At 33.4% G+C, this 72,089-nt stretch overlaps 2 protein-coding genes across 4 annotated transcripts; both read left to right on the forward strand.

Annotated features, from left to right (window-relative positions):
* The first annotated feature begins 5,110 nt into the window (after window positions 1-5,110).
* On the forward strand, window positions 5,111-31,852 carry LOC106056388 (retinoblastoma-associated protein-like). Of its 3 annotated transcripts, none has more exons than XM_056012683.1 (27): window positions 5,111-5,226; window positions 9,093-9,276; window positions 10,003-10,058; window positions 10,702-10,794; window positions 10,983-11,114; window positions 12,569-12,619; window positions 12,769-12,857; window positions 13,144-13,254; window positions 13,941-14,023; window positions 15,583-15,654; window positions 17,611-17,717; window positions 18,765-18,821; window positions 19,918-20,005; window positions 20,531-20,686; window positions 21,955-22,069; window positions 22,659-22,804; window positions 23,052-23,102; window positions 24,217-24,320; window positions 24,615-24,796; window positions 25,156-25,220; window positions 25,829-25,906; window positions 26,062-26,190; window positions 26,670-26,789; window positions 27,784-27,827; window positions 28,041-28,161; window positions 28,372-28,463; window positions 28,591-31,852. In XM_056012683.1, exons 1-27 carry the CDS (start codon window positions 5,126-5,128, stop codon window positions 28,625-28,627), a joined length of 2,664 nt encoding a protein of 887 aa, XP_055868658.1. In that variant the 5' UTR covers window positions 5,111-5,125; the 3' UTR covers window positions 28,628-31,852. The 3 variants fall into 3 exon arrangements, with proteins under 3 accessions (XP_055868658.1, XP_055868659.1, XP_055868660.1); XM_056012684.1 differs by lacking the exon at window positions 5,111-5,226 and adding an exon at window positions 7,425-7,561; XM_056012685.1 differs by lacking the exon at window positions 5,111-5,226 and adding an exon at window positions 8,396-8,486.
* A 1,135-nt stretch (window positions 31,853-32,987) lies between these two features.
* On the forward strand, window positions 32,988-35,196 carry LOC106056402 (dnaJ homolog subfamily C member 17-like). Its single transcript, XM_013213129.2, has 2 exons — window positions 32,988-33,556; window positions 34,473-35,196. The coding sequence occupies exons 1-2, from the start codon at window positions 33,156-33,158 to the stop codon at window positions 35,041-35,043; spliced, it is 972 nt and encodes a 323-aa protein (XP_013068583.2). The 5' UTR covers window positions 32,988-33,155; the 3' UTR covers window positions 35,044-35,196.
* Window positions 35,197-72,089: the final 36,893 nt, after the last annotated feature.

A 72,089-nucleotide genomic window follows, 5' to 3' on the forward strand; every position in this document is an offset into this window, starting at 1 on the left:
TGGAGAGCTCTCTGACAGTCACAGAGCAGAAAGGGAAGCACTAGCACTAGCTGCTACCATGCTAGCAAATCATCCAAGTTCCCCTCACAGTCAGATTGTCTTTCTAACAGACGCAAAAACAACCCTCCAAAGCCTGCAAAACTCTGATTCCCCTTATATTAAAAACCTCAGAACAGCACTCACAAAGCTCAACCACAACAGCAAAAAAACTGTCATTCAATGGATACCAGCTCACATACAACTAGCAGGAAATGAGAAGGCTGACACACTCGCCAAGAGTGGGAGAACAAACTCACAAGTAAACTCTGCTCTCTATCCAGAAGAAATGAAGAAATTAATTGTAGATAAAATAAATGAGAAATGGACGAGCTCCCATCCAAATCACAAGAAAGATGATGCTTACTATAAGCTATCCCGACAAGACCAGCGTCTAATCTTTCGACTCAGGACCGGACACAACAGAATGCGACAACACATGTTCCGGAAGCTCAAAATTGGAACCAGTGAAATCTGCCCATGTGGAGTATCACCAGAAAATGCCGACCACGTCCTCCAAAACTGCTCTCTCTACCAAGAGGCCCGTATAAGACATTGGCCCCAAATCACCCCAATAGAAAGAAAACTATATGGAGAGCTCCCTGATTTGGAAACCACTGCGCAGTTCATCTCATGTATTGGTCTAGTCATATGAACACTCCAACATAACAATGAGAACGATGAAGAAGAAGAAGAAGGCCTATCTGAAATGCATAAGTCTGCAATTGGCCAGTTTTTTATGTGTGCTCAGGCTACAGTCACATCAAATTACCCTCTGGCTTGTTGAACATTGAGTATTGATATCCTAGTACTAGGTTACATTAGAAAGAAAGATCAATACGGTAAACAAACATGTTTCCTAAGGCGTTGTCAGACAAGAAAAGGGTCTATTTTTTTTTACACGAAGAACAAAATAATGGAGTGCATATGAAGATTGAACATAAAATATGGAGGTTGGAGGGGACTTCTACACAGTAGCTTTTCTGTAAGGAAAACTGCTTAAAAATATAGGTGTCAAAGTCAAATTGCTATTTGGCTATGAATTATATGGGCATGGCTGGGCCTTTGATAACTGTAAGCAGTAGGCAACGTAAATTGGGTGGCCCCAAAAGAAATTAAAAAATAAATTAATAAAAAGAAACAGCGAAAAAATAAAATTATGCAATTTAAAAACCTGCCCGTTTAGATCTAAATCAACAAATAGGGGCCTAACTGAAATTCATTTATCGCAAGTTGCGTACTAGAAACTTAAATAGAGTACTAAACATGCACAGATTTAGTGCCCTACTGTGTTTGAGAATAGATCAGATTCAGATCTAAGTTTCGCAATTTTTCTCTATTTTGTTTTAGTCCAGTGCGAGGCCACCACCCATTGAAGGCGCTAGGCGGCTGCATGCCTAGATTACCTGTGCCTTAAGCAGGCCCTGATATGGGGCTGGACACACAAATAGTGACAAATACACAGACACATACGCTCATCCTCTTTATTTGTTTTTTTCACAAACAAAAAATTGAACTTAAATTAACTACTTAATAATATTCAATGTATACGTTTCTGCAAAAGAGCTTACAGCTCAGCAGTAAAAAGCTGTCTGTATACGTTTCCTGCAAAAGAGCTTACAGCTCAGCAGTAAAAAGCTGTATGTAAACGTTTAAAGTAGAGCCGGATTTAGCCTTGATTATATATAGGCCTTAAACTATTTGAGATATGGGGCCCTTTATATTTGAGATATGGGGCCCTTTATATTTGAGTAATAGGGCTCTTTATAATTCTTAATATATCTCAGTGGCAAATAGCTTTTTTTGGATACCTAATTTAACCGAATCTTGAAATTAAAATCACGAAATTAGAGGCCCTAAGGTATAGATTGTGCAACTTATACGTAGGCCTAAATCCTGCACTCGTTTCAAGTTGGAACTACAGAAGACTTTGTTAATACACTTCAGATGATCCATCAGGAATGGAGATTATTCCGTCCAAACTGAAACACCCTGGAGGACGGCAGGCGATGACCATCTAAAGAAGTCCGAGATGCAATACATACGTCCAGGCAATAAGTCCCTTTTAACGCTTTCCTCGTAGGCCTAATGGCTTTCGTGTCATCGTAACTCTTGGTATGCGTAGTTGATTTTGTCGGAGAACATGTCCCTCAAAACTCATGCGACGCTCGGTCACAACCTCACTAAGTGGTCGACTCCCAGTTCGGCATAGGATGTCCTTGTTTGAGACCCGATCTGTATAACTGACTCCTAAAATCCGTCTTGGCCATTTTGTTGAGCCACATTTAGTCTTTTCTACATTTTGGCAGATGACTTTATTGAGGTGACTCTCAGGTAACGCAGAGCGTCCATTATCCTACTCACCAATATAGTCTAAGTCGTTCATAGAAATCGCCCTGTGTGCCCTTCGCTGCTTGGGGTGAGATCTGAATGTGCATCCCCTTCCGACTATGCCAACACGACATCTTACTTCCCTCAAACAATAACAGTAAAAGCAGGCCTTTAGATCAGAAGAGATTCATGACCCTGTGGTCCCTTCGTTGAAAAATCAAACTTAAAAATATACACTTTTTAAAACTAAAATATGCATATTAAATATTTTTTAAAAGGAAAGGGAGATTAAATTTAGCTCTATTTTTTGTCTACAAAAATATAGCAAACTTTTAGATATAAGTATTTTCATTCATAAGTGGATCTTCATTAAAGCTTTCGAAAAAAATTGTAGGGGCCTCCACAAAAATCCTGCCCCGGGGCCTCCAGATACTTAGATCCGGCCCTGGCTGTATACTTAGATGTATAGACATTTCATCCTAACATTAGACAAAGGGGAGCTGTAAGCGTAAAACACGATCATCCGGATTATTAAAAACAAATGTAATGTTATCTTCTCCCCATCTGCTACGACGGCTGTATTCATCTCGTTTATGAATGTTTCTAGTAGGCTCTCCCATTCTCACTGCATTTATATTTTGTTTTACCACTGATTCCTTTTTATTCAACATTTAGTCTTGTATGCTATTAACAAAACAATTGATCTGATTGTTATTGATGGTCGTTGATTTGTAGCACCAAACTGCTGGTAGACAATGAGGCAGATAATGTAAAGGTAATCTGTTTCTGTGGCCCACGGTTAACGAGGGTGTCTTGTGGCCTTTACTTTTCTCAACTAATGTCAGGTACGGTCGCCACTGAGTCCACCCAGCTCTTAGAGGCGCCTTCACTAGGATTCAAACCCGGCATCCTCGGTTCGGAAGCCAAGCGTATTGCTACTTAACCACACCTTAGACAACTGAAGGTGTAATATATCTTAACTATAAAACTTGAAATAACTTTTATATAACTTCCTTCCTTTTAATAATCCGGATGATCGTGTTTTACGCTAACAGCTAATGTCTAATGTTAGGATGAAATGTCTATACATCTAAGTATACAGCTAGGGCCGGATCTAAGTATACAGCCAGGGCCGGATCTAAGTATACAGCCTTGGCCGGATCTAAGTATACAGCCAGGGCCGGATCTAAGTATGGGGAGGCCCCGAGGCAGGATTTTTGTGGAGGCCTCTACAATTTTTCGAACGCTTTAATGAAGATCCACTTATGAATGAAAATACTTATATCGAAAAGTTACTTTATTATAAAAGAGACAAAATCAACTTGTGCTGAAATGCAGTAAATAGAGTAGACTTAAATCATGATATAAAATAATATATTTTAAACATAATCTAACTCACCATATTAATAACACCCTTTCAGTCTCACGATCTGGAGTCGTCTCTCCTAACAAAGACCTCTCACAACAATGCCGCTCTTGCATCATTCAGAACCAATCGCTAACCTCTTCCCATCGTCAGAAACACACACACACGCGGGGCCCTATATATATCGTACCACATCACGCTAACGGGCTCTGCGCCGCTAACGCTGTTGGTGAAAATGTTGATTCGTCTTTACTCTCATAATAGAATTTTCTTGCGTCTGACTCTTTGTCTGACTCTTTGTCTGACTCTTTGTGCCTTGAATTTCAGAACGTCGTTTATTTCAGAAGCAATTTCTTTTGATGTGATCAGTGTCCCGGTACTTTCTAAAAAGTGCAAGAAGGCCTTTGCATGTCAGCAGATTGCAAAGTTTCGCTGACAGTATTCATAAGAAATAAAATATAGCATATGATTAAATTGAGAATAAACTCGAAGCTTCCTTGTTCATAGTTTACTTTTCATCAGTGGATCATTAGCGGTGTCAGCGACAGTCAACAGCGCCTCTCTGAACTCTATTGTTTGATAGCGAAGTACTTTATACCTTTCGAGGCGGCACTGCCACTGTGTTTATGACAGTGACTTCATTGTTATAAAACGCAAGCTTCTTTCAAAATTTTTCACGTTTCTCACGACGCAGCAAAACCTTTTCTCTGTATGAGTTTAAAAAACGCCTCCGCTAGAGTTGCATTTAGCTTTGTCTCCTAAAACAAATTTCAGATTATGACAGCCGCAGGGAGTGTAAAATGCTTGACTGTTAATGTGACTAATGTGCGCCTTTAACTCCACATTGCTTTCCCTTCATGTTCGCACCATTGTCCTATCCCTGGCTACGACTATTGTCCAGACCAAGGTTCTCCGGCACGGAGAGAAGAGCCTCAGACAAACTATTTCCTGTTGCGTTGTCAACATCTAGAAATTCGATGAAGTGTTCTTCACCTTATAAGGGACATCTGCTTCTTGATTGATTTTATCAATAACTTTACCTTTTACTTCTGATGCCATCAGGTCCATAAACTCGTTTTGAATCTTATGTTCAAAGTAGTGGCTGTGAGCCTCGGTGTTCTTAATAATTCGAAGATGGTTGGGTCGAATTTGGCCAGCATCTCAACCTAGCCTAAAATTGTCCGTTGTTTGACGCATAAAGTTTAACCTTTCCCACGAAATGATTGTTTTTAAGACTGCGCGCCAATGCATTTTTTCTTTTGTAATTTTTCTAGTATCATGTGTGCACCACTGTGCTATCATTGGGCATTCTCAGATCTTAATTCAACCACGTTGACACACACACTTAACGTGATTTACAAAAACATCGTACTGCCGAAGTTTATTACCAAGATGCTTCCAGTAGCAGTAGACTTTGTTTGCTCACTGGCCTCCAGTAGCTCTCGTGTCAAACAATTGACAAGGAAATCACAATATTCTGTCTTTGGTATTTGGTATAAAGTGCTAGATAGGAGCTACAGTAGTTTATTTCATTGACTTTCGCAGAAGGGTTTAAAAAATTAATGACAAAAATACTACCGCGTTTTTATTTATTATAGCCTCTTAGAATCGGCAAGTCATACGATGCTGTCTTTACCGAAACTGATCGACGGTATTTCGAAACCAAAAATATAATGTTAGGAGCTTACGTAGTAATTGGTATCATATCATGTCGTATCAAATATCCTACTTTATGAGAACTGATATGGTTTTGGAAGCTGACGATGACAATGGAATCTCCGATCGCGGGGCCCCCCATGCCGCCCCCTTAGGCCGCTACTGCCCACACACACACACACTCAATAAAACTGATCTTCTTGAAATTATGTTTCAATTATGGCTCAAAAAAAAAAAAATAAAAAAATAGGCTACCATATTAATGTTTCCAGTCGTTTTAAAAGCTTGTATTTATTTCTAGATCTATCTTCTACGGGCCCTTTCAAAACAGGTTTTCATCTATTTATATCTTTTATTGCTTCTCGTTTGTTCTCAAAATAATATTTACATAGTTGTTATTTTTATCGTATGGGATTAGATTTTGTTTAGATGACAAAGGTCATCTTTCTGAAAGACAAATGAGATTGAATCAAATATATGCCATTGTAGCTAAGTTATACAACTAAACCCTAACTCAGGTAAATCAAAGTAGCCTAAATGTGCACAGGACATACGTAGGCCTACAGCAGCAGAACCGACTCTTTAGAAGCCTTGGCTGGACTTTTAAAAATAAATTTTCTACTTTAAAAACAAAACAAAAAACAACTGCTCCGATATAACAGACCATTCCTACTGTAGAGCAAGGCGAAAAAAAACACACATATAGCTATCAAAATCTCCCGCTTTTTTAAAAAAAAAAAAAAAACTAAAAGCTAACTTTCGGAGCTTACATGCATGTAAATTGTAATTATACATTAGGAGCGTGTTGGCATTGTGTAACTGCGCTGGGCCGGACACTTTTTCCGCATTGGGGAGATCCGCATGTCGAAAGCAATCTTTTTTTTTTCTTTGGTGAGCTAAAAGGAGGACGGCGTAACAGAGTTGCCCCCCCCCATCCTTTCTGAAAGCGATACAAAGAGCAACTCAGGCGCCATTTCGCCCTAGCCTTACTGACATGGGCAAAAGTAGCTGGTAGCAAGTGGCCTCTGAAAGATACAGTTGGAAAGCTATCCTAAAAGCCACACATATGAGACCCAAAAGAAAAACCCTTGTTGAAGACAGGCGGAAAGAGGCGGAAAAAGACGGACAGCGGCTTTGACTGGATAAGATGTGGAACAAGAAAACATTTTTAAAAATACTTTGAAAAATCAACAACAAAGCTTATATTATATTTAGATCACTCATGTGATTGTATGCACGCTTGACCTAGACATGATATATCTGTGCGATTAGAAATATTTTTGCCAATTGTTTTTTGTTTAGCTTTCTCGATGCGCTATGATCCTATCACTTGTCTGGACCAGTTGTGAAAAGGGGAGGAGGGGGAACGGAGGGTGTCATTGTGAATGTTGACATGATCGATTTTTAAAAGCATAAAAAATGTTCACTCTGAGTCCTCAAGGAGACTAATTCAACTTTACCACCACATCTGTCAAGTACGATTTCTTTTCTTTGTTCAAGATATCAAACAAAATAATTAATAGCCAATTGTTACTTGACTAATTGATTTTTTTTTTTTTAATTGATTCTTGTGTTGTCAGGTAAAAAAATGTGCAAAATTTCATCCTAATTCGACATTGGGTGTGGGAGAAATAACGTGTACAAACTTTCTACCATACAGACAGACAGAGTGAGAGTGAGTTGATTAAGCTTTGTAAAACAAAATATGCAGGTCGAAACTTGGTTGCATTGTCATGTGAAATATATTGCACTCATGACTCATCATTCATCTCTTGAATCAAAGACATTCCATTATTGTTAAAAGTAAAATGTGGCATTTACATAAGGTGTACATTCTTTGTACAGTTGTAGATTATATAGTCTACATAAGAAAGTGCTGTTGGTGATAAAGTGTCTAGTGTATCAAGCGAAGATGTATTAATTATGAAGGTCAAGGTTTTTAGCCGCTGATGGCGGGAAAATCCCTAATATTTTTTCCTGGTTTAGTGAACTTATTTCCCCTTTGAACTATGACCAATAGAAATGCGAGAAAGGCTTGTTACGCGCGGAAATAAAGACCAGGAGGTCACAGGTTTCGGCCACCGCCTTTTTCGTTGTTTGTTGTTGAAATGTTGCTAAACAAAAGTTAATAATGATGAATAATAGTGTCAATATAATGCAGAACATTACAAAGTGTGTATTTAGTTATAATTCTAGATTATATAAGTTCTAGATCTCTAAAAAAAAATTGTATAATCTGTGCCATAAAATCTATCTAGACTAGATCTAGATCTAGATAGATTATTCTAGACTTAATTCTAGATCATAAATCATAGTGACATAGATCTAGTAAATGATAGTAGATCTAGATTCTAGAAATCTAGATTCTAGATTATTCTAGATTTAGATCAAAATCAAAGATCTAGAATAATCTAGATTATAAATATCTACTAGATTACTACTACACTACTACTAGGTCTAGTCAGTCTAGTCTAGACTCAAGATCTCTAATCTAGATATCTAGATCTAGAATTAGATCTAGTTACTAGTAGAATTTCGAGACATAAGATAGACATTTCATTTTCTAGAGTTAGAGCCTAAGTCAAGTGACTAAGACTAATTTTAAGTCACTAGATCTAGTTAATTCTAGTTCTAAGTCTAAGTATAGATTTTTTTAGATCTAGATTATACTAGATAAAAAGATTAGAAATTTGATTCTAATACTTAATGATTCTAAGCCATCTCAAGTCTAAGGTATCTAGATCTAGAAATCTAGTATTCTAGATAGATAATCTAGATCTAGACATCAATATTCTAGCTAGTAGATTTCTAATATATATTTTTTATTTAGATTTCTATTATAATTATAACATACTATAATATAGACATAGATATCTTATATTCTATATCAATATATTATATAATATAATATATATATTAGATATATATAATATTACAATTACATATTAGACATAGTTTATATTATTTAGTTCTATTTATATCTTTCTAGTCTACTAGACTTCTTAGAAGTAACTTTACTAGATCTAGATCTACAGTGTGTAAAGCCATTGAAAAATAATAATTGATTATTGATTCAGACATTGATTGTATTGACTTTGTAAGTTAATCTACCTAAATCTATATTAACTATATAGATCTATATTAGGTCTATATAGAATTCTAGATTTTTTCATGGTAGAGTGTAGATCTCTAGATTTTATATCCATTTCTAGATCAGCAACATCATGATTTTGTTTTCAAAAGAGCTTTTAAGATCTAGAATGTAATGCCATTACTAGGGAGTAGATTAGTCTATCAAGCTTAAAATCCTGATCTAATACACTGGTTTCTGGAGTTGTCTACAGCCACAGTCTACACATCAATTTGAGTCCAGCTATTAAATTTCTTTTAGTTTTACTTAAACCATTACCAAATTTTCTACAGAACTTCTTCCTCTTGAGATTTAAATCCACTTTCTCAAGTATTAAAAAGTGCCACTTGTACAAATAGATTCTGGTCAGACTAGATTAACAAAACAAGTCAGTACGTCCATGCATAGATCTGTGATACAGTAATAAATACTTTAAAGTTATTGTGAAATGTTGGTAAAATATATATATGTATATAATTATTGTGTCCTATTTTCAGTTCTTACCTAATAGTATATATATACAATATACAATTTTCTATGCTGATAAATGAAATTTTGTTTCTTGCTCAAAAGTTCAGTGCAGGAGTCTGCTCCACCACTTCAGACTGAAGCCATGAGAGAACTCTTTTACCAGGCCAGCCTACAAAAGTATAATGAATTGTGCAGGACTGAGGAAATAACAGCTGATGTGAAACAGCGAGGGGAGACTTATTTTCAAAAACTTTTACATCTAGATAAAGCTAACAACTTAAATATGGTAATAATAATTGCCTATATAACTATTCAAGTAAATTTACATTTCTATGCTTCTTCTGAAGTAGGCTATGTATAAGAATAGTAAAAAAAAAATAACTTTGTTTTAAGCATTAAACAAAACAATAGATTTAGTTAGGATAATATTTTTTTAGCCTCATCATTTGCCCTATTTTGGTGGCTTGTTTATTAAACTGAGTTTTCATATTTGTTGGATATCTGATTGAAAAAGATATTAAATTTATATTTATTGCAAGATTTAAAAAAAAATCAAATCTTTCATATTATATGCCCAGTGCACCATGTTTTTTTTTTTTGGACGTGGAAGGTTGAGGAATGGGATGGGGGGGGGGGATCTGCTGTCTTTAGGTTCTCAGCTCAATCAGAGATTCCGATTAGAGCCTCTGTGATAGGTAGTGATAAAATGTGTTTAGTTTTGTGATATTATATTACATAATCTTTTTCCATGCTTAGTTTTAAGTTACTTAAAAATATTTTCTTAAATAATAACAAAAATTTCTTTTTTTTTAATTATTACACTTTTATAGCCAATTAATTTTCCTTTAAAATAAAATCAAATATAATAAAATAAAAAAGTTTTAAGTTTTTTTTTTGTCTGTCCTGGAAATTTTTTTCAATCAAAATAATTCACACTGAAAGAGGTAAGTAACAATCAATATCCTCATTAAAATGGAAGCTATTTTTTTTAACATATATTATATATATACAGATTGATGAGAGAGGCTTATTTGCAAGTGTTCTCTATATAGCTGTTATAGAATCTAGGTAAGTTTTACTAATATATTTTTTAACATGCCTTTTTTTTTTAAATTCATACTTAACTTTATAAAGATAAAAATGTTTTGTTTCTTGGATATTTTATATATAAGGCAAGGTGATTAAGTGGTAAGCCTGTCGTATAGCTTCTATCCTAGATGTTAAATATTCTCATGCTGTTGGAAGACTGGAATAAAGTCCCAAACTACCAGTAATTTTATAAATTGATGTGTTTGTCTGTGGGGGAGGGGGGGTATCATTATCCTTTAGTTTTGATCTTCACATAAGGTGGTTAACTAAACTCATCCCAAGAACCATACACTGCTAAAGACAAACTTTACTTTACTATTTATTACTTGTTTGTAAACTGGATTACAACTGTAATAGACAGATTGTAACAATGTTAAGTTATGTTTCTACATGTTTGCTGTTATTAACACATAGAAACATTTTGTTCGAAGTGCTAGGGCACTAAGCACCTGAGCCAAAATTACAAATTTCAAGAACTCTACTTCACTGAGCTCTCCTGCATGGCTAGTTCTTAAAGAGAACATTTCATTTTTTTGATGTCACTGTTTCATTGTGATCTCAGTATCATGATACAAAATTTACAAACTCAATGTTAACTTCAAGATTTTGTTGTTCTGCTTAGTTTGCCTTATGGAGATATGGATCCACTATTTGTTGATAGACCATTGGAACCTTCCATGACTGTTTCAGAAATATTACTCAAGACTGATGTAAAGTAAGGCATGAGCATTGTTACTGCTAATATCTGATTTTTTTGTATAGTAAAAAAAAAAAAAACTTAAGTTTATACCTTTTTTGGCCAAGTTTCAGTTTTGTTTTTTGGGGCTATCGTGATATCATCACTAAATCAGTATTTATTTGTATTCATTCTGACATGGAACATAATAAAACATTACATTTCAGCATCAGTCAGCTTTTTCTAACTATGGAATGGATTAAGTCCAACATATCACTTACTGGAACTGTCAACGATCACCTTAAGAAACTTGCAAATAAATACCTAGTGGTATCTGCATTATTTAATATATTTGAAGGGTAAGTTTATTCTTTAACTATTCTCATTCTAACCTTTAATATAATTTTTCCAGATTTAGGCTTACTTAGAATAAAAATCATTACAATCTTTATTTTATTTTACTCTATCCATTTCTTTTTCCTGGGGCCAGTTGTTGGGTCTGCTAGTTTGTAATGGAGATAGTACAAGATGTTGCATACTGTTGAATGGCCAAGTTGACTAATTTAACTACCTAGGATCAAACATAGCATTAGATGGAGGATCGATAGAAGAGATAAGCTTGGCATCTGCTGAGCAAACTGGGGAAAATCTGGAAAAGTAACATCAGCTTCCAAGTAAAATTAAAGCTGTGAAGAGACGAAAGCTGAGCTGGTTTGGTCATATTTTAAGATATGACTCACTGTCTAAAGATACAGTGGAGGGAGCACAAAGAAATGGTCTTAAGAAGAAAAATTGGCTGTACAATGTGTAAGAATGGACTGGCCTTTCTCTTGATATCCTAGTAAGAACAGCTTCTGACCATGGAAAATGGAGGGATTTGGTAACAGGAACTGTCCCCCTACGATGAAAGTCAAGGGATAGATGATGAGATAATTAAAAAAAACAGAAATGGAAAAGTGGTTTGAGTGCTGGGACAAGTCCCAAAAAGCTTGTGGAGTCTGGGAGCGCATGACCCCTCCTCTCTCCCATGGTGGAGTTTTGGAGTGCATGAGGCTGCCCCAGACTTGCTGATCTCCATCTCGACAGTCTGGGAAACCAAAAATTCTCGACCTGTATGGTGACATGTATGCACTATGCAAGACAGCAGGGTTTCTATTCAGGGTTTCTGTCCAGGGTTTTTGCAAGAGAGGATTTGAGCCTCTCAAGCCCTCACTCAAATGGAGTTTGATGATGATGATGCTATATATATATGTATCTGTAGTTTAAAAAATACACTTAAAGATATTTCTTACTTGACATATAAAGGTTAAATTATTCATTCTTTTATCAAGAACATTTTTGCTTGTGTAAATCTAAACCCAAACATTGTTGCTCATCTTAGCATTCTGCCTCTTGCTGGATCTATGAATGATAAAAGTGTTCTTTTGTCTTCTTCCTCATCTTCAACCAGGCACTGTGCATCTACATTATATAGACTTTGATCTTCCTTATGTCTTGTGTAAAATAAAATGTATAGAAGTTTACTGTAACATTTTACCTATAAGAGTCATCTCACCCTGTAGTTCCTTGATTAGTCTCCAAACTTTGCATCCATATAAGAAAATGATATGGGCTTTTACAAACACTGATATTCAGTAAGTTGTGAGCCTACAAATTTAAATGTCTGAAAAAAAAATGACTGAGAATTTTCTATACATGCTTCCACTTATGGAAGAAATGGTAAACCTTGATTTTAGATAGATTAGTTTAAATACCTATTGACATTAAAATGTTTTCTATTTGGATTACAAAAAAAAAATAAATTTATTTACAGAAGGCTAACTTCATCAGTCTTCAAGGAAGAAAATATCAATGAAGGGGCAGAGTAAGCTCAAATACATTTTAACTCATGAGAAATTTTAATAAGAATAAATTTGTTCTAATTACTGTTAAGCTGAAAAGATTATTACAAATTTGAGTGAAATTAGTTGAAATTTAACAACAAAATTTAAAGGTATTTTTTTTAATCTTCAGCACAGAGGCATTTCTCCCTCCAATACCTGAAACAGAAGGTGTATCTTACAGGAAAAAACAGTGCTGGGTTTTATATCTACTTGCTAAAAGTAAGAAGAGTGAGAAAATGTTAAGCTTGATGTCAGCTTATGATCACAGTTTTTAGTTTTGGTGTCACTGCAGATGGCTTTGGTAATGACTAACATGGTCAGCAATAAGTTCATCTCTATACGATTACACTAGAAAAGAAGAAAGTTGTTTGTATTTTCCCTCGCATGTTGAAAAAGAAATGTTTTTATCTGCAATTATATTAAATCATGATTTAGTATTTATGTTGTGGATTATTGTGTTACGCATTATTGTTACTTAACTTTTTATTTTTTCTATTTTTCTTAGAACATCTGTTGTTTGAAGATCAAGGACTTTATTCCAATTTTCAGCTGCTTCTATGTTGTGTAGAATTAGTTTTGCGACAGACGCCAAGTTTTCTGCTCAATGAACCTTATGGTAATTGTTTTTGCAATACCTCTATTCAAACCAGAAATTCATGGAACCTTGGATGCAGATCTCAAAAACAGCTCTAGAAATTTTCCTAGAAATTAAACAGTATATCACTGAGGAAAGAATTACTAGCTTATTGACCATACTGGGAAAACTAGTTTGACCATTTTAATTTTTCATAGCAAAAAAAAAAAACAACAAAAAAACTTATAAAAAATTTGGATAGAGATCTAGATTCGGTATCAGTTCTTTAAGGACTGTTCTTTAAAGGAATATTATGTTCAAGAATTATTGAATGTAAGGTTTTATTGATTTAAGAGTTAAATAATGTTCAGGAAAATTTTTCGCATCTTCAAGTCTAGATCTAAATGCCTGTTATTGGAATATTCTTTCTCTGAGTGAAAGGTTGTAGGAAATGTCGGTGAAGTAAAAATGTTCCATTGTTTTTAATCTAAAATTCATTAGTTATTAAGAGATACACAATCGCTTTATAAGTTGTATAAAGGAGGTATTGCCTTTTTTAAAAAAAGTATTTTTAATGTTTTTCTTGTTTAATACCAAGTGTCTTTCTTGTTTAATACCAGTATGGTGACTTTTAAATTAGTTTACTTTAGCTATGAGTAACATGAGTATATTGTTATCATTATGTGAATTTAAGAAATTTTGTATTGATACAACTCTGTAATCTGTAGATTCCATCAGGATTGGATGTTACAACAATGATCAAACAATGTTGCAAAAGCTGGCGGAAGACTTTGATGTGGATGCTGGGCAGGTAGATAACTCTCACTGTTTCTCATCATGGTGTTTTAATAAAATACCAAGTTATCTTATCATGATACAATATTAGTGAAAGAAAAACTATTGTATGCATTTTCATTATTACTTTTAAATTAGTGTAAATTTAAACTAAAAAAAATAATTATTTCTTTGCCATTATAAATAAAATGGATCTAGGTTTATTGGAACGAAGAACTTAACCACTTCATCCTGTTCATCATCATCATCAAACTTCATTTGAGTGGGGGCTTGAGAGGTTCAAACTCTCTCTTGCAAACATCCAGGACGGTAACCCTGCTGTTATGTATAGTGCATACATGTCACCATACTGGTGAAGAGCTTTGGTATCTCAGACCAATCAAGATGAATATCTGTCTGGGGCAATCAAAAAAGAATATGTCACATTTGGCTTAAGCCGTGTGAAATATGTGCCATAATAGCTTGCTCACAGGCTTCTTGGGACTTGTCCCAGCACTCAAACCATTTTTCCATTTCTATTTTTTATTGTTGCTAGAGCATGATGAAAGCATACAGCCTGGGGGGTGTTAGTCCTTCCTGGTAGGCCTAGCAATGGCTTTGCAAAGCCTGTAGTACATGTCCCTCGCTAAGTTGAGTCAATGACTTTTAAGGCTTCACAGATCGCCTAGGCCTCCGCATGGAAACTGCAAACACTACCACATAGTCCAAAGATTTTTATTGATTCAGAGCCTGGAAACTCAATCTAAGCTCCATAGCTTGCTCTTCCAGAGTCTATTTATGCTAATCAAATAGTAAATGCAATATAGCACTTGGTAGGAAGGCATTGATGGTCTTCAGGGATACTATTTGAATATTGTATTGATAAATGAATGCCTTTGCTTAGTGGCATTAGGGTTGACTTGTTTCAAGCAAATGTCTGGGCCTTGGGGTGACACCAAGGGGAATATGCTGAAAATGAATATTTTGCCTGTTGTTCGAGAGGCCAGCTTTATCAGCAAGTCTAGTGGCATGATGCATAAAAGATGAATGTCTTCTGCATCTATCTACTAGTTTTCTAGCTGAGAGGTATTCACCCAGTCTTTTGTATCGCTCCAAGCAAGTTAGCACTGTTTCCAACGTTTAGTGGGCTTTCATTAACCATTATTTCGTCTGCATTTACTTGACTTATCCTAAAGGTACCACAGACAAATCTTAGTGCTGTCATACAGCCATACATTTGCACAGGTAGGTTGTAGTTGACCAGATTAGTGTTGGCTGGGGAAGCCTGAGAAGACTTTAACTCATGAGTTTGAATATAGGTCGTTCCCCCTTTTTTAAAAAATAAATACATTTACCCCTTTCCAACTGGTCCAGTCAAGTGATAGGATCATAGCATATTAGCTAAAAGCATAAAATTGCACAAAACAAAAACAATTGGTAAATGTATTTCAAATTACATAGACTTATTATTGTTAGTCAAAAGCTATTACAAATTTAATTACATGACCGATCCAAACTAATTGATACTTGTAATACTGTATAAGCTTTATTTTAAAAAATAATAATATTTATTTTTTTGTGTATTTTGTTTTTCAGATCATAGTGCTACAACAAGAACACACAGAAAGCTATTTTCAAAGTTTGTTGAATGAGGATGGGGAACTGGATGTAAGTCAGTCCTACTGTTTTAAGCTTGAGTTGTCATTCTTTGTGTTTTAGCAGACGACATAATCATTGTCAATTTTGCATCACATAAAAAAAGAGAAAGCCCCAGGAGACAAAGACATATTACTGAATTTAAACCAAGTCAAAAACATAAGAGAGATATACAAGAAAAAGGAATCCAAAAACTATTTGCAGTTGGACCTGATGGCATACCAGCTAGATTACTCAAAGAACTAAGCCACGAGCTAGCGTCAGTGTTCAAAATACTTTTTCAGTCATCACTAAATCAGGGTAGACTACAAAGAGATCAGTAAAAAGCTAATGTCACTCCCCTATTTAAAAAAGATAAATCTGATCCAGGGAACTACAGACTAGCATCACATATAAAATATTAGAACACATAATATGTAGTAACATTACAAAACACTTATATAAACTTACTCCATACCAACATGACTTTAGGAAATATAGGTCATGTGAAATTCAACTTAATAGGTCTAATTGACAATTTTTCAAAAGGCTTATATAATAATGAACAAATAGATGCCATTTTATTAATACTTTCTAAGACATTTGACAAAGCTGACAACCATAATGTGCTTAAAAAATTAAAATATTTTGGAATAACTACACCAATTTATTCTGGATATCTTGAGAGAAAAAAATGTAATAATAGATGGCTCTAAATACAACAACAGTAAACAAAGGTTTACCTCAAGGAAATTATTAATTTAAAACATACAAAGATTCAGGGTTTATTACAAATCAAACAATAACATTATATAACAACAATTGATTAGCTCAATAGAACTTGTGTCCTCTGTTTGGGACCCCTCAACTTAAGAAAAACAAACAAATAGATGCAAAAAAGAGCAGTGAAATGTATAAAAAAAATATTCACATTTGATTTAGAGTAACACCATTAATAAAATTACTAAATTTAGAGACCCTTCAGGACAGAAGACCTAAAAGTAAAGTAGCAATAAAACACTAAACCATAATTTACAACTACAAAAACAAAAACCTAATAAAATACCCTGAAACTTTAAGATAAAGTCACATTTCTTATTCCATATGCTAGGATCACTTATCTTCATGATCATTGTTGCCTCTATTGTTCCTGCTAATAGTTTTTGTTGCACCGCTGTTTTAATGTGACAGACATCTAAAAACTGGTAAAACTTTTATGCTGCTTACATCAAGGATGATAATACTGGACTGCGTCAAGTAACTATCATCTACACAGGCCAACAACCACCTCTGTATGGATTAGCAGTGAATATAATGAAGCTTTGTATCAAAAATTTGGGGTCTAGTTTAGGTGAATTCCTCAAATAGAGAAAGCGTGCAGTCATTGTTTACTGATGATCTAGCCCAGTGATGCCCAACCTAATTTAATCTGCGGGCCATTTTAATTTCCAACACTTGTGACGCGGGCCACATGATTGAAAAGATACAAAAACTTAATAGACCTGAAACTATTTTATTTCAAACCCGAGGATCTAGTACTTACATTGAATTATTGGGATATTTGAATTTTCTCTTTACACTTCAAACAATGGCGTAAGTTCTGTTTATATTTTGTTGTTCTTGTTTTTTAAAAACTGCCTCAGACTTTCTTTTTTAAAAAAAACATGTTGGCCAGCAATGGTATCATGTTCTACAAAAAAGTAAACACTTCTCCTAGTAGATTCTATAGTCCTATTTCATGAACGCACAAATGTTAAATGCCTTGGTAGTAATCCATTAGAAAAAAGTGAGGGCCCTAATGTAGGTAAAGATACATTTTGAACATTTGGGAGGGGGGGGGGATTTTCTATATTTTGTGCCGACGATTCGATGGATCGGGTGGAAGCAAGTTGATCTGGCCCGCAGTCCGTGTTTTGGGCATCACTGGTCTAGCCTATTTCAAACAGTAACATCTACAGTTACTCTAAAAATTTCACTTCCACTTTTCAGTCAGAAAGCTTATGCCATGAGTACCTGCTGTCCTATCAGAAAGAAGGTGACATCAATGAATTGGACTTCTTGCTTAAAGAATCCTATATACATGCTCTGGCCCAAGGGTAAATAAAATCAACAATTTCAATAGATGTTTCTTTACGGTTTATATAAGCTCTCCTAAAGTAAGGCAAATACTTTCAGATTGTAGCTTCAAACTTTGATGTAAAGTTATCTTACTTTAACTCTTTCTCTCTGTAATTATTTTCCATGTTCCAATGGAATTATTAATTTTGCTCATTTGTGTTTCACTACCCTGTTATGATTAAACTTCAATAACTTTCTTGTATATTGTCAGGAAATGTTTAATTAGGTATATAATTATAGAGGAATGCATGCTCTTTTTATGTAACAAAAATTAAAGTTTATCAAATCAAAAATTAATTAAATTTAATGGGGTCAAATCAACATTGGTATCGTCAGTTAGGAGAGTGAAAGAGTTAAAAGAATACACGTTCATTTAGGGTGTATGAGCAAAGTTGGAAAGAATTTCTTAGACAAATATTGAAACCCTTAGTAAGAAAACATCTATACATAAAACATTGAGGCTTATACAGATAAAAACTAGTAGCTTATTCTCTGAGCTAGAACTATTAACTGTAAGTATCCTCTCATTTCAATTAGCATTCAAGCATGGAAATAGGTTCCTTACTCCCTAATGTTCAGAAAAATTAGATATTACAGAGGCTCATCTAATCTTTAATTGTTACAAAAACCTGGCATATATTAGAAAAGAGAAAAGTTGCTTTTTGTTGGCCAAATAACACTTATAATAGTTCTTGGAAACATGCTTTATAGTATGTCAAGGTAAAGTGAACTTTTTGAGAAATATTGTTATAACCCCGCCATCCAAGATAGTGCAGAAGGTGCGCACTATTGGTGACTAGATTAGGAAGGATGTTGACATTAGAAGAAAGAAGAGAATGATTTCTGGCCAAGTCTAGAACCGATATGAAGATGCTGTGCTCAAGGCAGATGTCCTATGTGTTTGTTATGTTTTCGTGTAAATAAACACCTATACCTTGTTGAGTTGCCTCCCTTCAGTTATTACAATATGTTACTAAGAACAAAGCAAGGATGTTTGTAACTTGGAAATGTTTCTCCAATTTCAGTGGTAATCAGCAGCAAGTCCAGCCTAAATTATCTAATGAACAAACAACACCTGTCAGGTTGGTAGTCATCATTCGGTTTATTTCTTGTTTAAATCTGTTAGCTTTTTCTTCTAGCCAGATTTTTGCTGCTGAGTTGTTAGCTCTTGTAGTCTGTGCATGGAAAAAACGTGTGTTGTTTTGTTATTTGGCATTTTAAATAAGTCCAATTAAACCTGTTTATAGAGCCTGTGGTTTTAAATAATTGCTATAGAATGTAGAAGGGATGAAAGGTATTTTATTTTGCTTTGTATTGATTCAGCACATCTTAGAGAAGTAATTTTTCACATCTCCACTTTGTGAATATATTTCACCACATGTGTATTGAGTCTCTGGAAGAGGTAAAAGTAACTCACTGCTGCCAACCCTGCTTGCATTTCATAGAAGTTAATAGCAGGCCCTTGTCCCGTGTTTTTTTTTATGGAGGTCTGGATTGTGCTCAAGTGCTATCATTCTCAAATTATAGAGAATTTGTTGAACTGGCGAGTGATTACACAAGAGAAAGGCCATCCAGGAAGTAATCAATGGCCACTGAATATGCCTAAGGCACCATCCACCACTTACTTTCCCATCTTGGATATTTTTGGGGAATCTCTGAGGGGGGAAAATGGCTCTTCCACCTTATTCCATAGGTATTCTAGTTACAGCTAGCTCTAGATGCCTTTCACGCGTAAATCAAGATTGAAAACTTTATCAAAATGTCAGACTTATTTGAAAATTATTTATGGAAAAAAAAATCCCTCTCCTTTTTATGACGTTGCCAGGGAATTAGTATGGGGCAGCATTGCAAAGATATTTGTTTTAAATCTCTAGAAATTATAATTTTTTTTAAATGGAGGTTAAATTAAATGAAGATTCTTGATTTATTTTCTCTCCTACTTCTCTGTGGGGAGAAAGTATGGGTCTTTGAAGCACCAGTGTTGACTCTTTTTCAATTTCATTCCACCAGACTTGATTTTTGCTATTTCTCAGTAAAATTGCAATTGATGGGTCCACACCTTAATGTCACCCACCCATCTATCTTTCATGTTCCTCACTTTTATTTATAAAAACAATGTTTTTTTTTTGTTTTTTTTTTTAGCTTATTGTTTTTTATTATCATAATTTTTAATTTCAGATTGGCTGTTAACAATATTCAAGAGTTTCTGCAGCATTTTGCACACTTGCCTGACAAACCAAATGACAAATTACAAGCGTATTTTAAGGTTTTCATATTTTTCTAAAACAAAAAAAAACTTAGAAAAAAAACGTTTGTCTCTGAAAAGTGATAAAACAACAGATTAATATATTTGTACCCATTTCTTATGCTGGTAGGAAATTGTTACTTTCCTTTTTTGGTTCAAAAGATTTCTCAGTCCTATGACTGCTGCTGTGCCTTTTATTACTTTTAAGATTTAAAGAAAAAAGAAATTACATTTTGTATGCATTAATACTTCATATATTTTAAGTATTATAATAATTTGAGCAAATGAAATCTTCTGATGTTTGTCCCATAATAAAATTCCATGAGCATTAATTTTCTTTCATATAGTCTTTTGTATAATATATGTAAGCATCTTTTGTATAATGAAATTTTCTATTAGTTTAAACTTCTTTCTCAACATTGTAAAAGATTTCTGCCTGTTAGTTTTATTTTGATCTTTGAGTTATTAATATCAAATATCGATCTAATTTAATAAGCATATGAAAAAGATTTATATTTAACTCATAAGATCAACTTTCTGTTTCAGAAATGCTCTACAAACCCAAGCGCTGTAATTGATGGAAAGATCAATGTTTTGAGATCAAAGTTTCTGCAAGAATATCAGTGTGGGGGAACCTCTGAGATGAAGTTCAATCTTGCTGTCAAACTCTATTACAAAATATTGGAAACGATTATTCAGAATGTGAGTAGTGATGTTTCTTAGGAGTGTGTGTTTACATACATTGATCTGTTTTAACTATATATAATAATATTGCTTACTTTTTTTTTGTGTTTTTCTTTACTTTTGAATGTTTAGGTATTAGAGAAAAAAAAATTCTCTTCAAGTGTCTTTGGAAAAGATAATGCGAGGTTTATGGTTTATGAGACACTTAGGCTGGCGCAGCCAATCTATTTTTAATGTTTGGTTTCAAGTTGGTGAAATATAAAAAAACCCAACAGCTGTTTAAATTTGAGGCTCGTTGTTTAGAAGATAAGCATTGAAAAACCATTGGACTGCACCAGCCTCTTATTGTATTGTGAAGCTTGGCAGCTGTGTAGTTAAGTGCTTGGCTTCCAAACTGAGGGCCTCGAATTTAAATCCCAATAAAGACAGCGATTTTTAGATATTTAGCATGCTCTGATTCCACCAAACTTGAATGGTTACCTGGCATACTTTGTGGGGAAGTAAAGGCGGTTGGTCTTTGTGAAGGCCACATGCCACCCTTGTTTTATCAGCCTGATGAGCTTTACATCAAACTCTGAAAGTAGTACCTTTACTTTTCTTCACCCCCTTAATGTGGAGGCGCGGTGGCTGAGCGGTAAAGCGCTTCGCTTCCGAACCGGGGACCGGGGTTCGAATCCTGGTGAAGACTTGGATTTTTAATTTCGGGATCTTCGGGCACCTCTGAGTTCACCCAGCTCTAATGGGTACCTGACATTAGTTAGGGAAAAGTAAAGGCGGTTGGTCGTTGTGCTGGCCACATGACACCCTTGTTAACCGTAGGCCACAGAAACAGATGACCTTTACATCATCTGCCCTATAGACCACAAGGTCTGAAAGGGGAACTTTACTTTACTTTACTACCCCCTTAATGTGGTAAAGGTTTTGGGTTCACAACATTAAAAAGGAAGCTGTGAGTCTCTAGTCTATTTTAAAGAATTTTTTTTTCTTTTATAAATGCTTTCACTGTCAGTAATTGAGAATGTATTTTCTATTCAAATGGACTGGTTCACTTAAGCAAATAAAAAAGAATAAAAACATGATCAGATTCTCAATTAATTAATTTAAATGTCTTAAGATTTAAAAGGTAGACAACTCTTGGTTTGACTCTTAAAAAACAAAACCAATAAAGCAACATTAATTTAATTTTCAAATTAGTTCAATGCTTGGATGCAAAGCTTTCAAAGTAACATATTTTAGTATAAGATAGCATTCAGTGCAAGATTCATACAAGTTGTTCTTCTATCCAGGAAGCAAGCCATCTTCCTCCTCAGTCATTGAGTACATTGCTGAATAAAGACAATTTTCATGCCTCATTACTCGCTTGTGCTGTTGAAGTTGTACTTGTCATGTACACTCAGTCATGTAAGTTGATAAATCTAACTTAACCAATACACTCAGTCATGTAAGTTGATAAATCTAACTTAACCAATACACTCAGTCATGTAAGTTGATAAATCTAACTTAACCAATACACTCAGTCATGTAAGTTGATAAATCTAACTTAACCAATACAGTCATAAAGATATGATTATCTATATCTATATTAACATATCTAATTCCATCCAATTTGTATTGTCTTTTTTTTTTATTGTTGGGGCACCACACATGATCTGACAACCATCTCTCTCCACTCCTTTCTTTTGTTCTTTCTCCAGGATTAGAGAGGGCACTGCATGGCCCATAATGTGTTGATGTGCTATTGCTTCCTCTGTCTGCCTTTCCCTCATTTTCCTGGTACTGTTCCCTGCAGAAAAGTGTTTGCAAGCCCCAAGGATCTTGTTAACTTGTGTCTTTTGACAGTTGTCATAAGGTCATCTCGGGGCAGAATCTCTAGTGTGATCCTCTTTTGTATTTCCGATATATTATTATTTTTTTATATACTTTCCTATATTTAAATACAATTCAGAATCTGAAAATAATGATGAAAATTACTTTTATTGAATTTTTGCAGGGGCCCAGATTGCTCAAATTTCTCAAGAGGACAAGTATTCTTTCCCTTGGATTTTGGAAGTGTTCTCCCTTCAAGCCTATGAGTTTTATAAAGTGATTGACAGTTTTCTCAAAGCTGAGTCTAAACTTTCCCAGGATTTGGTGAAGGTAACTGTTCATTAGATCAAATCTTTAAATAGTAAGATTTTATACTGCTGTTGCTACATGTACATTAATGGTGTGTCAATTCCAAAAGCATTATTTTGTAAAAAGATCTGAATTATTACAAATCTTTCAATAGTAAGATTTTATACTGTTACTGCTACGTTTACATTAATTGTGTGTCTATTCCAGAAGCTTTTTATTTTGTAAAAAGATTTGAATTACTTATTATTATTATTTTTTTTTTTTGCAGCATCTTCAGTGTCTGGAAGTTAAAGTTTTGGAATCTCTGGCTTGGTGTGAGGTTAGAAATTAAACAAGAGTTTCTATTTAAAGTTATGGTTAGGGGCTATTAGTTTTATAAATGACCTCATTTAAGGGTAAAGTTAATGTCTGCCTATGTTTATTGTTTGTGTTACAGTTTGACTAATCCTATTCTTTCTGCATTGTTCATTTTTGTCTTTTACTGTATGTTGTCCATTTATTTTTAAATTATTTTTTTTTTGATGCTTTGTTTTGTCAAAGGAGACCTATTCTTTCACATTCTCATTCTAGGACACCTTATAGCACTGATAGCTATATATTCAACATTAGCTTGCTAAAGAGATGTGTAAGTGGCTGGGTTTTTAAAAAAGCATCTAAGGCATCTTGAAAATTTCCTCGATAGATACCTTAGTACCATTATACTCATAGAAAAGTTATATCAAAATAGGAACTAATAAAGAACAATGCAGACAATAGCTTTATCTACTTACAGTGTTTAGATGTGAAGACATGTGTACGCTCAGCTGAATCTACCTAGCCTTATGAAATATTGCTCTTTATTGTAAAGCCTTGAAGCCATGCATTGTTATAACCAGTTGACCTTCTACTATACTTTAGTCTGTTGGGGCACCACACATGATCTGTTGACCATCTTTCTCCATACCTCTCTGTCATTTGCCTTAATTATAATGCCTTACAATGACAGGCCTGTCCCTTCTTTTTGTTCATGGTACTTTTCCCTGAAAGAAGGTCTTTGCGAGCCCTGGAGGACCTTGTCTTACGGCAATAAAGTTTCAGTTTGTGTTTTTTTTTACAGTGCTCAGCAGGCCATCCTGTCATTGTGATCCTGTTTCAAATTTCCTCATTTGTGATGTGGTCCTTGTAGGTTGTACCTAGTGTCCTTCTAAAATATCTCATTGCTATCTCTAGTTCTGCAGTCAGTGTCCAAGATTCGCAAGCACACAAAAATGTAACCATGACCAGGGAGTGCATCAGTCTTGACTTAAACAAGTCATAAAGTATTTTAAGAGGCTATTTCTAATTTTTGTCTTTTAATAATGATGATATTCATTATAATGCATTTTTTTTTTTGCAACGATATTCCAGTATTTATTATGTGTTTAAATAATTTATATATATATTTTTTTTTACAGAATTCTGATTTATTTAATAATTTCCCTGAACATGATTTGGGTCAAAAAACTCCTCCATCTTCACCAATGGAATCTCATGACAGCAACAGAAATGCTGTTGATTTGTAAGATTTACTGTAAAATGTGTTTGTGTGTGTGTTTTTCTAAATATTAGCAATAAGCTTTTTTATTTCAAAGGTTATTCTGTTGGATGTTTTGTGCTTTTTTAAAAGCTCATAGTTTATTTATGAGTTAGAAACTTTATTTCCTCAGGCAGTATATTTATCAAATCTGTAACTTGTACAATTTGTTTTTAATCTGTCCCCAGCCCCCTTTTCAAATTTTGATTTTTATGTTTTATTAGATTACTCAAACACCGTGGTAATATGTTAAGATGTAATTAATTTTATTTCTAACAGATTTTTATCACCAGTCCATCCATCCTCCTCATCTTTCAACACCCCTTCATCTTCTTTGTCATCCATCCACGCATCCCCTGTGAGAAAAAGTGCAAATATTGATCCAGGGCTCTGCGAGGAAATAGGCAGCAATCTTCCATCTCAGTTTAAATCTCGGTCCTTAATACATTTTCTCAAAAGAGGTGAGTGAAAGGATGACTTTTTGTTATGTGTCGACTTATACTGGTCATACATTTTTCTTTAAAAAACTTATACTGTTCATATATATTTCTTAAAAAAAAAAATATTTCTTAATTATACTGGTCATATACTGGTCATACATTTTTTAACTTAAAAATTACTTCTTATTTGTCAATTTACACTGGTTATACATTTTTTTAAATTAAAGCTTATTTGTTGATTTACACTGGTCATACATATATTTTTTTGTATTAGAGACGACTTCTTGTCATTTGTTGACTCGTACATTTCTCATTATTCCAATGAAATGTGCTAGAAACTTTTGATTCAAAGTATTTATAAATGCAAATATTTGTTTCAGTTTTAAGATTAGGCTTTTCCCGGCTTTCAAAGCTTTGTACAGATTTAGAAATCTCAAGAGAATTGGTAATTTCAGTTGTTTGTAGTATTTTGTATGATTAAAATATACATATCAATTAAAAATTAATAATAATCTTTATTGTCCGTATGGAAATTTGTCTCTTACAATTTGTGCATTACACCAAACAAAAAACATAACTAAAAGAAACCAAAGTGTACATTCACACCAGACTCACTCATAATTTACATGTGACAAAGTTTATACCAGATTTTTATGTTACAAATTTAAAAAATACTATTCATAAATCTTAACCCTTGATGTGTCATTATTGACCATTTTTATTGTTTTTTTTTTAGCAATATCTGATGCTAGTTTGCTCCCATTAAATGTTAAAAGATGTTGTTTTTTTTGTTTCTTTTTAAATTGTAGAATACGAATTTGAATAGAATATTCTGCATAGTAAATTTTCTAATTTATAACACTGAAATGAGTTACATTTATAACATTGTCTAGTGTACCTTGTCACTCCCATTCAGATTAATAGTGGCCAAGGCACTAAGCAGATAGGCAAGTCCTAGCCTAGATAGGCAAGTCCTAGCCTAGATAGGCAAGTCCTAGCCTTTAATTAAGAAATCTGAAACTATATATATATATATTGTTTTTTTTGTTTCAGCAACATAAAATTTGGACATGTTTTGAACACTGTGTTACAAAGATGCCAAACTTGATGAAAAACAGACACATAGATCAGGTAAGATAGTATTCTGATGAAGTGACTTTATTAACTTATACTTAACTGCTCTTGAAAATTTGCAACAAATTTTTTAAATGATTTATTTAATTATAACTGATCTTCCTTTTATTTTGTTTTGGATAATGATTTATAGATTATTGATTCTTTTACAGATAATCATGTGCTGTATCTACAGTATTTGTAAAGTTTGTGACAACGAAGTCAAGAGAAACTCAGAAACTGAAATTAAGTTTAAGTCTATCGTCAACAAGTATAAAAATTTAGCGCACGCTAAGCAGGAGGTAAATTTCTCTTTTTGCATTTTTAATAAAGAAGATTTATTTTATCTTTGTTTAACAAATTATTTTAAGATGTGTATGATAAAATTACAGATGAATTAGCTACAAACAATAAGCAATAGATCTTCTTCAATTGTAATGGAACTGTTTAAAATTAAATACTTGTTAAAGCAATGTTTGGGAACAACTTACCTAAATATTTGCAATTTTTAACATAAGCATATCATCAGGATTGGATTAAATATTTCTATTGCCTACATTTTAAGTTGGGGACAAACTTATTGTTCAGCATTCCTTAGGATTATACTGGCTAGGTCAAGAGAGGTATCGAGAATTATGTTCAGTCCTCGATCCCTTAATTTAAAGCCTAAGAATTTGCCCCTGGATCCATTTAAGTATTGTCTCTTGATACAATAGCCTCAAAATGTTATACTTATAAATATATACATTTGTAACCTGCATTAATATTTGTTGTTTTCCAGATTTTTAAAAACGTTTACATTGATGACAGTAAAAGTGATTCTGTAATTGCTTTCTATAACACCGTCTTCACAGTCAACATGAAGGAATACATACTCAACTTTTATCCAAACAGAAATGTGGTAAGTGTCATGAGTTCTTTGGAACTAACATTTGATTATCATGCATCAAACTTTTGAGGCGTAAAGACTAGATATTTTATTTAATTATTAAAACCTAATATATTTAGAACCATTAATCTGCAGCTAACTCATTTAAAAAGCATTGAACTAACACAGTTCATTTTTTGTGGTTTCGAAAATATCAAAGGTTTTATATACTTCAAGTTAACAGGTTTTGCTAGTTCTTTTTACTTTGTTTATGCTTTTACAGGGTAGATGTGACAATCTTTTTTAACTTTAATTTTTGTTTATCATCGAGCAATCACTTCTTGAGCAATCACTTCGCATTAAGCTTTAAAAGTATTGAATATAAATAAAAATTCTGTCTCAATATCTTTTTTTTTAAATGAAAAAAAACCCCAAACATTTGGAAATAGTTTTGGAAAACTACTCTTCCACTGTAAATGAAATAGTGGTTTAGCTAAATCCCAATCCTATAATTTTTTTTGCATATATTTCTAAATTGACTTTATAACATATTCGGGAATGTTGGTTAAGTAATTTAGTGCTGAAATAAAAAGCTTTGTGTTTCGCTTCCAGATATGGTAGAAATAAAAGGTAAATGAATTATTGTTAAGTTTTGATGCATCATTTTTTTTTTTATAAGTTAATGTCTGCAAATTCTGTTATTGGTCATCACATTCCTTCAGCAGTTTTGTTTGTTGTCTTTCAAAGCAATAACACCATTTTGACTAAGAGTATCATACCAGTACTTAATATATCTTATAGCATTCTCAAAAGTTTTGTTTTTTTCAGACTTAGCTGTTGATTAATATGTGAAAAATGTATAACTTGTAAATTTTCCCTGACTTGCTTAAGCTCTACATCTGTTTGAAAATCTTTTTTTTTTTTTCATATGCATCTGTATTAATATAGAAATTAAGAACTGTCAACCAATATTTTATTAGTATTAATTAGTTTCTTGATCAATGGAGTTTATGTTTCATCTTTTTAGAGGCAGCAACTTTCACCTATGCCAAAGCAATCTCCAAGTTATTGGTAAGTTAAAGTTTGGTTGAATTCATTACTATATACTTCAAATGAGTTTTCTAATGTTTGTTTCTTAAACATTTGTATAATAAATCATTTTTTTCCCACACTAGTTTCTTACACTTGTGTCTGTTTGTTCACATTAGTCCTAAAAACACTTGCCCTTTTATTGAATTTATCAACTTTTTTTTTCTAAAACTGGTACATATTTGTTTTATATAGTCTGAATGGTAGAAAAAATTTCCTAATCTCACCATTAAAAGAATCGTTCAAGACTCCAAGTTCTCCTGGCCAGATGACACCATCTACTAGACTGTTGTATTGTTTTGGTGATACAGTGGGGGTAAGTTGATATTATGCACTACTTGTAGAATATAATCCCTGGGTGTTTCACAATCTGATAGTTAAGCTTTGTGGACATTCTGGAAGATGGTAACATAGCAAGGGAGGGGCTGTCAAGTGATAGCCTTGAAGTGCTGGAGTAAATTGAGTGCTTTTGTGTTGATATTATTATGAATCAAACTTCACAGTATTTAATTTGTTTTATTTGCAGTCATCTGAAAAATTAAAAGGTATTAATGAAACAGTGAAAAAGTTTGTACCAACAGGAGCTAAGAAAAGGCTCAATATGGATGACCTAGAGATGTAGGTTATTTGAAATCTTCAGTTAATACTTTGTCCATATTCATTTATTATATTTGAAAAAAGGCAAATTATTTAAAGCACTGATGAATATTATCCTGAATGTGTTCAATTTTTTTTTTGTTTTCAGGACATCCCCCCCAAAAGCAAAGAAATCACTATTATAGTACTATGTCTGTACTTAGAGCAATGTTAACATATTTGATTTATTTCATGCCATTGTACTTCTTTTGGATGTACTTTAAAGTATGTAAATCATATTAGGCATGACTGACAATAACAGTTTTATTCTATGTTACAACTTGCTGATTGTATTCAGCTTAACCATTATGCAAAATGAGAAGAAAGACAAACGAATCAAACCTGGTGTGGCAGCAGACCTGGTGTATGAAAGTGCCTACATTTTTGTTTTACATGTCAATTTTTGTTCATGAATTGCAGCACTTGCTTTTAATTTCATTGATTGTAGAGTACTTCATCTTTTTTTGTTTAGGCAATTTTTTGAACCTATGCTTATGTCAATTCACTTTGGTGAAATTTTGAACATGCATTTTTCCCATTTTTGGATCAAGTTGAAACTTTGCAGAATTATTCATTGTTCCTAACAAAACACAAATCAGTCAAAAATTAACTTATTTAATTAAAAAGTGATGATAACCGGTAATTAATTTTGTTTAATACTGAAAAATAAAAATAAATAACAGCTATGAGAGATATGGCTGTAAATTTTTAGTTCTTCCACTTAGATAATTTTTTTTTATATTTTGCTTGTTTTATTTAATTGTTTTAATTACTTAAAAAAAAAAATTGTATTATGACTTTCTCTTTTTTTGAACATTGTCAGTATAAAACAAATTGTGTACATATTATTCTGTACATGTCTTTCAGAACTAAAACTCTTATTTGTATGGTTTTAAAATTTTTACAATGCATATTTTAATAAAAATGTAAATTAAGATAAACAACAATTTTTTAACAAAAGTTTTAAAATGTAAACAATAATGTAAAATATTTCTAAATCATTTACAAAAGGAAAAAAAAAGAACTTTTTCAATTTTTTTGTAATTGACTACTAATAAAAAAAAATCAGGGATTTTAAATGACTGCAGTAAAATAGAAAAAATAAAAGTGTAGTTATTTTTTTAGCTATATAGTAAGTGCATACTGTCCTATCTCAATTTCAAAATACTTGTACAAATTTTGCATTTCTTTAGTACTTCAGTTTGTTTTATATAACAAGTTTTTTTTCTTTCTTCGATTAATGAGCATTTGTAAATATCTGTTTTCTTTCTCAAGGAGCTAATTTATAAAATAATGTTTGTTAAAATATTTTTGAAAACCTCACCTCTTCTACAAATCATTTTTCTGTGTAAATATGGAACAAAATGTTAAAAACTTGTACAATTAAAATGGCAGCAGTTTTGCAGATAAGTTTTAAAATGAAAATTTGACTTGAGATATTGATATATTGTATTCATTTTTACATTAAAAAAAAAACATTGAAAATCAGTAATTTTAATTAGGAAATGAATTTTATAAATTTTAATGTTCTGCAAAAATATTTTTTTTTATCTTTTCAATCGTGTCTTCACTTTTAGTTAACTTGTTTGGATTAAAACAGACAACTTGTAAGATTGTTGCTCATTCATTTAAACATGAATCTTTTTTATGTTAAGTAAATACAGGTATAAATTTTGTTTTTAATTAAACTTTTGTTTTGAATCATAGTCTTGGAAATGATAAGCATTACACTATTGAGTTGTGATTTACTTAAGCGCCAGTATCAGACTGACATGTATCTGTTTTTTTGTTTTATAACTTGGTATTTTAGACATTATTTTGAATATTGTCTTGAATGTATTTAGTAGTAGAAGGAAAAAGTGGCGCAAGTACAAATTCTTCCCCTTGCTAATCAGATTAATTCATTCAACTTTACTTGTATACAAAATTAACGTATAATCCAGTTCAGGTTAGCCTTGCAAGAAACTTAACACAATTTCTATTATTTTCTGAACTTTTATTGTCCGTCCAATGTTTTATTGTTATGGTCACTTTTTGGATGTGGTGTGGTCACTTAGAACCTTTTATAGTATCACGGCTAATACATTTTTACTTAGCAATGATTCTGTTGAAGGGGTAGTGATAGTAAATAAAATAAATTATTATTGTCACGTTTTTAACCTTTGTTCCATAATTAAATAACTTCATGCTTCTGTTTCAAATAATTGTCAATCATTTATTAGGGCTACTTAATACATTAACAACCTTAAGCATTAGATCTTTCATTACTTCTGTCTCTCTGAGATGTTTTTTTTTAGTTGTAATCCAATATTGCAGCGATGCCTCAAATACGGCCAGTGGGCCCAGATCTGGCCCTCTGTAAGGTACAATCTTGCATTTCAGAACCTCTTTTCGCAGTACATAGTGAAGCCTTTAGAGAATTGGTTCCATGTGACTTGACGATTTTGTTTGCAATGATATGGCCCATGAAACACGTATAGAAAATGTATACGCCTTCCGCCCCCCTCCTCCACTTTCCCAGGCTAAATAAAAGGTTTGGGGCATCACTGCAATTTTGTCATTGAATGTAATGTGCCATACAAGCTTTCAAATTTAAAGTACAGATAAATTTGGAAATAGAAAATTTTACTTTTTTAAAAATTAGTTGTATTAGTTTTTCAAAAATGTGTGACTTAAATAAGCAATAATCACAATGGAATTTTATTTTAGTTAACTTATCCTCTGCCTGTTGTCCTGTCTGGACCTTAGGCCATTAACCACCTTCCTCCAGTCATTTTGGTTTTGAGCAAGTCTCTTCAACTGTCCATACGTCTTGCCCATATGCTTTAGAATCTCGACCCTTTGTATTTCTGGGCTGTCCCTCTTTGTTGGGGTTTACCAGGTGAGGGCATGTCTTGTGAAGTTTGCGAAGACTTTGCGAAGGGTGTGGCCTATTCATTGCCTTCTCTAAAGAATATCTTCTTCAATGGGCTGCTGCTTTATTCATTGCCACAGTTCCTTATTAGTGATCTTGTCTGGCCAGCAGATCATAAGAATATGGTATTGATGAATAACTTTTTTTTTTTCTTGGTCGTGATGGTGGTTCTCCAGGTCTCTACTCCAATACTAACTGTGCAGAGACTTTACAAATATAGGTATCTTCTATGAAAAGATTGCTAAAATAATACTCCAATAGCATGTAATACTTAGTTTGTTTAATGTTGCGTAATACTTAGTTTGTTTAATGTTGCGATGTAAGAAAAATTACTAGCTATACAGGTTGTTAAAACAAAATATTGTGCATAAAATATTTCCATTTTAAATTATTTATACATTTTTTCGTAAGATTTCAACAAAATTTAATGAAATCAATAAAAATGTATGTGATGCAATCAATAATAACTTGTTACATTATTTACATACAAAAACTTGTCCCACTAAATGAATGACTGGCATTGATAAAATATGGTTCATTTATATGTTTTATCTTTATGCATCAAATTTTAATATAGATGATAATATCTTTAAGGCCAAAGCTTCTAATGGCAAGTGGGGTAGAGCTACAGGTAATAGGAACAAATTCATTTTAGAATATTAGGTAATTTAAATTCTAAATGTGTAGTCCCAGTTGTAGACCACCCCAAATATTTATAAGAAATTATCGACTGCTAGATTTTGTTTTACAAATGATCACCAGTGAGTAAAGCTAAAACGAGGGGTTTGGGAGGTGCCAAAACAGTTTAAATTACATGTGTACAAAAGATAGAGGAGGTGGCTGTGGGGTAAAGTGCTTGACTTCTGAACCGAGGTCCTGGGTTCGAATCCTGGTGAAACTCAGATTTAATTCCTGGATCTTTGGGTGCCTGAGTCCACCCAGCTCTAATGGGTACCTAACATTAGTAGGGGAAAAGTAAAGATGGATGGTTTATGCTGGCCACTTGGCACCATCATTAACCATGGGCCACAGAAACAGATGACCTTTACATCATCTGCCCCATAGATGGCAAGGTTTGAAAGTAACAAGAAGTGTTCAGTAATGTAGCAAGAAATGCAACATAAGCTACATTTCTTATATGCATATGCTAGGACAGTTCTTCTTTCCTAGGGCTAGCGCCTTTAGAATTTAAAGCATGGGACATTGCTGCCTGAATCAGTCAACAAAACCAAGGAACTAGCAGAGTAATGTGTCCCGAATAAACATGCACAGCTAAATTTAGCACATGACTTAGATTCTATGTCTAAGTCTCTTTGGAATGAACGCTGTCAGAACCTGCGACGCCGCTGACCCCGAACAGGATATGCCTACATCAGCTGAGTTGATGGGGGGGGGGGGGGGGAACTTATGTGTGGGCGACATCGTTCCGACCACATCTTATTTCCATGAAATGATCCATAGACGCTTCGCGGCTCAAGGCCTGGCTTGGCACTGACAAAAAAAAAAAAAAAATGAATGTCAATGATTGCAGAACAAGATATATAGGTCTGTATCATTCTATAAGGCAGGGGAGCTTACTCTCAACAATTGACATCTATATCAAGATCTTCTTCTCTACCAAAGTAAAAGTGTTTGTTTATGTTCACCTCAATTCACTTTCAAACGTCAGTGCTACGTTGTTCTTTGACATAAATTAATAAGTAGATCTAGTTTTGTCTATTAACTGTAGTAGTATTTAATATTAATTTTAAAGGTGAAAAATGTCCAAAGACATTTACAAGAAAAATCTTTATGGTATATTAGGTGTGATAGAAACAGCATCAGAAAAGGAGATATTACGAGGATACCGTAAAAAAGCACTCCTTTGTCACCCTGATAAAAATCCAGACAACCCAAAAGCTGCAGAACTTTTCCATGAGCTGTCACAGGCTCTAGAAATATTAACTGATGCAGCAGCAAGAGCTGCTTATGACCAGACTTTGAAAGCCAAGAAAGCTGTTGAAGCAAGAAATCAAGTTTTAGACAGTAAAAGGAAAAAGTTCAAAGAAGATTTAGAAGCCAGAGAAAAAGCCTCTTTTGAAAAGAATGAAGCCCTTGCAGCAGCAGAGGCGGAGAGAAAAGTGAGAGTAGAAATTGAAAGATTAAGAAAGGAAGGTTCAAGGTAAAGTAAAACTAGCTTTCATTAATTAATTTTATTTTTACATACCTGGTGGGAATAAACTATTTTTTGTTTGACTAGAATGACTAGATCAAGATTATTGCACATCTGACTTTCTCTTTTAGATTAACAGAAGTTGGTTCTTCCCCTTTTATAAGGCCTACAATTGTAACACTAAGAGAAGCATATTATTTAGATTCACATTTTCACACTGGGATTATGTGTTGTTTATATTTTTAGAAGTGATTCAAGTAATACCATTCCTAGCGTTAACAGAGTGATGTTAATGTAAAGCTGTTGTGGTGCTTATTAATTGGTAATTCTAGATTGGAAATCTAGTGGGATGAATACTTCAGCTTAACCTCCACTACCTGTATCTAAAAACTGAAATATATACAAGGTATTCAAGATGGAAATATACAATCTCAATGAATTAATTGAAGTCCACACAGCGAATGGGGCAGACTTGAATAAATCACAAATGATAGTTAACTAAATATTGAGGTAGACTAAACTTCTATTCAATGAAACTGATTAACTCAGGAATAAGTTCTCCTATTTATTTTCTATCTAAATTTGATACTTGATTCCAGAAAATTTTTGTCTAAAAAATCTTTGAAACACACTAATCAGGAGAAATAAATCGTTGATGATTTTCCGTGAATTCTTTATATGACTTAGATGATCCAGAAAAGGATCTTCTTGCACATTTATTTAAAATCATAATGTTAGAACAATATCTTTTGACTGCTCAATCAGTTATTTAAAAAAAACAACACCTAAATTTAAATGTGTTTCTAGCATCGTTTGCTGGCTATTATTCATTTTATTATTATTTTTACAATACAAACAAATTATAAAAGTAACTCATGAATTTTTTTTATCAGTTTAGTATATTTTAGAATTTTTTTTTACACAGGTTACTTGAACAAGAACAGCAGCGCTTACGTGAAGAGATAAAACAATTTAAAAGCACTTTAGATCAAGCTTTTAATTCTAACCCCGACACATCTTCACCGTCTTCATCACCACCAAGGATCAAACTCAAGTGGAAGGCAAATAAAGATGACATAACAAACGGTGGTTATAACAATGACAATTTACATAACTTACTCAGTTGTTATGGCAAAATCAATACCCTTTTTGTAACCACAAAAAGGAAAGGCAGTGCTATTGTGGAGTTTGATAGAGTGTCATCCGATATATTATCTGAACATGGGCACCAGAGTAACCCATTGACGCTTGTTTGGCTTTCTGGAAAACCATGTGAAAACTTGAAAGATGACAACGAAGCCACTATACCTTACAGCAGTAAACCTGTCCTTGAAGAACATTCTGTCAAATATAGTAATCTGAGTGGTGTCTCTGAGCCTCAAGATAAAACTGCCCAATCTGACAATGACTTTGAGAGCTTGGTTTTAATGAGAATGAGGCAAGCTGAAGAAAGAAAGAAGCTAATTGAACAAATGATGAAAGAAGACAATGACTAATGGAATATTCTTTTGACAATGAGCATGAGCAACAGTAGTTAGGTATTGGTAACAGTTGGTGCAATGCTTGAGCCGAGCAGGAAATTATGTAATTTACTAAATTCTTTTTAGTTGTTCCACTGCTGAAAATAAATTCTCTAGTTCATCCCCAAATTTTTTTTTTTGAGCTGAGTTGCATTGAATTGTGGAGGATTTTGTCTGAACTTCAATGTTCTCCAAGGTGATCAGCTAACATTGATTAGTGCTGATGTGACTTCTTATTTTGGCCAATATATTATATATATATATATATATATATAATGATTAATAACAAAGACCAATAACCAGAAATAAAAAAAAATAAGATCCTTGTAATGTTGACTGGTCACTTAATCCTTTAATTTTTTATCCAAGAAATTTAAATTATTTCAATACTCACATACCTATATTTAGAAATATGAATAGATGCACATATGATGGTCATAAAGCTCAATTTATCTCTTAGCGTAAATGCCTCAATGGGTTTAACAAAACTTGAATAGGCTATATGACTTTGCTCCATAAGATGACTGAAGTTAGTTTTGATTATACATAGAAGGTATTCTCAAGTGACATGCCCATAGCCAAGGTAACAAAATTATGGATGATGGGGAAGTTAGAGTTATTGACTAATGAAGTAAGAGAGATGACATCAGGGGATTAATTATCTTTTAATAGTTCTGATTTTACTCTAGTAAGATTTCCACTACTACCTCCACAATTAGGCCTTTAATAATAATTATTCCAATGGGATATTTCCTAACTCACTTGCTTCTTTCATTCACTGCATCCTGATGAAAAGATGAATAAGCTCTGACGGAGTGTGCCCTGAATAATGTTAACATGCCCTTGATCAAACAACCAAATAAACTAAAAAACAAATCCAGCTTCTCAAACATACAGTATTACTACTTATTTACATGTATAATTTCTATGCAAAACAATACGCTCGCCATCACCACCAAACCTGTAACCTTAGCCCCTCCTGCGGAGGGGAGACACTGAAGAAAAGGTAAAAAAATAACCAACTAACAAAATACATATAGTTACTGATATTTTAGATTATTAAATGAAATGAGTGTAGAAATTCAAAGCTTTAACAGCAACATAACACAATGCTTCTTAAAATATTTCACAGGGGATTAACGTGAATGGGAAGAAAAGGCAAAGGATTGTGTGACCACGATTCCTAGTAATAAATTTATAAAGTCCTGAGATTTAGTTTTATACCATGTTTATTATATTGATGGTTTACTTTATATTATGATCAGTGGCATTATCGAGGGGAGGGGTGCTGACTGTAGGCCTACTAGGTAACACCCATCAGATGACACTAAAGTAATAAAAAAGTGTCTAAAAAATAATAAATACCGGTATTTAAATAAGCACATTGAATAAGTAGGTCTCGTTCAGTAAATGTAGGTGTGCAGGTATATCTCAACATCAAGAATAATTCAGATAAAACATTTATTACAAAACTGTTATTTTAGGGATTGGGGGGTTGATACCAATAGCTAATTACATTAGGTGAACTCCTCTATGGTGATGCCTCTGGTTAGGATAGTGTTGATATTCATAGTGCATTATCTTCAAATTGATTTAAAAATTTCGATACGAGAAAACTAATTTGTGTGTGTGTTCAATATCCTGTTTTAGAATTACATTCGTGCAATGACTCCTAAGATGGCGGACTAAAATCGTTCATTCTTTCACTCGCACTTCCGGTCATCTGAAAAGTTTCGTCTTTCTAAATATAAAAAGCATAAGCTGTAAAGGGTATATGACATTAGTTGGGAAAAACTAAATGCGGATGGTCGATGATCTTGCCACATAATACCCTCTTTGACCGTAGGTCACAGAAACCTATACATTATCTGCCCTATAGATCGCAATGTCTAAAAGGTTATTTTACTTTTTTAACATGGATTGAGCCAAGTAGAAAGAATAAAATAAAAAAAGAAAGTTTGATACATTCTGTATATGGCAGTGGTAATCAACCTTTTAGGCTCGGCGACCCCTTTTTACCCTCCCCCCATACTTTTTTTCTGCCGCGACACCCTCCCCCTCCGCATACACACACAGCAATAGAAGAATGAACAAAAACAATTCATTTTTTCGATGGTCTAAGGCGACCCCTGGCGAATCGTCAATCGACCCCAAAATGCGTCGCGACCCACAGGTTGAGAAGCCGAAACAATGCATGATTTTTAACATGTATTTGAAAAAAATATATAAAAATATTAGCAGAATGAGGAGTAAACTATTAAACTACATTTAAAGAACATGAGACAAGTAAAGACCATACATAAACTTTTGACGGCTACTTCCTTTTTAAAACGAGGGCTTGTCAATGGACTGGTACTACTTGCATACTCTCCAATGTGTCAAACATCATCAGAAATAAACTCCTTGTTACTAAAACGATGTTTATTTACATACATCTACAATACACGATTCACAACAGAAATACTAAAAAAATACTTTTTAAGACTTCATCTTTTAAAAGAGGAGGCTATAAGGAATAGAACATATTGTTACAGTCCTGCCATGCACACCGCTATCCAAGCTAAGACAGACGGTGTGCACTGATAGAGACTATACTAGAAAGGATGTTTACATTAGGGAGAAGATAACGCAGTTCCGCTTGAGTCTAGAGCTTATTAACAGGCTTTACTCAAGAAAGACGTTGTTCTTTGTATTTGCGATGTCCCCATGTAAATAAACATGTGTATAGCGTCGAGTCGTCTTCCTTAAGTTCTTACATTATAATAACAAAAGCACGGAATTTTGTAAATAGCTTGCCGAGATGAATAAAGTTTCGTTATTTTCTTTTTGATTAGAAGTTTCGCATCTTTTAGTTTGCACAACGTATTAAAAAGTTTTCTTTGAGGTTCTCAGAAGACTTTATTTTAATGCCACTTACAATTGTTCCTTAAGTGGGAGGGTCAGAAAGGCAAATGTAACAAATCTTTCAAGAAAATTGATTGCTTATTTTGATAAAGATAACGGAGTGGGTTGAAGCGCCTGGTCTTTTGAAGACTATAAAAATTATATTTGTTTACAAAAAAAAAAAAAAAAATCGGGTATCGCAATGGCAAATTGTAAAACGCTTTAATTTTGAGGGTCAAATCTGGTGAAGAGTGGTATTGTTTTAGGCTTTTTTTGGGCGCCTGGGTTTCAAGAAAGCTGTAAAGGGTACATGACATTAGATGGGAAAAATTAAATGCTGATGGTCAATGATCTTGCCACATAATACTTCCTTTTACAAACGGGGGCTTGTCAATGGACTGGTACTACTTGCATACTCTTCAACGTGTAAAACATCATCAGAAATGAACTCCTTGTTACTAAAACGATGTTTATTTTCATACATCTACAAGAAAAAAAAACGTATCGAGATTGCAAGATAAATCCAAAGATACAGAACATAATCTATTACATGAACTTGAATAGAATCCTTTTAGTACTATCTTCTATAATTACATTTATCAGTTAAAAAGAGGAGGCTATAAGGAATAGAACATATTGTTACAGCCCTGCCATGCACACCGCTATCCAAGCTAAGACAGACGGTGTGCACTGATAGAGACTATACTAGAAAGGATGTTTATATTTTGGAGAAGATAACGCAGTTCCGCTTGAGTCTAGAGCTTATTAACAGGCTTTACTCAAGAAAGACGTTGTTCTGTGTATTTGCGATGTCCCCATGTAAATAAACATGTGTATAGCGTCGAGTCGTCTTCCTTAAGTTCTTACATTATAATAACAAAAGCACGGAATTTTGTAAATAACTTGCCGAGATGAATAAAGTTTCGTTATTTTATTTTTGATTAGAAGTTTCGCATTTTTCAGTTTGCACACCGTATTAAAAAGTTTTCTTTGAGGTTCTCAGAAGACTTTATTTTAATGCCACTTACAATTGTTCCTTAAGTGGGAGGGTCAGAAAGGCAAATGTAACCAACCTTTCAAGAAAATTGATTGCTTATTTTGATAAAGATAACGGAGTGGGTTGAAGCGCCTGGTCTTTTGAAGACTATAAAAATCTATTTTTGTTTACCAAAAAATCAAAAAAAAAAAAAAAAATCGGGTATCGCAATGGCAAATTGTAAAACGCTTTAATTTGAGGGTCAAATCTGTGAAGAGTGGTATTGTTTTAGACTTTCTTAGGGCGCCTAGGTTTCAAGAAAGCTGTAAAGGGTACATGACATTAGTTGGGAAAAACTAAATGCTGATGGTCAATGATCTTGCCACATAATACGTCCTTTTTAAAACGGGGGCTTGTCAATGGACTGGTAATATTTGCATACTCTCCAACGTGTAAAACATCATCAGAAATGAACTTCTTGTTACTAAAACGATGTTTTTTTACATACATCTACAAGAAAAAAAAAACGTATCGAGATTGCAAGATAAATCCAAAGATACAGAACATAATCTATTACATGAACTTGAATAGAATCCTTTTAGTACTTCTATAATTACATTTATGAGTTGAAAAAACACATTAAGATAAGATGAAGAAAACAATAACTAACAGAATGCAGAGGTAATAATTGAACTACAATACACGATTCACAACAGAAATACTAAAAAAATACTTTTTAAGACTTCATCTTTTAAAAGAGGAGGCTATAAGGAATAGAACATATTGTTACAGCCCTGCCATGCACACCGCTATCCAAGCTAAGACAGACGGTGTGCACTGATAGAGACTATACTAGAAAGGATGTTTATATTTTGGAGAAGATAACGCAGTTCCGCTTGAGTCTAGAGCTTATTAACAGGCTATACTCAAGAAAGACGTTGTTCTGTGTATTTGCGATGTCCCCATGTAAATAAACATGTGTATAGCGTCGAGTGGTCCTCCTTAAGTTCTTACATTATAATAACAAAAGCACGGAATTTTGTAAATAACTTGCCGAGATGAATAAAGTTTCGTTATTTTATTTTTGATTAGAAGTTTCGCATTTTTCAGTTTGCACACCGTATTAAAAAGTTTTCTTTGAGGTTCTCAGAAGACTTTATTTTAATGCCACTTACAATTGTTCCTTAAGTGGGAGGGTCAGAAAGGCAAATGTAACCAACCTTTCAAGAAAATTGATTGCTTATTTTGATAAAGATAACGGAGTGGGTTGAAGCGCCTGGTCTTTTGAAGACTATAAAAATCTATTTATGTTTACCAAAAAAAAAAAAAAAAAAAAAATCGGGTATCGCAATGGCAAATATTAAAACGCTTTAAATTTGAGGGTCAAATCTGTGAAGAGTGGTATTGTTTTAGGCTTTCTTTGGGCGCCTGGGTTTTAAGAAAGCTGTAAAGGGTACATGACATTAGTTGGGAAAAACTAAATGCTGATGGTCAATGATCTTGCCACATAATACATCCTTTTTAAAACGGGGGCTTGTCAATGGACTGGTACTACTTGCATACTCTCGAACGTGTAAAACATCATCAGAAATGAACTCCTTGTTACTAAAACGATGTTTATTTACATACATCTACAAGAAAAAAAAACGTATCGAGATTGCAAGATAAATCCAAAGATACAGAACATAATCTATTACATGAACTTGAATAGAATCCTTTTAGTACTATCTTCTATAATTACATTTATCAGTTAAAAAACACATTAAGATAAAATGAAGAAAACAATAACTAACAGAATGCAGAGGTAATAATTGAGCTACAATACACGATTCACAACAGAAATACTAAAAAAATACTTTTTAAGACTTCATCTTTTAAAAGAGGAGGCTATAAGTATAAGAACATATTGTTACAGCCCTGCCATGCACACCTCTATCCAAGCTAAGACAGACGGTGTGCACTGATAGAGACTATACTAGAAAGGATGTTTATATTTTGGAGAAGATAACGCAGTTCCGCTTGAGTCTAGAGCTTATTAACAGGCTTTACTAGAGAAAGACGTTGTTCTGTGTATTTGCGATGTCCCCATGTAAATAAACATGTGTATAGCGTCGAGTCGTCTTCCTTAAGTTCTTACATTATAATAACAAAAGCACGGAATTTTGTAAATAACTTGCCGAGATGAATAAAGTTTCGTTATTTTATTTTTGATTAGAAGTTTCGAATCTTTTAGTTTGCACATCGTATTAAAAAGTTTTCTTTGAGGTTCTCAGAAGACTTTATTTTAATGCCACTTACAATTGTTCCTTAAGTGGGAGGATCAGAAAGGCAAATGTAACCAACCTTTCAAGAAAATTGATTGCTTATTTTGATAAAGATAACGGAGTGGGTTGAAGCGCCTGGTCTTTTGAAGACTATAAAAATTTTTTTTGTTTACCAAAAAAAATAAATAAAAAAATCGGGTATCGCAATGGCAAATTGTAAAACGCTTTAATTTTAAGGGTCAAATCTGGTGAACAGTGGTATTGTTTTAGGCTTTCTTTGGGCGCCTGGGTTTCATAAAGGCTGTAAAAGGTACATGACATTAGTTGGGAAAAACTAAATTGTGATGGTCAATGATCTTGCCACATAATACTTCCTTTTTAAAACGGGGGCTTGTCAATGGACTGGTACTACTTGCATACTCTCCAACGTGTAAAACATCATCAGAAATGAACTCCTTGTTACTAAAACGATGTTTATTTACATACATCTACAAGAAAAAAAAACGTATCGAGATTGCAAGATAAATCCAAAGATACAGAACATAATCTATTACATGAACTTGAATAGAATCCTTTTAGTACTTCTATAATTACATTTATCAGTTGAAAAAACACATTAAGATAAGATGAAGAAAACAATAACTAACAGAATGCAGAGGTAATAATTGAACTACAATACACGATTCACAACAGAAATACTAAAAAAATACTTTTTAAGACTTCATCTTTTAAAAGAGGAGGCTATAAGGAATAGAACATATTGTTACAGCCCTGCCATGCACACCGCTATCCAAGCTAAGACAGACGGTGTGCACTGATAGAGACTATACTAGAAAGGATGTTTATATTTTGGAGAAGATAACGCAGTTCCGCTTGAGTCTAGAGCTTATTAACAGGCTTTACTAGAGAAAGACGTTGTTCTGTGTATTTGCGATGTCCCCAAGTAAATAAACATGTGTATAGCGTCGAGTCGTCTTCCTTAAGTTCTTACATTATAATAACAAAAGCACGGAATTTTGTAAATAACTTGCCGAGATGAATAAAGTTTCGTTATTTTCTTTTTGATTAGAAGTTTCGCATCTTTTAGTTTGCACAACGTATTTAAAAGTTTTCTTTGAGGTTCTCAGAAGACTTTATTTTAATGCCACTTACAATTGTTCCATAAGTGGGAGGGTCAGAAAGGCAAATGTAACCAACCTTTCAAGAAAATTGATTGCTTATTTTGATAAAGATAACGGAGTGGGTTGAAGCGCCTGGTCTTTTGAAGACTATAAAATTTTTTTTTGTTTACCAAAAAAAAAAAAAAAAAAAAATCGGGTATCGCAATGGCAAATTGTAAAACGCTTTAATTTTGAGGGTCAAATCTGGTAAAGAGTGGTATTGTTTTAGGCTTTCTTTGGGCACCTGGGCTTCAAGAAAGCTGTAAAGGGTACATAACAATAAATGGGAAAAATTAAATGCTGATGGTCAATGATCTTGCCACATAATACTTCCTTTTTTACAACGGGGGCTTGTCAATTGACTGGTACTACTTGCATACTCTCCAACGTGTAAAACATCATCAGAAATGAACTCCTTGTTACTAAATCGATGTTTATTTACATACATCTACAAGAAAAAAAAAACGTATCGAGATTGCAAGATAAATCCAAAGGTACAGAAAATAATCTATTACATGAACTTGAATAGAATCCTTTTAGTACTATCTTCTATAATTACATTTATCAGTTAAAAAAACACATTAAGATAAAATGAATAAAAACAATAACTAACAGAATGCAGAGGTAATAATTGAACTACAATACACGATTCACAACAGAAATACTAAAGAAATACTTTTTAAGACTTCATCTTTTAAAAGAGGAGGCTATAAGTAATAGAACATATTGTTACAGCCCTGCCATGCACACCGCTATCAAAGCTAAGACAGAAGGTGTGCACTGATAGAGACTATACTAGAAAGGATGTTTACATTAGGGAGAAGATAACGCAGTTCCGCTTGAGTCTAGAGCTTATTAACAGGCTTTACTAGAGAAATACGTTGTTCTGTGTATTTGCGATGTCCCCATGTAAATAAACATGTGTATAGCGTCGAGTCGTCTTCCTTAAGTTCTTACATTATAATAACAAAAGCACGGAATTTTGTAAATAACTTACCGAGATGAATAAAGTTTCGTTATTTTATTTTTGATTAGAAGTTTCGCATCTTTTAGTTTGCACACCGTATTAAAAAGTTTTCTTTGAGGTTCTCAGAAGACTTTATTTTAATGCCACTTACAATTGTTCCTTAAGTGGGAGGATCAGAAAGGCAAATGTAACCAACCCTTTCAAGAAAATTGATTGCTTATTTTGATAAAGATAACGGAGTGGGTTGAAGCGCCTGGTCTTTTGAAGACTATAAAATTTTTTTTTGTTTACCAAAAAAAATAAATAAAAAAATCGGGTATCGCAATGGCAAATTGTAAAACGCTTTAATTTTGAGGGTCAAATCTGGTAAAGAGTGGTATTGTTTTAGGCTTTCTTTGGGCACCTGGGCTTCAAGAAAGCTGTAAAGGGTACATGACAATAAATGGGAAAAATTAAATGCTGATGGTCAATGATCTTGCCACATAATACTTCCTTTTTTACAACGGGGGCTTGTCAATTGACTGGTACTACTTGCATACTCTCCAACGTGTAAAACATCATCAGAAATGAACTCCTTGTTACTAAATCGATGTTTATTTACATACATCTACAAGAAAAAAAAAACGTATCGAGATTGCAAGATAAATCCAAAGGTACAGAAAATAATCTATTACATGAACTTGAATAGAATCCTTTTAGTACTATCTTCTATAATTACATTTATCAGTTAAAAAAACACATTAAGATAAAATGAATAAAAACAATAACTAACAGAATGCAGAGGTAATAATTGAACTACAATACACGATTCACAACAGAAATACTAAAGAAATACTTTTTAAGACTTCATCTTTTAAAAGAGGAGGCTATAAGTAATAGAACATATTGTTACAGCCCTGCCATGCACACCGCTATCAAAGCTAAGACAGAAGGTGTGCACTGATAGAGACTATACTAGAAAGGATGTTTACATTAGGGAGAAGATAACGCAGTTCCGCTTGAGTCTAGAGCTTATTAACAGGCTTTACTAGAGAAATACGTTGTTCTGTGTATTTGCGATGTCCCCATGTAAATAAACATGTGTATAGCGTCGAGTCGTCTTCCTTAAGTTCTTACATTATAATAACAAAAGCACGGAATTTTGTAAATAACTTACCGAGATGAATAAAGTTTCGTTATTTTATTTTTGATTAGAAGTTTCGCATCTTTTAGTTTGCACACCGTATTAAAAAGTTTTCTTTGAGGTTCTCAGAAGACTTTATTTTAATGCCACTTACAATTGTTCCTTAAGTGGGAGGATCAGAAAGGCAAATGTAACCAACCCTTTCAAGAAAATTGATTGCTTATTTTGATAAAGATAACGGAGTGGGTTGAAGCGCCTGGTCTTTTGAAGACTATAAAATTTTTTTTTGTTTACCAAAAAAAATAAATAAAAAAATCGGGTATCGCAATGGCAAATTGTAAAACGCTTTAATTTTCAGGGTCAAATCTGGTGAAGAGTGGTATTGTTTTAGGATTTCTTTGGGCGCCATGGTTTTATAAAAGCTGTAAAGGGTACAAGACATTAGTTGGGAAAAACTAAATGCTGATGGTCAATGATCTTGCCACATAATACTTTCTTTTTAAAACGGGGGCTTGACAATGGAATGGTACTACATGCATACTCTCCAACGTGTAAAACATCATCAGAAATGAACTCCTTGTTACTAAAACGATGTTTATTTACATACATCTACAAGAAAAAAAAACGTATCGAGATTGTAAGATAAATCCAAAGATACAGAACATAATCTATTACATGAACTTGAATAGAATTCTTCTAGTTCTATCTTCTATAATTACATTTATCAGTTGAAAAAACACATTAAGATAAAATGAAGAAAACAATAACTAACAGAATGCAGAGGTAATAATTGAACTTCAATACACGATTCACAACAGAAATACTAAAAAATACTTTTTAAGACTTCATCTTTTAAAAGAGGAGGCTATAAGGAATAGAACATATTGTTACAGCCCTGCCATGCACACCGCTATCCAAGCTAAGACAGACGGTGTGCACTGATAGAGACTATACTAGAAAGGATGTTTATATTTTGGAGAAGATAATGCAGTTCTGCTTGAGTCTAGAGCTTATTAACAGGCTTTACTCAAGAAAGACGTTGTTCTGTGTATTTGCGATGTCCCCATGTAAATAAACATGTGTATAGCGTCGAGTCGTCTTCCTTAAGTTCTTACATTATAATAACAAAAGCACGGAATTTTGTAAATAACTTGCCGAGATGAATAAAGTTTCGTTATTTTATTTTTGATTAGAAGTTTCGCATCTTTTAGTTTGCACACCGTATTAAAAAGTTTTCTTTGAGGTTCTCAGAAGACTTTATTTTAATGCCACTTACAATTGTTCCTTAAGTGGGAGGGTCAGAAAGGCAAATGTAACCAACCTTTCAAGAAAATTGATTGCTTATTTTAAATATAACGGAGTGGTTTGAAGCGCCTGGTCTTTTGAAGACTAAAAAAAATATTTTTGTTTACCAAAAAAAAAAAAAAAAAAAAAAAAAAAAATCGGGTTTCGCATTGGCAAATTGTAAAACGCTTTAATTTGAGGGTCAAATCTGTGAAGAGTGGTATTGTTTTAGGCTTTCTTAGGGCGCCTGGGTTTTAAGAAAGCTGTAAAGGGTACATGACATTAGTTGGGAAAAACTAAATGCTGATGGTCAATGATCTTGCCACATAATACTTCCTTTTTAAAATGGGGGCTTGTCAATGGACTGGTACTACTTGCATACTCTCCAACGTGTAAAACATCATCAGAAATGAACTCCTTGTCACTAAAACGATGTTTATTTACATACATCTACAAGAAAAAAAATCGTATCGAGATTGCAAGATGAATCCAAAGATACAGAACATAATCTATTACATGAACTTGAATAGAATTCTTTTAGTACTATCTTCTATAATTACATTTATCAGTTAAAAAAACACATTAAGATAAAATGAAGAAAACAATAACTAACAGAATGCAGAGGTAATAATTGAACTTCAATACACGATTCACAACAGAAATACTAAAAAATACTTTTTAAGACTTCATCTTTTAAAAGAGGAGGCTATAAGGAATAGAACATATTGTTACAGCCCTGCCATGCACACCGCTATCAAAGCTAAGACAGAAGGTGTGCACTGATAGAGACTATACTAGAAAGGATGTTTATATTTTTGAGAAGATAACGCAGTTCTGCTTGAGTCTAGAGCTTATTAACAGGCTTTACTCAAGAAAGACGTTGTTCTGTGTATTTGCGATGTCCCCATGTAAATAAACATGTGTATAGCGTCGAGTCGTCTTCCTTAAGTTCTTACATTATAATAACAAAAGCACGGAATTTTGTAAATAACTTGCCGAGATGAATAAAGTTTCGTTATTTTATTTTTGATTAGAAGTTTCGCATCTTTTAGTTTGCACACCGTATTAAAAAGTTTTCTTTGAGGTTCTCAGAAGACTTTATTTTAATGCCACTTACAATTGTTCCTTAAGTGGGAGGGTCAGAAAGGCAAATGTAACCAACCTTTCAAGAAAATTGATTGCTTGTTTTAAATATAACGGAGTGGTTTGAAGCGCCTGGTCTTTTGAAGACTAAAAAAAATTTTTTTGTTTACAAAAAAAAAAAAAAAAAAAAAAAAAAAAAAAAAAAAAAAATCGGGTATCGCAATGGCAAATTGTAAAACGCTTTAATTTGAGGGTCAAATCTGTGAAGAGTGGTATTGTTTTAGGCTTTCTTTGGGCGCCTGGGTTTTAAGAAAGCTGTAAAGGGTACATGACATTAGTTGGGAAAAACTAAATGCTGATGGTCAATGATCTTGCCACATAATACGTCCTTTTTAAAATGGGGGCTTGTCAATGGACTGGTACTACTTGCACACTTTCCAACGTGTAAAACATCATCAGAAATGAACTTCTTGTTACTAAAACGATGTTTTTTTACATACATCTACAAGAAAAAAAAACGTATCGAGATTGCAAGATAAATCCAAAGATACAGAACATAAACTATTACATGAACTTGAATAGAATCCTTTTAGTACTATCTTCTATAATTACATTTATAAGTTGAAAAAACACATTAAGATAAAATGAAGAAAACAATAACTAACAGAATGCAGAGGTAATAATTGAGCTACAATACACGATTCACAACAGAAATACTAAAAAAATACTTTTAAAGACTTCATCTTTTAAAAGAGGAGGCTATAAGTATAAGAACATATTGTTACAGCCCTGCCATGCACACCGCTATCCAAGGTAAGACAGACGGTGTGCACTGATAGAAACTATACTAGAAAGGATGTTTATATTTTGGAGAAGATAACGCAGTTCCGCTTGAGTCTAGAGCTTATTAATAGGCTATACTCAAGAAAGACGTTGTTCTGTGTATTTGCGATGTCCCCATGTAAATAAACATGTGTATAGCGTCAAGTCGTCTTCCTTAAGTTCTTACATTATAATAACAAAAGCACGGAATTTCGTAAATAGCTTGCCGAGATAAATAAAGTTTCGTTATTTTATTTTTGATTAGAAGTTTCGCATCTTTTAGTTTGCACACCGTATTAAAAAGTTTTCTTTGAGGTTCTCAGAAGACTTTATTTTAATGCCACTTACAATTGTTCCTTAAGTGGGAGGGTCAGAAAGGCAAATGTAACCAACCTTTTAAGAAAATTGATTGCTTATTTTGATAAATATAACGGAGTGGTTTGAAGCGCCTGGTCTTTTGAAGACTAAAAAAATTATTTTTGTTTACCAAAAAAAAAAAAAAAAAAAAAAAAAATCGGGTATCGCAATGGCAAATTGTAAAACGCTTTAATTTGAGGGTCAAATCTGTGAAGAGTGGTATTGTTTTAGGCTTTCTTTGGGCGCCTGGGTTTTAAGAAAGCTGTAAAGGGTACATGACATTAGTTGGGAAAAACTAAATGCTGATGGTCAATGATCTTGCCACATAATACGTCCTTTTTAAAACGGGGGCTTGTCAATGGACTGGTACTACTTGCATACTCTCGAACGTGTAAAACATCATCAGAAATGAACTTCTTGTTACTAAAACGATGTTTATTTACATACATCTACAAGAAAAAAAAACGTATCGAGATTGCAAGATAAATCCAAAGATACAGAACATAATCTATTACATGAACTTGAATAGAATCCTTTTAGTACTATCTTCTATAATTACATTTATCAGTTAAAAAGAGGAGGCTATAAGGAATAGAACATATTGTTACAGCCCTGCCATGCACACCGCTATCCAAGCTAAGACAGACGGTGTGCACTGATAGAGACTATACTAGAAAGGATGTTTATATTTTGGAGAAGATAACGCAGTTCCGCTTGAGTCTAGAGCTTATTAACAGGCTTTACTCAAGAAAGACGTTGTTCTGTGTATTTGCGATGTCCCCATGTAAATAAACATGTGTATAGCGTCGAGTCGTCTTCCTTAAGTTCTTACATTATAATAACAAAAGCACGGAATTTTGTAAATAACTTGCCGAGATGAATAAAGTTTCGTTATTTTATTTTTGATTAGAAGTTTCGCATTTTTCAGTTTGCACACCGTATTAAAAAGTTTTCTTTGAGGTTCTCAGAAGACTTTATTTTAATGCCACTTACAATTGTTCCTTAAGTGGGAGGGTCAGAAAGGCAAATGTAACCAACCTTTCAAGAAAATTGATTGCTTATTTTGATAAAGATAACGGAGTGGGTTGAAGCGCCTGGTCTTTTGAAGACTATAAAAATCTATTTATGTTTACCAAAAAAAAAAAAAAAATCGGGTATCGCAATGGCAAATATTAAAACGCTTTAAATTTGAGGGTCAAATCTGTGAAGAGTGGTATTGTTTTAGGCTTTCTTTGGGCGCCTGGGTTTTAAGAAAGCTGTAAAGGGTACATGACATTAGTTGGGAAAAACTAAATGCTGATGGTCAATGATCTTGCCACATAATACATCCTTTTTAAAACGGGAGCTTGTCAATGGACTGGTACTACTTGCATACTCTCGAACGTGTAAAACATCATCAGAAATGAACTTCTTGTTACTAAAACGATGTTTATTTACATACATCTACAAGAAAAAAAAACGTATCGAGATTGCAAGATAAATCCAAAGATACAGAACATAATCTATTACATGAACTTGAATAGAATCCTTTTAGTACTTCTATAATTACATTTATGAGTTGAAAAAACACATTAAGATAAGATGAAGAAAACAATAACTAACAGAATGCAGAGGTAATAATTGAACTACAATACACGATTCACAACAGAAATACTAAAAAAATACTTTTTAAGACTTCATCTTTTAAAAGAGGAGGCTATAAGGAATAGAACATATTGTTACAGCCCTGCCATGCACACCGCTATCCAAGCTAAGACAGACGGTGTGCACTGATAGAGACTATACTAGAAAGGATGTTTATATTTTGGAGAAGATAACGCAGTTCCGCTTGAGTCTAGAGCTTATTAACAGGCTATACTCAAGAAAGACGTTGTTCTGTGTATTTGCGATGTCCCCATGTAAATAAACATGTGTATAGCGTCGAGTGGTCCTCCTTAAGTTCTTACATTATAATAACAAAAGCACGGAATTTTGTAAATAACTTACCGAGATGAATAAAGTTTCGTTATTTTATTTTTGATTAGAAGTTTCGCATTTTTCAGTTTGCACACCGTATTAAAAAGTTTTCTTTGAGGTTCTCAGAAGACTTTATTTTAATGCCACTTACAATTGTTCCTTAAGTGGGAGGGTCAGAAAGGCAAATGTAACCAACCTTTCAAGAAAATTGATTGCTTATTTTGATAAAGATAACGGAGTGGGTTGAAGCGCCTGGTCTTTTGAAGACTATAAAAATCTATTTATGTTTACCAAAAAAAAAAAAAAAATCGGGTATCGCAATGGCAAATATTAAAACGCTTTAAATTTGAGGGTCAAATCTGTGAAGAGTGGTATTGTTTTAGGCTTTCTTTGGGCGCCTGGGTTTTAAGAAAGCTGTAAAGGGTACATGACATTAGTTGGGAAAAACTAAATGCTGATGGTCAATGATCTTGCCACATAATACATCCTTTTTAAAACGGGGGCTTGTCAATGGACTGGTACTACTTGCATACTCTCGAACGTGTAAAACATCATCAGAAATGAACTTCTTGTTACTAAAACGATGTTTATTTACATACATCTACAAGAAAAAAAAACGTATCGAGATTGCAAGATAAATCCAAAGATACAGAACATAATCTATTACATGAACTTGAATAGAATCCTTTTAGTACTATCTTCTATAATTACATTTATCAGTTAAAAAACACATTAAGATAAGATGAAGAAAACAATAACTAACAGAATGCAGAGGTAATAATTGAGCTACAATACACGATTCACAACAGAAATACTAAAAAAATACTTTTTAAGACTTCATCTTTTAAAAGAGGAGGCTATAAGTATAAGAACATATTGTTATAGCCCTGCCATGCACACCTCTATCCAAGCTAAGACAGACGGTGTGCACTGATAGAAATTATACTAGAAAGGATGTTTATATTTTGGAGAAGATAACGCAGTTCCGCTTGAGTCTAGAGCTTATTAACAGGCTTTACTCAAGAAAGACGTTGTTCTGTGTATTTGCGATGTCCCCATGTAAATAAACATGTGTATAGCGTCGAGTCGTCTTCCTTAAGTTCTTACATTATAATAACAAAAGCACGGAATTTTGTAAATAGCTTGCCGAGATAAATAAAGTTTCGTTATTTTCTTTTTGATTAGAAGTTTCGCATCTTTTAGTTTGCACACCGTATTAAAAAGTTTTCTTTGAGGTTCTCAGAAGACTTTATTTTAATGCCACTTACAATTGTTCCTTAAGTGGGAGGGTCAGAAAGGCAAATGTAACCAACCTTTCAAGAAAATTGATTGCTTATTTTGATAAAGATAACGGAGTGGGTTGAAGCGCCTGGTCTTTTGAAGACTATAAAAATCTATTTTTGTTTACCAAAAAAAAAAAAAAAAAAAAAAATCGGGTATCGCAATGGCAAATATTAAAACGCTTTAAATTTGAGGGTCAAATCTGTGAAGAGTGGTATTGTTTTAGGCTTTCTTTGGGCGCCTGGGTTTTAAGAAAGCTGTAAAGGGTACATGACATTAGTTGGGAAAAACTAAATGCTGATGGTCAATGATCTTGCCACATAATACGTCCTTTTTAAAACGGGGGCTTGTCAATGGACTGGTAATATTTGCATACTCTCCAACGTGTAAAACATCATCAGAAATGAACTTCTTGTTACTAAAATGATGTTTTTTTACATACATCTACAAGAAAAAAAACGTATCGAGATTGCAAGATAAATCCAAAGATACAGAACATAATCTATTACATGAACTTGAATAGAATCCTTTTAGTACTATCTTCTATAATTACATTTATCAGTTGAAAAAACACATTAAGATAAGATGAAGAAAACAATAACTAACAGAATGCAGAGGTACTAATTGAACTACAATACACGATTCACAACAGAAATACTAAAAAAATACTTTTTAAGACTTCATCTTTTAAAAGAGGAGGCTATAAGGAATAGAACATATTGTTACAGCCCTGCCATGCACACCTCTATCCAAGCTAAGACAGACGGTGTGCACTGATAGAAACTATACTAGAAAGGATGTTTATATTTTGGAGAAGATAACGCAGTTCCGCTTGAGTCTAGAGCTTATTAACAGGCTTTACTCAAGAAAGACGTTGTTCTGTGTATTTGCGATGTCCCCATGTAAATAAACATGTGTATAGCGTCGAGTCGTCTTCCTTAAGTTCTTACATTATAATAACAAAAGCACGGAATTTCGTAAATAACTTGCCAAGATAAATAAAGTTTCGTTATTTTATTTTTGATTAGAAGTTTCGCATCTTTTAGTTTGCACACCGTATTAAAAAGTTTTCTTTGAGGTTCTCAGAAGACTTTATTTTAATGCCACTTACAATTGTTCCTTAAGTGGGAGGGTCAGAAAGGCAAATGTAACCAACCTTTTAAGAAAATTGATTGCTTATTTTGATAAATATAACGGAGTGGTTTGAAGCGCCTGGTCTTTTGAAGACTAAAAAAATTATTTTTGTTTACCAAAAAAAAAAAAAAAAAAAAAAAAAAAATAGGGTATCGCAATGGCAAATTGTAAAACGCTTTAATTTGAGGGTCAAATCTGTGAAGAGGGGTATTGTTTTAGACTTTCTTTGGGCGCCTAGGTTTCAAGAAAGCTGTAAAGGGTACATGACATTAGTTGGGAAAAACTAAATGCTGATGGTCAATGATCTTGCCACATAATACGTCCTTTTTAAAACGGGGGCTTGTCAATGGACTGGTAATATTTGCATACTCTCCAACGTGTAAAACATCATCAGAAATGAACTTCTTGTTACTAAAACGATGTTTTTTTACATACATCTACAAGAAAAAAAAAACGTATCGAGATTGCAAGATAAATCCAATGATACAGAACATAATCTATTACATGAACTTGAATAGAATCCTTTTAGTACTTCTATAATTACATTTATCAGTTGAAAAAACACATTAAGATAAGATGAAGAAAACGATAACTAACAGAATGCAGAGGTACTAATTGAATTACAATACACGATTCACAACAGAAATACTAAAAAAATACTTTTTAAGACTTCATCTTTTAAAAGAGGAGGCTATAAGGAATAGAACATATTGTTACAGCCCTGCCATGCACACCGCTATCCAAGCTAAGACAGACGGTGTGCACTGATAGAGACTATACTAGAAAGGATGTTTATATTTTAGAGAAGATAACGCAGTTCCGCTTGAGTCTAGAGCTTATTAACAGGCTTTACTCAAGAAAGACGTTGTTCTGTGTATTTGCGATGTCCCCATGTAAATAAACATGTGTATAGCGTCGAGTCGTCTTCCTTAAGTTCTTACATTATAATAACAAAAGCACGGAATTTTGTAAATAACTTGCCGAGATGAATAAAGTTTCGTTATTTTATTTTTGATTAGAAGTTTCGCATTTTTCAGTTTGCACACCGTATTAAAAAGTTTTCTTTGAGGTTCTCAGAAGACTTTATTTTAATGCCACTTACAATTGCTCCTTAAGTGGGAGGGTCAGAAAGGCAAATGTAACCAACCTTTCAAGAAAATTGATTGCTTATTTTGATAAAGATAACGGAGTGGTTTGAAGCGCCTGGTCTTTTGAAGACTAAAAAAAATATTTTTTTTTTACCAAAAAAAAAATAAAAAAAAAAAAAAATCGGGTATCGCAATGGCAAATTGTAAAACGCTTTAATTTGAGGGTCAAATCTGTGAAGAGTGGTATTGTTTTAGACTTTCTTAGGGCGCCAAGGTTTCAAGAAAGCTGTAAAGGGTACATGACATTAGTTGGGAAAAACTAAATGCTGATGGTCAATGATCTTGCCACATAATACGTCCTTTTTAAAACGGGGGCTTGTCAATGGACTGGTAATATTTGCATACTCTCCAACGTGTAAAACATCATCAGAAATGAACTTCTTGTTACTAAAACGATGTTTTTTTACATACATCTACAAGAAAAAAAAAACGTATCGAGATTGCAAGATAAATCCAAAGATACAGAACATAATCTATTACATGAACTTGAATAGAATCATTTTAGTACTTCTATAATTACATTTATGAGTTGAAAAAACACATTAAGATAAGATGAAGAAAACAATAACTAACAGAATGCAGAGGTAATAATTGAACTACAATACACGATTCACAACAGAAATACTAAAAAAATACTTTTTAAGACTTCATCTTTTAAAAGAGGAGGCTATAAGGAATAGAACATATTGTTACAGCCCTGCCATGCACACCGCTATCCAAGCTAAGACAGACGGTGTGCACTGATAGAGACTATACTAGAAAGGATGTTTATATTTTGGAGAAGATAACGCAGTTCCGCTTGAGTCTAGAGCTTATTAACAGGCTATACTCAAGAAAGACGTTGTTCTGTGTATTTGCGATGTCCCCATGTAAATAAACATGTGTATAGCGTCGAGTGGTCCTCCTTAAGTTCTTACATTATAATAACAAAAGCACGGAATTTTGTAAATAACTTGCCGAGATGAATAAAGTTTCGTTATTTTATTTTTGATTAGAAGTTTCGCATTTTTCAGTTTGCACACCGTATTAAAAAGTTTTCTTTGAGGTTCTCAGAAGACTTTATTTTAATGCCACTTACAATTGTTCCTTAAGTGGGAGGGTCAGAAAGGCAAATGTAACCAACCTTTCAAGAAAATTGATTGCTTATTTTGATAAAGATAACGGAGTGGTTTGAAGCGCCTGGTCTTTTGAAGACTATAAAAATCTATTTATGTTTACCAAAAAAAAAAAAAAAAAAAAAATCGGGTATCGCAATGGCAAATATTAAAACGCTTTAAATTTGAGGGTCAAATCTGTGAAGAGTGGTATTGTTTTAGGCTTTCTTTGGGCGCCTGGGTTTTAAGAAAGCTGTAAAGGGTACATGACATTAGTTGGGAAAAACTAAATGCTGATGGTCAATGATCTTGCCACATAATACGTCCTTTTTAAAACGGGGGCTTGTCAATGGACTGGTAATATTTGCATACTCTCCAACGTGTAAAACATCATCAGAAATGAACTTCTTGTTACTAAAACGATGATTTTTTACATACATCTACAAGAAAAAAAAAACGTATCGAGATTGCAAGATAAATCCAAAGATACAGAACATAATCTATTACATGAACTTGAATAGAATCCTTTTAGTACTTCTATAATTACATTTATGAGTTGAAAAAACACATTAAGATAAGATGAAGAAAACAATAACTAACAGAATGCAGAGGTAATAATTGAACTACAATACACGATTCACAACAGAAATACTAAAAAAATACTTTTTAAGACTTCATCTTTTAAAAGAGGAGGCTATAAGGAATAGAACATATTGTTACAGCCCTGCCATGCACACCGCTATCCAAGCTAAGACAGACGGTGTGCACTGATAGAGACTATACTAGAAAGGATGTTTATATTTTGGAGAAGATAACGCAGTTCCGCTTGAGTCTAGAGCTTATTAACAGGCTATACTCAAGAAAGACGTTGTTCTGTGTATTTGCGATGTCCCCATGTAAATAAACATGTGTATAGCGTCGAGTGGTCCTCCTTAAGTTCTTACATTATAATAACAAAAGCACGGAATTTTGTAAATAACTTACCGAGATGAATAAAGTTTCGTTATTTTATTTTTGATTAGAAGTTTCGCATTTTTCAGTTTGCACACCGTATTAAAAAGTTTTCTTTGAGGTTCTCAGAAGACTTTATTTTAATGCCACTTACAATTGTTCCTTAAGTGGGAGGGTCAGAAAGGCAAATGTAACCAACCTTTCAAGAAATTGATTGCTTATTTTGATAAAGATAACGGAGTGGTTTGAAGCGCCTGGTCTTTTGAAGACTATAAAAATCTATTTATGTTTACCAAAAAAAAAATAAAAAAAAATCGGGTATCGCAATGGCAAATATTAAAACGCTTTAAATTTGAGGGTCAAATCTGTGAAGAGTGGTATTGTTTTAGGCTTTCTTTGGGCGCCTGGGTTTTAAGAAAGCTGTAAAGGGTACATGACATTAGTTGGGAAAAACTAAATGCTGATGGTCAATGATCTTGCCACATAATACATCCTTTTTAAAACGGGGGCTTGTCAATGGACTGGTACTACTTGCATACTCTCGAACGTGTAAAACATCATCAGAAATGAACTTCTTGTTACTAAAACGATGTTTATTTACATACATCTACAAGAAAAAAAAACGTATCGAGATTGCAAGATAAATCCAAAGATACAGAACATAATCTATTACATGATCTTGAATAGAATCCTTTTAGTACTATCTTCTATAATTACATTTATCAGTTAAAAAACACATTAAGATAAAATGAAGAAAACAATAACTAACAGAATGCAGAGGTAATAATTGAGCTACAATACACGATTCACAACAGAAATACTAAAAAAATACTTTTTAAGACTTCATCTTTTAAAAGAGGAGGCTATAAGTATAAGAACATATTGTTACAGCCCTGCCATGCACACCTCTATCCAAGCTAAGACAGACGGTGTGCACTGATAGAAACTATACTAGAAAGGATGTTTATATTTTGGAGAAGATAACGCAGTTCCGCTTGAGTCTAGAGCTTATTAACAGGCTTTACTCAAGAAAGACGTTGTTCTGTGTATTTGCGATGTCCCCATGTAAATAAACATGTGTATAGCGTCGAGTCGTCTTCCTTAAGTTCTTACATTATAATAACAAAAGCACGGAATTTTGTAAATAGCTTGCCGAGATAAATAAAGTTTCGTTATTTTCTTTTTGATTAGAAGTTTCGCATCTTTTAGTTTGCACACCGTATTAAAAAGTTTTCTTTGAGGTTCTCAGAAGACTTTATTTTAATGCCACTTACAATTGTTCCTTAAGTGGGAGGGTCAGAAAGGCAAATGTAACCAACCTTTCAAGAAAATTGATTGCTTATTTTGATAAATATAACGGAGTGGTTTGAAGCGCCTGGTCTTTTGAAGACTAAAAAAAATATTTTTGTTTACCAAAAAAAAAAAAAAAAAAAAAAAAAATCGGGTATCGCAATGGCAAATTGTAAAACGCTTTAATTTGAGGGTCAAATCTGTGAAGAGTGGTATTGTTTTAGGCTTTCTTTGGGCGCCTGGGTTTTAAGAAAGCTGTAAAGGGTACATGACATTAGTTGGGAAAAACTAAATGCTGATGGTCAATGATCTTGCCACATAATACGTCCTTTTTAAAACGGGGGCTTGTCAATGGACTGGTACTACTTGCATACTCTCGAACGTGTAAAACATCATCAGAAATGAACTTCTTGTTACTAAAACGATGTTTATTTACATACATCTCCAAAAAAAAAAAACGTATCGAGATTGCAAGATAAATCCAAAGATACAGAACATAATCTATTACATGAACTTGAATAGAATCCTTTTAGTACTATCTTCTATAATTACATTTATCAGTTAAAAAGAGGAGGCTATAAGGAATAGAACATATTGTTACAGCCCTGCCATGCACACCGCTATCCAAGCTAAGACAGACGGTGTGCACTGATAGAGACTATACTAGAAAGGATGTTTATATTTTGGAGAAGATAACGCAGTTCCGCTTGAGTCTAGAGCTTATTAACAGGCTATACTCAAGAAAGACGTTGTTCTCCTTAAGTTCTTACATTATAATAACAAAAGCACGGAATTTTGTAAATAACTTGCAGAGATAAATAAAGTTTCGTTATTTTATTTTTGATTAGAAGTTTCGCATTTTTCAGTTTGCACACCGTATTAAAAAGTTTTCTTTGAGGTTCTCAGAAGACTTTATTTTAATGCCACTTACAATTGTTCCTTAAGTGGGAGGGTCAGAAAGGCAAATGTAACCAACCTTTCAAGAAAATTGATTGCTTATTTTGATAAAGATAACGGAGTGGGTTGAAGCGCCTGGTCTTTTGAAGACTATAAAAATCTATTTTTGTTTACCAAAAAAAAAAAAAAAAAAAAATCGGGTATCGCAATGGCAAATATTAAAACGCTTTAAATTTGAGGGTCAAATCTGTGAAGAGTGGTATTGTTTTAGGCTTTCTTTGGGCGCCTGGGTTTTAAGAAAGCTGTAAAGGGTACATGACATTAGTTGGGAAAAACTAAATGCTGATGGTCAATGATCTTGCCACATAATACGTCCTTTTTAAAACGGGGGCTTGTCAATGGACTGGTAATATTTGCATACTCTCCAACGTGTAAAACACCATCAGAAATGAACTTCTTGTTACTAAAATGATGTTTTTTTATATACATCTACAAGAAAAAAAACGTATCGAGATTGCAAGATAAATCCAAAGATACAGAACATAATCTATTACATGAACTTGAATAGAATCCTTTTAGTACTATCTTCTATAATTACATTTATGAGTTGAAAAAACACATTAAGATAAGATGAAGAAAACAATAACTAACAGAATGCAGAGGTAATAATTGAACTACAATACACGATTCACAACAGAAATACTAAAAAAATACTTTTTAAGACTTCATCTTTTAAAAGAGGAGGCTATAAGGAATAGAACATATTGTTACAGCCCTGCCATGCACACCGCTATCCAAGCTAAGACAGACGGTGTGCACTGATAGAGACTGTACTAGAAAGGATGTTTATATTTTGGAGAAGATAACGCAGTTCCGCTTGAGTCTAGAGCTTATTAACAGGCTTTACTCAAGAAAGACGTTGTTCTGTGTATTTGCGATGTCCCCATGTAAATAAACATGTGTATAGCGTCGAGTGGTCCTCCTTAAGTTCTTACATTATAATAACAAAAGCACGGAATTTTGTAAATAACTTGCCGAGATGAATAAAGTTTCGTTATTTTATTTTTGATTAGAAGTTTCGCATTTTTCAGTTTGCACACCGTATTAAAAAGTTTTCTTTGAGGTTCTCAGAAGACTTTATTTTAATGCCACTTACAATTGTTCCTTAAGTGGGAGGGTCAGAAAGGCAAATGTAACCAACCTTTCAAGAAAATTGATTGCTTATTTTGATAAAGATAACGGAGTGGGTTGAAGCGCCTGGTCTTTTGAAGACTATAAAAATCTATTTTTGTTTACCAAAAAAAAAAAAAAAAAAAAAATCGGGTATCGCAATGGCAAATATTAAAACGCTTTAAATTTGAGGGTCAAATCTGTGAAGAGTGGTATTGTATTAGGCTTTCTTTGGGCGCCTGGGTTTTAAGAAAGCTGTAAAGGGTACATGACATTAGTTGGGAAAAACTAAATGCTGATGGTCAATGATCTTGCCACATAATACGTCCTTTTTAAAACGGGGGCTTGTCAATGGACTGGTAATATTTGCATACTCTCCAACGTGTAAAACATCATCAGAAATGAACTTCTTCTAAAACGATGTTTTTTTACATACATCTACAAGAAAAAAAAAACGTATCGAGATTGCAAGATAAATCCAATGATACAGAACATAATCTATTACATGAACTTGAATAGAATCCTTTTAGTACTATCTTCTATAATTACATTTATCAGTTGAAAAAACACATTAAGATAAGATGAAGAAAACAATAACTAACAGAATGCAGAGGTACTAATTGAACTACAATACACGATTCACAACAGAAATACTAAAAAAATACTTTTTTAAACTTCATCTTTTAAAAGAGGAGGCTATAAGGAATAGAACATATTGTTACAGCCCTGCCATGCACACCTCTATCCAAGCTAAGACAGACGGTGTGCACTGATAGAAACTATACTAGAAAGGATGTTTATATTTTGGAGAAGATAACGCAGTTCCGCTTGAGTCTAGAGCTTATTAACAGGCTTTACTCAAGAAAGACGTTGTTCTGTGTATTTGCGATGTCCCCATGTAAATAAACATGTGTATAGCGTCGAGTCGTCTTCCTTAAGTTCTTACATTATAATAACAAAAGCACGGAATTTCGTAAATAACTTGCCAAGATAAATAAAGTTTCGTTATTTTATTTTTGATTAGAAGTTTCGCATCTTTTAGTTTGCACACCGTATTAAAAAGTTTTCTTTGAGGTTCTCAGAAGACTTTATTTTAATGCCACTTACAATTGTTCCTTAAGTGGGAGGGTCAGAAAGGCAAATGTAACCAACCTTTTAAGAAAATTGATTGCTTATTTTGATAAATATAACGGAGTGGTTTGAAGCGCCTGGTCTTTTGAAGACTAAAAAAATTATTTTTGTTTACCAAAAAAAAAAAAAAAAAAAAATAGGGTATCGCAATGGCAAATTGTAAAACGCTTTAATTTGAGGGTCAAATCTGTGAAGAGGGGTATTGTTTTAGACTTTCTTTGGGCGCCTAGGTTTCAAGAAAGCTGTAAAGGGTACATGACATTAGTTGGGAAAAACTAAATGCTGATGGTCAATGATCTTGCCACATAATACGTCCTTTTTAAAACGGGGGCTTGTCAATGGACTGGTAATATTTGCATACTCTCCAACGTGTAAAACATCATCAGAAATGAACTTCTTGTTACTAAAACGATGTTTTTTTACATACATCTACAAGAAAAAAAAAACGTATCGAGATTGCAAGATAAATCCAATGATACAGAACATAATCTATTACATGAACTTGAATAGAATCCTTTTAGTACTTCTATAATTACATTTATCAGTTGAAAAAACACATTAAGATAAGATGAAGAAAACGATAACTAACAGAATGCAGAGGTACTAATTGAACTACAATACACGATTCACAACAGAAATACTAAAAAAATACTTTTTAAGACTTCATCTTTTAAAAGAGGAGGCTATAAGGAATAGAACATATTGTTACAGCCCTGCCATGCACACCGCTATCCAAGCTAAGACAGACGGTGTGCACTGATAGAGACTATACTAGAAAGGATGTTTATATTTTAGAGAAGATAACGCAGTTCCGCTTGAGTCTAGAGCTTATTAACAGGCTTTACTCAAGAAAGACGTTGTTCTGTGTATTTGCGATGTCCCCATGTAAATAAACATGTGTATAGCGTCGAGTCGTCTTCCTTAAGTTCTTACATTATAATAACAAAAGCACGGAATTTTGTAAATAACTTGCCGAGATGAATAAAGTTTCGTTATTTTATTTTTGATTAGAAGTTTCGCATTTTTCAGTTTGCACACCGTATTAAAAAGTTTTCTTTGAGGTTCTCAGAAGACTTTATTTTAATGCCACTTACAATTGCTCCTTAAGTGGGAGGGTCAGAAAGGCAAATGTAACCAACCTTTCAAGAAAATTGATTGCTTATTTTGATAAAGATAACGGAGTGGTTTGAAGCGCCTGGTCTTTTGAAGACTAAAAAAAATATTTTTTTTTTACCAAAAAAAAAATAAAAAAAAAAAAAAATCGGGTATCGCAATGGCAAATTGTAAAACGCTTTAATTTGAGGGTCAAATCTGTGAAGAGTGGTATTGTTTTAGACTTTCTTAGGGCGCCTAGGTTTCAAGAAAGCTGTAAAGGGTACATGACATTAGTTGGGAAAAACTAAATGCTGATGGTCAATGATCTTGCCACATAATACGTCCTTTTTAAAACGGGGGCTTGTCAATGGACTGGTAATATTTGCATACTCTCCAACGTGTAAAACATCATCAGAAATGAACTTCTTGTTACTAAAACGATGTTTTTTTACATACATCTACAAGAAAAAAAAAACGTATCGAGATTGCAAGATAAATCCAAAGATACAGAACATAATCTATTACATGAACTTGAATAGAATCCTTTTAGTACTTCTATAATTACATTTATGAGTTGAAAAAACACATTAAGATAAGATGAAGAAAACAATAACTAACAGAATGCAGAGGTAATAATTGAACTACAATACACGATTCACAACAGAAATACTAAAAAAATACTTTTTAAGACTTCATCTTTTAAAAGAGGAGGCTATAAGGAATAGAACATATTGTTACAGCCCTGCCATGCACACCGCTATCCAAGCTAAGACAGACGGTGTGCACTGATAGAGACTATACTAGAAAGGATGTTTATATTTTGGAGAAGATAACGCAGTTCCGCTTGAGTCTAGAGCTTATTAACAGGCTATACTCAAGAAAGACGTTGTTCTGTGTATTTGCGATGTCCCCATGTAAATAAACATGTGTATAGCGTCGAGTGGTCCTCCTTAAGTTCTTACATTATAATAACAAAAGCACGGAATTTTGTAAATAACTTGCCGAGATGAATAAAGTTTCGTTATTTTATTTTTGATTAGAAGTTTCGCATTTTTCAGTTTGCACACCGTATTAAAAAGTTTTCTTTGAGGTTCTCAGAAGACTTTATTTTAATGCCACTTACAATTGTTCCTTAAGTGGGAGGGTCAGAAAGGCAAATGTAACCAACCTTTCAAGAAAATTGATTGCTTATTTTGATAAAGATAACGGAGTGGTTTGAAGCGCCTGGTCTTTTGAAGACTATAAAAATCTATTTATGTTTACCAAAAAAAAAAAAAAAAAAAATCGGGTATCGCAATGGCAAATATTAAAACGCTTTAAATTTGAGGGTCAAATCTGTGAAGAGTGGTATTGTTTTAGGCTTTCTTTGGGCGCCTGGGTTTTAAGAAAGCTGTAAAGGGTACATGACATTAGTTGGGAAAAACTAAATGCTGATGGTCAATGATCTTGCCACATAATACGTCCTTTTTAAAACGGGGGCTTGTCAATGGACTGGTAATATTTGCATACTCTCCAACGTGTAAAACATCATCAGAAATGAACTTCTTGTTACTAAAACGATGATTTTTTACATACATCTACAAGAAAAAAAAAACGTATCGAGATTGCAAGATAAATCCAAAGATACAGAACATAATCTATTACATGAACTTGAATAGAATCCTTTTAGTACTTCTATAATTACATTTATGAGTTGAAAAAACACATTAAGATAAGATGAAGAAAACAATAACTAACAGAATGCAGAGGTAATAATTGAACTACAATACACGATTCACAACAGAAATACTAAAAAAATACTTTTTAAGACTTCATCTTTTAAAAGAGGAGGCTATAAGGAATAGAACATATTGTTACAGCCCTGCCATGCACACCGCTATCCAAGCTAAGACAGACGGTGTGCACTGATAGAGACTATACTAGAAAGGATGTTTATATTTTGGAGAAGATAACGCAGTTCCGCTTGAGTCTAGAGCTTATTAACAGGCTATACTCAAGAAAGACGTTGTTCTGTGTATTTGCGATGTCCCCATGTAAATAAACATGTGTATAGCGTCGAGTGGTCCTCCTTAAGTTCTTACATTATAATAACAAAAGCACGGAATTTTGTAAATAACTTACCGAGATGAATAAAGTTTCGTTATTTTATTTTTGATTAGAAGTTTCGCATTTTTCAGTTTGCACACCGTATTAAAAAGTTTTCTTTGAGGTTCTCAGAAGACTTTATTTTAATGCCACTTACAATTGTTCCTTAAGTGGGAGGGTCAGAAAGGCAAATGTAACCAACCTTTCAAGAAATTGATTGCTTATTTTGATAAAGATAACGGAGTGGTTTGAAGCGCCTGGTCTTTTGAAGACTATAAAAATCTATTTATGTTTACCAAAAAAAAAATAAAAAAAAATCGGGTATCGCAATGGCAAATATTAAAACGCTTTAAATTTGAGGGTCAAATCTGTGAAGAGTGGTATTGTTTTAGGCTTTCTTTGGGCGCCTGGGTTTTAAGAAAGCTGTAAAGGGTACATGACATTAGTTGGGAAAAACTAAATGCTGATGGTCAATGATCTTGCCACATAATACATCCTTTTTAAAACGGGGGCTTGTCAATGGACTGGTACTACTTGCATACTCTCGAACGTGTAAAACATCATCAGAAATGAACTTCTTGTTACTAAAACGATGTTTATTTACATACATCTACAAGAAAAAAAAACGTATCGAGATTGCAAGATAAATCCAAAGATACAGAACATAATCTATTACATGATCTTGAATATAATCCTTTTAGTACTATCTTCTATAATTACATTTATCAGTTAAAAAACACATTAAGATAAAATGAAGAAAACAATAACTAACAGAATGCAGAGGTAATAATTAAGCTACAATACACGATTCACAACAGAAATACTAAAAAAATACTTTTTAAGACTTCATCTTTTAAAAGAGGAGGCTATAAGTATAAGAACATATTGTTACAGCCCTGCCATGCACACCTCTATCCAAGCTAAGACAGACGGTGTGCACTGATAGAAACTATACTAGAAAGGATGTTTATATTTTGGAGAAGATAACGCAGTTCCGCTTGAGTCTAGAGCTTATTAACAGGCTTTACTCAAGAAAGACGTTGTTCTGTGTATTTGCGATGTCCCCATGTAAATAAACATGTGTATAGCGTCGAGTCGTCTTCCTTAAGTTCTTACATTATAATAACAAAAGCACGGAATTTTGTAAATAGCTTGCCGAGATAAATAAAGTTTCGTTATTTTCTTTTTGATTAGAAGTTTCGCATCTTTTAGTTTGCACACCGTATTAAAAAGTTTTCTTTGAGGTTCTCAGAAGACTTTATTTTAATGCCACTTACAATTGTTCCTTAAGTGGGAGGGTCAGAAAGGCAAATGTAACCAACCTTTCAAGAAAATTGATTGCTTATTTTGATAAATATAACGGAGTGGTTTGAAGCGCCTGGTCTTTTGAAGACTAAAAAAAATATTTTTGTTTACCAAAAAAAAAAAAAAAAAAAAAAAAAATCGGGTATCGCAATGGCAAATTGTAAAACGCTTTAATTTGAGGGTCAAATCTGTGAAGAGTGGTATTGTTTTAGGCTTTCTTTGGGCGCCTGGGTTTTAAGAAAGCTGTAAAGGGTACATGACATTAGTTGGGAAAAACTAAATGCTGATGGTCAATGATCTTGCCACATAATACGTCCTTTTTAAAACGGGGGCTTGTCAATGGACTGGTACTACTTGCATACTCTCGAACGTGTAAAACATCATCAGAAATGAACTTCTTGTTACTAAAACGATGTTTATTTACATACATCTACAAGAAAAAAAAACGTATCGAGATTGCAAGATAAATCCAAAGATACAGAACATAATCTATTACATGAACTTGAATAGAATCCTTTTAGTACTATCTTCTATAATTACATTTATCAGTTAAAAAGAGGAGGCTATAAGGAATAGAACATATTGTTACAGCCCTGCCATGCACACCGCTATCCAAGCTAAGACAGACGGTGTGCACTGATAGAGACTATACTAGAAAGGATGTTTATATTTTGGAGAAGATAACGCAGTTCCGCTTGAGTCTAGAGCTTATTAACAGGCTTTACTCAAGAAAGACGTTGTTCTGTGTATTTGCGATGTCCCCATGTAAATAAACATGTGTATAGCGTCGAGTCGTCTTCCTTAAGTTCTTACATTATAATAACAAAAGCACGGAATTTTGTAAATAACTTGCCGAGATGAATAAAGTTTCGTTATTTTATTTTTGATTAGAAGTTTCGCATTTTTCAGTTTGCACACCGTATTAAAAAGTTTTCTTTGTGGTTCTCAGAAGACTTTATTTTAATGCCACTTACAATTGTTCCTTAAGTGGGAGGGTCAGAAAGGCAAATGTAACCAACCTTTCAAGAAAATTGATTGCTTATTTTGATAAATATAACGGAGTGGTTTGAAGCGCCTGGTCTTTTGAAGACTAAAAAAAATATTTTTTTTTTACCAAAAAAAAAAAAAAAAAAATCGGGTATCGCAATGGCAAATTGTAAAACGCTTTAATTTGAGGGTCAAATCTGTGAAGAGTGGTATTGTTTTAGACTTTCTTAGGGCGCCTAGGTTTCAAGAAAGCTGTAAAGGGTACATGACATTAGTTGGGAAAAACTAAATGCTGATGGTCAATGATCTTGCCACATAATACGTCCTTTTTAAAACGGGGGCTTGTCAATGGACTGGTAATATTTGCATACTCTCCAACGTGTAAAACATCATCAGAAATGAACTTCTTGTTACTAAAACGATGTTTTTTTACATACATCTACAAGAAAAAAAAACGTATCGAGATTGCAAGATAAATCCAAAGATACAGAACATAATCTATTACATGAACTTGAATAGAATCCTTTTAGTACTTCTATAATTACATTTATGAGTTGAAAAAACACATTAAGATAAGATGAAGAAAACAATAACTAACAGAATGCAGAGGTAATAATTGAACTACAATACACGATTCACAACAGAAATACTAAAAAAATACTTTTTAAGACTTCATCTTTTAAAAGAGGAGGCTATAAGTATAAGAACATATTGTTACAGCCCTGCCATGCACACCGCTATCCAAGCTAAGACAGACGGTGTGCACTGATAGAGACTATACTAGAAAGGATGTTTATATTTTGGAGAAGATAACGCAGTTCCGCTTGAGTCTAGAGCTTATTAACAGGCTATACTCAAGAAAGACGTTGTTCTGTGTATTTGCGATGTCCCCATGTAAATAAACATGTGTATAGCGTCGAGTGGTCCTCCTTAAGTTCTTACATTATAATAACAAAAGCACGGAATTTTGTAAATAACTTGCAGAGATGAATAAAGTTTCGTTATTTTATTTTTGATTAGAAGTTTCGCATTTTTCAGTTTGCACACCGTATTAAAAAGTTTTCTTTGAGGTTCTCAGAAGACTTTATTTTAATGCCACTTACAATTGTTCCTTAAGTGGGAGGGTCAGAAAGGCAAATGTAACCAACCTTTCAAGAAAATTGATTGCTTATTTTGATAAAGATAACGGAGTGGGTTGAAGCGCCTGGTCTTTTGAAGACTATAAAAATCTATTTTTGTTTACCAAAAAAAAAAAAAAAAAAAAATCGGGTATCGCAATGGCAAATATTAAAACGCTTTAAATTTGAGGGTCAAATCTGTGAAGAGTGGTATTGTTTTAGGCTTTCTTTGGGCGCCTGGGTTTTAAGAAAGCTGTAAAGGGTACATGACATTAGTTGGGAAAAACTAAATGCTGATGGTCAATGATCTTGCCACATAATACGTCCTTTTTAAAACGGGGGCTTGTCAATGGACTGGTAATATTTGCATACTCTCCAACGTGTAAAACACCATCAGAAATGAACTTCTTGTTACTAAAATGATGTTTTTTTATATACATCTACAAGAAAAAAAACGTATCGAGATTGCAAGATAAATCCAAAGATACAGAACATAATCTATTACATGAACTTGAATAGAATCCTTTTAGTACTATCTTCTATAATTACATTTATGAGTTGAAAAAACACATTAAGATAAGATGAAGAAAACAATAACTAACAGAATGCAGAGGTAATAATTGAACTACAATACACGATTCACAACAGAAATACTAAAAAAATACTTTTTAAGACTTCATCTTTTAAAAGAGGAGGCTATAAGGAATAGAACATATTGTTACAGCCCTGCCATGCACACCGCTATCCAAGCTAAGACAGACGGTGTGCACTGATAGAGACTATACTAGAAAGGATGTTTATATTTTGGAGAAGATAACGCAGTTCCGCTTGAGTCTAGAGCTTATTAACAGGCTTTACTCAAGAAAGACGTTGTTCTGTGTATTTGCGATGTCCCCATGTAAATAAACATGTGTATAGCGTCGAGTGGTCCTCCTTAAGTTCTAACATTATAATAACAAAAGCACGGAATTTTGTAAATAACTTGCCGAGATGAATAAAGTTTCGTTATTTTATTTTTGATTAGAAGTTTCGCATTTTTCAGTTTGCACACCGTATTAAAAAGTTTTCTTTGAGGTTCTCAGAAGACTTTATTTTAATGCCACTTACAATTGTTCCTTAAGTGGGAGGGTCAGAAAGGCAAATGTAACCAACCTTTCAAGAAAATTGATTGCTTATTTTGATAAAGATAACGGAGTGGGTTAAAGCGCCTGGTCTTTTGAAGACTATAAAAATCTATTTTTGTTTACCAAAAAAAAAAAAAAAAAAAAATCGGGTATCGCAATGGCAAATATTAAAACGCTTTAAATTTGAGGGTCAAATCTGTGAAGAGTGGTATTGTATTAGGCTTTCTTTGGGCGCCTGGGTTTTAAGAAAGCTGTAAAGGGTACATGACATTAGTTGGGAAAAACTAAATGCTGATGGTCAATGATCTTGCCACATAATACGTCCTTTTTAAAACGGGGGCTTGTCAATGGACTGGTAATATTTGCATACTCTCCAACGTGTAAAACATCATCAGAAATGAACTTCTTCTAAAACGATGTTTTTTTACATACATCTACAAGAAAAAAAAAACGTATCGAGATTGCAAGATAAATCCAATGATACAGAACATAATCTATTACATGAACTTGAATAGAATCCTTTTAGTACTTCTATAATTACATTTATCAGTTGAAAAAACACATTAAGATAAGATGAAGAAAACAATAACTAACAGAATGCAGAGGTACTAATTGAACTACAATACACGATTCACAACAGAAATACTAAAAAAATACTTTTTAAGACTTCATCTTTTAAAAGAGGAGGCTATAAGGAATAGAACATATTGTTACAGCCCTGCCATGCACACCGCTATCCAAGCTAAGACAGACGGTGTGCACTGATAGAGACTATACTAGAAAGGATGTTTATATTTTGGAGAAGATAACGCAGTTCCGCTTGAGTCTAGAGCTTATTAACAGGCTTTACTCAAGAAAGACGTTGTTCTGTGTATTTGCGATGTCCCCATGTAAATAAACATGTGTATAGCGTCGAGTCGTCTTCCTTAAGTTCTTACATTATAATAACAAAAGCACGGAATTTTGTAAATAACTTGCCGAGATGAATAAAGTTTCGTTATTTTATTTTTGATTAGAAGTTTCGCATTTTTCAGTTTGCACACCGTATTAAAAAGTTTTCTTTGAGGTTCTCAGAAGACTTTATTTTAATGCCACTTACAATTGTTCCTTAAGTGGGAGGGTCAGAAAGGCAAATGTAACCAACCTTTCAAGAAAATTGATTGCTTATTTTGATAAATATAACGGAGTGGTTTGAAGCGCCTGGTCTTTTGAAGACTATAAAAATCTATTTTTGTTTACCAAAAAAAAAAAAAAAAAAAATCGGGTATCGCAATGGCAAATATTAAAACGCTTTAAATTTGAGGGTCAAATCTGTGAAGAGTGGTATTGTTTTAGGCTTTCTTTGGGCGCCTGGGTTTTAAGAAAGCTGTAAAGGGTACATGACATTAGTTGGGAAAAACTAAATGCTGATGGTCAATGATCTTGCCACATAATACGTCCTTTTTAAAACGGGGGCTTGTCAATGGACTGGTAATATTTGCTACTCTCCAACGTGTAAAACATCATCAGAAATGAACTTCTTCTAAAACGATGTTTTTTTACATACATCTACAAGAAAAAAAAAACGTATCGAGATTGCAAGATAAATCCAATGATACAGAACATAATCTATTACATGAACTTGAATAGAATCCTTTTAGTACTTCTATAATTACATTTATCAGTTGAAAAAACACATTAAGATAAGATGAAGAAAACAATAACTAACAGAATGCAGAGGTACTAATTGAACTACAATACACGATTCACAACAGAAATACTAAAAAAATACTTTTTAAGACTTCATCTTTTAAAAGAGGAGGCTATAAGGAATAGAACATATTGTTACAGCCCTGCCATGCACACCGCTATCCAAGCTAAGACAGACGGTGTGCACTGATAGAGACTATACTAGAAAGGATGTTTATATTTTGGAGAAGATAACGCAGTTCCGCTTGAGTCTAGAGCTTATTAACAGGCTTTACTCAAGAAAGACGTTGTTCTGTGTATTTGCGATGTCCCCCATGTAAATAAACATGTGTATAGCGTCGAGTCCGTCTTCCTTAAGTTCTTACATTATAATAACAAAAGCACGGAATTTTGTAAATAACTTGCCGAGATGAATAAAGTTTCGTTATTTTATTTTTGATTAGAAGTTTCGCATTTTTCAGTTTGCACACCGTATTAAAAAGTTTTCTTTGAGGTTCTCAGAAGACTTTATTTTAATGCCACTTACAATTGTTCCTTAAGTGGGAGGGTCAGAAAGGCAAATGTAACCAACCTTTCAAGAAAATTGATTGCTTATTTTGATAAATATAACGGAGTGGTTTGAAGCGCCTGGTCTTTTGAAGACTATAAAAATCTATTTTTGTTTACCAAAAAAAAAAAAAAAAAAAAAATCGGGTATCGCAATGGCAAATATTAAAACGCTTTAAATTTGAGGGTCAAATCTGTGAAGAGTGGTATTGTTTTAGGCTTTCTTTGGGCGCCTGGGTTTTAAGAAAGCTGTAAAGGGTACATGACATTAGTTGGGAAAAACTAAATGCTGATGGTCAATGATCTTGCTACATAATACATCCTTTTTAAAACGGGGGCTTGTCAATGGACTGGTACTACTTGCATACTCTCGAACGTGTAAAACATCATCAGAAATGAACTTCTTGTTACTAAAACGATGTTTATTTACATACATCTACAAGAAAAAAAAACGTATCGAGATTGCAAGATAAATCCAAAGATACAGAACATAATCTATTACATGAACTTGAATAGAATCCTTTTAGTACTATCTTCTATAATTACATTTATCAGTTAAAAAACACATTAAGATAAAATGAAGAAAAATAATAACTAACAGAATGCAGAGGTAATAATTGAGCTACAATACACGATTCACAACAGAAATACTAAAAAAATACTTTTTAAGACTTCATCTTTTAAAAGAGGAGGCTATAAGTATAAGAACATATTGTTACAGCCCTGCCATGCACACCTCTATCCAAGCTAAGACAGACGGTGTGCACTGATAGAAACTATACTAGAAAGGATGTTTATATTTTGGAGAAGATAACGCAGTTCCGCTTGAGTCTAGAGCTTATTAACAGGCTTTACTCAAGAAAGACGTTGTTCTGTGTATTTGCGATGTCCCCATGTAAATAAACATGTGTATAGCGTCGAGTCGTCTTCCTTAAGTTCTTACATTATAATAACAAAAGCACGGAATTTTGTAAATAACTTGCCGAGATGAATAAAGTTTCGTTATTTTATTTTTGATTAGAAGTTTCGCATTTTTCAGTTTGCACACCGTATTAAAAAGTTTTCTTTGAGGTTCTCAGAAGACTTTATTTTAATGCCACTTACAATTGTTCCTTAAGTGGGAGGGTCAGAAAGGCAAATGTAACCAACCTTTCAAGAAAATTGATTGCTTATTTTGATAAAGATAACGGAGTGGGTTGAAGCGCCTGGTCTTTTGAAGACTATAAAAATCTATTTTTGTTTACCAAAAAAAAAAAAAAAAAAAAATCGGGTATCGCAATGGCAAATATTAAAACGCTTTAAATTTGAGGGTCAAATCTGTGAAGAGTGGTATTGTATTAGGCTTTCTTTGGGCGCCTGGGTTTTAAGAAAGCTGTAAAGGGTACATGACATTAGTTGGGAAAAACTAAATGCTGATGGTCAATGATCTTGCCACATAATACGTCCTTTTTAAAACGGGGGCTTGTCAATGGACTGGTAATATTTGCATACTCTCCAACGTGTAAAACATCATCAGAAATGAACTTCTTCTAAAACGATGTTTTTTTACATACATCTACAAGAAAAAAAAAACGTATCGAGATTGCAAGATAAATCCAATGATACAGAACATAATCTATTACATGAACTTGAATAGAATCCTTTTAGTACTTCTATAATTACATTTATCAGTTGAAAAAACACATTAAGATAAGATGAAGAAAACAATAACTAACAGAATGCAGAGGTACTAATTGAACTACAATACACGATTCACAACAGAAATACTAAAAAAATACTTTTTAAGACTTTATCTTTTAAAAGAGGAGGCTATAAGGAATAGAACATATTGTTACAGCCCTGCCATGCACACCGCTATCCAAGCTAAGACAGACGGTGTGCACTGATAGAGACTATACTAGAAAGGATGTTTATATTTTGGAGAAGATAACGCAGTTCCGCTTGAGTCTAGAGCTTATTAACAGGCTTTACTCAAGAAAGACGTTGTTCTGTGTATTTGCGATGTCCCCATGTAAATAAACATGTGTATAGCGTCGAGTCGTCTTCCTTAAGTTCTTACATTATAATAACAAAAGCACGGAATTTTGTAAATAACTTGCCGA

This window comes from Biomphalaria glabrata, chromosome 15 (genome assembly GCF_947242115.1).
Source record: "Biomphalaria glabrata chromosome 15, xgBioGlab47.1, whole genome shotgun sequence".
In the NCBI taxonomy this organism is placed as follows: Eukaryota; Metazoa; Mollusca; class Gastropoda; family Planorbidae; genus Biomphalaria; species Biomphalaria glabrata.

Coding starts and splice junctions, on each gene's coding strand:
- LOC106056402 (XM_013213129.2), top strand. CDS start 33,156: ATGTCCAAAGACATTTACAAGAAAAATCTTTATGGTATATTAGGTGTG. Junction 33,557..34,472: donor TTAAGAAAGGAAGGTTCAAG/GTAAAGTAAAAC, acceptor TTTTTTACACAG/GTTACTTGAACAAGAACAGC.
- LOC106056388 (XM_056012683.1), top strand. CDS start 5,126: ATGCTTCCAGTAGCAGTAGACTTTGTTTGCTCACTGGCCTCCAGTAGC. Junction 12,620..12,768: donor AATATCAATGAAGGGGCAGA/GTAAGCTCAAAT, acceptor TTTAATCTTCAG/CACAGAGGCATTTCTCCCTC. Junction 25,907..26,061: donor AAAACAGACACATAGATCAG/GTAAGATAGTAT, acceptor ATTCTTTTACAG/ATAATCATGTGCTGTATCTA.